Source organism: Triturus cristatus, chromosome 1_1 (assembly GCF_964204655.1).
Source record: "Triturus cristatus chromosome 1_1, aTriCri1.1, whole genome shotgun sequence".
Lineage (NCBI taxonomy): Eukaryota > Metazoa > Chordata > Amphibia > Caudata > Salamandridae > Triturus > Triturus cristatus.
Window position 1 is genome coordinate 491,292,336 of NC_140579.1, and position 72,089 is coordinate 491,364,424.

The following is a 72,089-nucleotide window of genomic DNA, read 5'->3' on the forward strand; positions in this document are numbered from 1 at the left end:
CACATACAGGGGTGTACATACACGGGGGTAGGACACGTACAGGGGTGGGGGTACGACTCGAACGTACAGGGGTGTACATACACGGGGGTACGACACGTACAGGGGTGTACATACACGGGAGTAGGACACGTACAGGGGTGGGGGTACGACTCGAACGTACAGGGGTGTACATACACGGGGGTACGACATGTACAGGGATGTACATACACGGGGGTAGGACACATACAGGGGTGGGGGTACGACTCGAACGTACTGGGGTGTACATACACGGGGGTAGGACACGTACAGGGGTGGGGGTACGACTCGAACGTACAGGGGTGTACATACACGGGGGTAGGACACGTACAGGGGTGTACATACACGGGGGTAGGACACGTACAGGGGTGGGGGTACGACTCGAACGTACAGGGGTGTACATACACGGGGGTACGACACGTACAGGGGTGTACATACACGGGGGTAGGACACGTACAGGGGTGGGGGTACGACTCGAACGTACAGGGGTGTACATACACGGGTGGGGGTTCGACACGTACACGGGTGTACATACAGGGGGGGGTGTGTACAATAACGGGGAGTACGACTCGAACATATGGGTGCTGGGGGGAGTGTTGGGCGCGTATGCGGGCACATGTCTCCATGGTTGCAATGGGAGTTCGGTGCGGACGGTGTTTTTACCATACGGTTGTGAGATCGGACGCACGGGTTGGATCGTGATTCCTCGGTCTGACTTCACTTTTCACATTTGTGCGGTAAATCGTCCGAGGACGTGTCGGACACATTTTCCGACCCGAGGACGTGTGGGGAAATATTCCGAATGCGGTTCGTATGGACTTTTTACCATGCGAATCGTGATTGCCAGTTTGTACGGCACTTGTACGATTCGTACGGTAAAAAGACCTGATACGAGTCGTACGGGTAAATTTTTTACTGGATCGTAATTGGCACCTAAGTGTTTTATTATGTATTTAATATGTATGTGTTCATTATTTTTTGTTAAGTGTTCTACTGGTTTAAAAATATACGTATACAATTTTTATATGTTAATAATGGTTTTTTTAAGTTAATTTTGTGTTTTAGTACTGTAGCGGGTTGTGGGTTTATAGGGGAATAGGGTGGGAAGTAATTTAATTATATGAATTTAATTATACATTTTTGGGAATTATAAATTAATTTTAAATAATGTTAGCGTTTAAATTCTGTAGCGGGTTGTGGGTTTATAGGGGAACAGGGTGGGAAGTAATTTAATTATATGAAATTAATTATAAATTATTAGGAATTATAAAATAATTTAAAATAATTTTTGCTTTTAAATTCTGTAGCGGGTTGTGGGTGTATTGGGGAATAGGGTGGGAAGTAATTTAATTGTAATTAAGTAATATTTTTATTTATTTATTGGTATTGATAATTATATTATTGTCAATTAAGTATTAATTGGTAATTAATTATTATTAATTGGTAATTCGTTTTTATTAATTGATTAATTGATAATTAGGTTAACTGTATTATTTTATTATTTGAGTGTTTTGTGTGTTTATAGGGGAATAGTTTTGGAAGTAATTGAAATCTAATTAAGTAATTATTAAATTTGTTGTTGGGTATTGATAATTAATTAATTGGAGATTAATTATTAATTGGTAAATATTTTAAATTATAATAATTTGGTTATGAAAAATAATTTATTGTTGATTAATAATCAATTGGTAATTAAATATGTTTAAATATTATTTATTGATATTTCTAATTAATATACTAATAAGTAATTAATAATTGGTAAATAATGTATACTAATTAATAATTTGTGTATAAAAAATATGTAATTGTTTAATATTTTTTAATTGGTAATTAGTGTTTGATAATTATTTTTGGGTCTAAAAAATGTAATTGTTCAATATTTTTTAATTGGTAATTAATATTCATTAATTATTATTTATTGGTATTTATTAATAATTTATTGCTAATTAAATATTTATTGGTAGTTATGTTTTTAATAAATATCTATTGGTATTTGTAAGAAATTTTGAGTTATTTAATAATTAATTTATTAATTATTTTAAAGAATTATTTTATTTATAAGTATGATATTTTTAACTTCTAAGCTATCCAACACTTGCCCTACTGTTGCACTCTCTGGAGTTAGAATAGTAATTTTTACCCCTACGCAATCCAACACTTTCCCTGCTGTTGCACTCTCTGGAGTTGGAATAGTAATTTTTACCCCTACGCTATCCAACACTTTGCCTACTGTTGCACTCTCTGGAGTTGGAATAGTAATTTTTACCCCTACGCTATCCAACACTTTCCCTGCTGTTGCACTCTCTGGAGTTGGAATAGTAATTTTTACCCCTACGCTATCCAACACTTTCCCTACTGTTGCACTCTCTGGAGTTGGAATAGTAATTTTTACCCCTACGCTATCCAACAGTTTCCTTACTGTTGCACTCTCTGGAGTTGGAATAGTAATTTTGACCCCTACGCTATCCAACACTTTCCCTGCTGTTGCACTCTGTGGAGTTGGAATAGTAATTTTTACACCTACGCTATCCAACACTTTCCCTACTGTTGCAGTCTTTGTAGTTGGAATAGTAATTTTTACCCCTACGCTATCCAACACTTTCTTTACTGTTGCACTCTCGGGAGTTGGAATAGTAATTTTTACCCCTACGCTATCCAACACTTTCCCTACTGTTGCTCTATCTGGAGTTGGAATAGTAATTTTTACCCCTACGCCATCCAACACTTTCCCTACTCTTGCACTCTCTGGAGTTGGAATAGTAATTTTTACCCCTACGCTATCCAACACTTTCCCTACTGTTGCACTCTCTGGAGTTGGAATAGTCATTTTTACCCCTACGCTATCCAACACTTTCCCTACTGTTCCACTCTCTGGAGTGGGAATAGTAATTTTTACCCTTACGCTATCCAACATTTTCCTTTCTGTTGTTTTTTTTGGAGCTGGAGTAGTAGTTTTATTGTCTCTGCTATTTAACATTTTTTTTTATTATTTTAGCTAATGTAGTATATAATTAATTTTAACAATATTAAAATTAAATGTAATAGTTTTAATTTGTTATCCATAATTATTTAATTTTTATTTATGTAATTGTTTCATGTGTGTAATGTTTTTGCAATTGTTAACATTTTTAAATAATGTATAATTTATTAAAATAATTATTAAAACATTATTAAGTAAGTATATATATTATATATTATATGTCTATGTTTAATTAATTTTTTATTAAATTATATTTATTAATTATTAATTTTTAACATTGTGAAAGATATTTAATTATGTTTATTTTATTTATAAGTATTATTATGTTTATTTTACATATTTTTTCTAACCAAAAAAACCCCGATATTTTTAAAAACGATATTTTTGACATCTATATTTTATTTTCGATATTTTTATACTTACCATGTTGTAGATAGGATGTCGATATTCTTGACATCGATATTAGTGTTGCGATATTTGTGTAGGTCGAATTTCTGACTTTCGAAATTTTGTCAGAGAACCGACGAGCGGAAATGGCCACACCACCCAAGGGTGATTTGGTCTCCCTCTGTCTCCCTTTCTCCCTCCCTCTGTCAGCCTCCTCCCTCTGTCCGTCTCCCTTTCTCCCTCCCTCTGTCAGCCTCCTCCCTCTGTCCGTCTCCCTTTCTCCCTCCCTCTGTCAGCCTCCTCCCTCTGTCCGTCTACCTTTCTCCCTCCCTCTGTCAGCCTCCTCCCTCTGTCCGTCTCCCTCTATCTCCCTTTCTCCCTCCCTCTGTCAGCCTCCTCCCTCTGTCTGTCTCCCTTTCTCCCTCCCTCTGTCAGCCTCCTCCCTCTGTCCGTCTCCCTCTGTCTCCCTTTTTCCCTCCCTCTATCAGCCTCCTCCCTCTGTCCGTCTCCCTCTGTCTCCATTTCTCCCTCCCTCTATCAGCCTCTTCCCTCTGTCCATCTCCCTTTCTCCCTCCCTCTGTCAGCCTCCTCCCTCTGTCCGTCTCCCCTTCTCCCTCCCTCTGTCAGCCTCCTCCCTCCCTCTGTCTGTCTCCCTGTGTCCACCTCTGTCTCTGTCCCTCTCTCTGCCCCTCTCCCTCCCTCTGTGTGTCACCCTCTGTCACCTCAGCCCAGCTTGCTGGGCACACACAGTTTGCACGTCTTTCAAAGGCCATTGGCTTGTTCATGTGGGTTTGTTTCTTCTCTGCTGGCACCCATTGGGCGGAGTGTCTGAGTCTGCGCTGCTGCTGTGGCGGTGTGTGCTGACACTCTTTCAGTGTGCTGCGTCTTCATTAGCTGTTTTTATGTGCAAATTGTGCCTTCATACCCATGTCGTCCTGCAACGCGGCCACCATTAGCAGGCAAAACAGTACTGTGTGGGGACACACTGTTTGTATGGCTGTGCCCTAAGCCATATGGGCTGAGGGCATTGTTGTGTGCTTCAGAGTTGCTCTATGTTAGTTTTGAGGCCCACCCTCCCGGCATCGGGGACATCCTGTCTTGTGTTGGTGTTTTGTGTGGCCTGTGACTTGGCATGGCCTTGCTTGGGGCATGGGGCATGGAGGCGCTAGTGTGGCATGTGTGTGTTTTTGGAGTGTGGTTGTGTACGGTGCGGGCTTTGGGGGGGTTGCGTGCATGATTAGTATTTGGGTTGTATTTGGCGTTCCCCCCATGTGAGGTGAGTTGTTTGTGTACTCACCAGGCTCTCGGACTCCTTCTAGTCCGTCTACTCCCACCGGCGGCAGCGTGGCCATCACCTTCTCCTCCCAGGGATGGTAGTGTAGCGGTCTGCGGGACGGACCTCCTCCAGTGCTGTTGGCCTGGTTGTGGTCGTCCGTCATTTTGCGGCGGACCGTACTCCGCAGATCGTGCCACCTGGCTTGGCACTCATGCCTGGTCCTTCTGGTGGCCCCAATAGCATTCACGGAACTGACTATCCTCTCCCACATGGCAGATTTTTCGGATATGCTGGTCTGTCTGACCAATGTTCCAAAGAGCTGTGGCTCGACTCTGATGATTTCGTCGACAAGGACCTCCAGCTCCTCCTTTGTGAACTTTGGATTCTTGTTAGTGGGCATGGTGTGGGGTGTGGGTGTGGATGGTTGTGGGGGTGTGGATGGTTGTGGGTGTGTGAGTGTGGTTGTGCAGGTGTGTGTGTGTGAATGTGATGAGGGTGTGTTTGTGATGGTGGTTGTGTGAAGGAGTGCAAGTGTAAGGTGTATTGATGTATGTAGTATGGTGCAGTGTGTTGTCTCTGTGGTCTGGCAGTAGGGGATCTGTTGCAAAGGATCATGGTTTGTGTGTGCTTGGCCTTTTTATTGGTCCATTTGTGGGTGTGGCTGTGTTTGGACTTTGGGTGGGTGTGTTATAAGGAGTGGTAGTGGTTTGGGCCTCTGTTTAGCTGTTTGTCAGTTGCAGGTCAGTGTATAGGATGGATTTGGCCTTGTTGGATATGTTTTGTGGTGTTGTGTGCCTCAAATTGACTCTCCTTGTGTTTTTTTGGTTTGTCCTGGTTCAGTACGAGTGTTTTTTGCGTCTGTACGGTGCGTACATGGGCCATGTTGTTGTACAGTGCTGTCCTTTGCTATGGCTTAGAACGACTCGTACATGCGTGCTGTTGGGTGAGGGTGCTGGTGTGTGGGCCTGGGGTAGGGTGTATACGAACACGGGCAGGGTGTTGGTCCGCACCGTCCATCGGTGGTGGTGTTTCGCACCGTACATACAGGGGGGGCCGGGTGTAGGGTCCGTACATACACGGGTGGGGAGTTGGTACGCTCCATGCATACACGGGTGGGGGTACGGTCCGTACATACACGGGTGGGGGTACGGTCCGTACATACACTGGTGGGGTGGGGGTACGGTCCGTACATACACGGGTGGGGTGGGGGTACGGTCCGTACATACACGGGTGGGGAGTTGGTATGCTCCATGCATACACGGGTGAGGGTACGGTCCGTACATACACGGGTGGGGAGTTGGAATGCTCCATGCATACACGGGTGGGGGTACGGTCCGTACATACAGTGGTGGGGTGGGGGTATGCTCCATGCATACACGGGTGGGGGTACGGTCCGTACATACACTGGTGGGGTGGGGGTACGGTCCGTACATACATGGGTGGGGAGTTGGTACGCTCCATGCATACACGGGTGGGGGTACGGTCCGTACATACACGGGTGGGGGTACGGTCCGTACATACACTGGTGGGCTGTTGGTACACTCCATTCATACACGGGTGGGGTGTGGGTACGGTCCGTACATACACGGGTGGGGTGGGGGTATGGTCCGTACATACACGGGTGGGGTGGGGGTACGGTCCGTAAATACACGGGTGGGGTGTGGGTACGGTCCGTACATACACGGGTGGGGAGTTGGTACGCTCCATGCATACATGGGTGGGGGTACGCTCCATGCATACACTGGTGAGGGTTCGGCGCGTACATCCGCGGCCGGGGGGCGTTTTGCACGTACATGCGGGGTCTGTGGTGGGGTGTTCGGCGCGTATGCGGGCACGTGTCTCCATGGTTGCTATGGGAGTTCGGTCCGTACGGTGTTTTTTCCATACAGTTGTGAAATCGAAAGGACGGGAGTGATCGTACTTGCACGGTCGGACTTCATTTTTCCGATTCGTACGGTAAATCGTCCGGGGATGTGTCGGACACAATTTCCGACCCGAGGACGTGTGGGGAAATTTTCCCGATGTGATTTGTATGGAGTTCTTCCCATGCGAATCGTACTTGGCAGTTTGTACGCTACTTGTACAATTCGTACGGAAAAAAATCCGGATTCAATTCGGACGGGGGAAATTTTTCCAGGATCGGAATCGGCCCCTTAGCGGTTACAAAATAATCCCATTAAAAGTAAAATACCTGCTTAAATCAGTGTAAATACATTAAAACAATAAAAAACAACATTATAATCATCTATAAATATAACATTCATTTATATTAATTTAGAAAAAGGAATTTCTAATAAACAATACATTTAAAAATTATATTCATAATAATTATAAATACATTATTATTATTATGATTATAATACAGTAATTTTTTCTTACAACTCTACACACTATAAAAATTTGTATTTTATAATATACATTTTTTTTACTAAACTTACATGTTGAAAAAAAATTTTTTTCATATCATTATAAAATGGAAAAAATAATACTATTAATATTTCCTAGAATAATATTATTAATCATCATTAAAAATACATGCCATAAGAATATACTTTTTGTCATACAGTAATTATGTACATAAAAATATCACAAACTGCTGCTGAAAATAAAATGCAATGATTTATTTTATTTATATATACCCAAAAACCTTATTATATCAATACAATGAGAATATGTTTATTTGCAAACAATGTAAAAAAGTTATAAATGTTATGTGTGATTTTTTGCAATTATCAATACTTCTGTTATAAAATGTGATGATATCAACAAATTTTATTTTCCTTAAAACATTGCAAAAAGAAATAAATATATGCATATTTGCTGTATCTTTACTAATGTATACTCCATTTTGTAAATAAAAAAATACAATAATCTGTGAACTTTCTTCAACAAAAAGAAAGTTTATTTAAAAATATTAAATGTGTCATTTAATTTCATAATTTATTACTATCAAATGTATAATTTTGCTAATTTAATTGTTTAAAAATATTAATAACCACATTTTTACCAACATTAAGGTGCCGATTCGGATCCTGGAGAAACCGGGTACGAACCGTCGGTCGGAGCGTTTTCTCCGTCCGACTCGTACCCGGGAAATAAACATTACAAACATGCAAGTACGATTCGTATGGAAACACCATTTCCGTACGAATCGTACCAAACACCGACCGACGAAAATATACATACGAATGTGATCCGGGAATGCTCCGACGTGACGTCGGGACGCATTCAGGCTGCGGTTCACGAACCAGGAAGTACGATCCGCATCGACGTCACCCCGCACGGATTATATTTTCCGGCTGCCAAAAACTGCTGGGAAATCAGGACGACGCGCACAAGGAGCACCTGTACGTGACGGACAGCCATGGACCCGAACCTACGTGTCATCCCAGCCCTCATAGCAGTCCACCTGCTCTACAGGCACTGACGCAGACGCCGCAGAAGGTCAGAATAACACCCAGGGGCAAAGGGGGGGCAGGGGCAGGACACATAACCCCCACCCAAGTCACAAATTACACATGCCCTGGACATACCTGACCTGCAGGACCTGGTCACCTCGAGGGGGTGGGGGAGTGTCCAGCAACGCAAGCGTCCGCCACAACGGAAGTGGATGTTGACACGAACCGGCAACACAACAATACCGGTACGTACCGTACCCAGGCCGTAAGAGCGTGGGTACGGGCCATACCATGCCCACCACTACGTCACCCCAACAATGGCGGTACAGCCCGTACCCACGTACTAAAGGCCTGGGTACGGGCCGTACCAGCATTGTTGGGGTGATGTAGGGGTACGCGTGGTACGACCCGTACCCACGCTCTGAAGGGCTGGGTACAGTGCATACCCCTACGGCACCCCATTGGGGGTCTGCACCGTACCCAGGCCTTCAGAGCGTTGGTACAGGTCGTACCACGCGTACCCCTACATCACCCCAACAATGCTGATACGGCCCGTACCCAGGCCATTAGAACGTGGGTACGGGCCGTACCGCCATTGTTGGGGTGACGTAGTGGTGGGCGTGGTACGACTCGTACCCACGCTCTTAAGGCCTGGGTACGGTACGTACCCAGGCCTGCAAATCGTGGGTACGGGAATGTACGGAGCGTACCCCCACCCGTGTATGAATGGAGCGTACCCCCACCCGTGTATGAATGTAGCGTACCCACACCCCACCAGTGAATGTACGGAGCGTACCCCCACCCGTGTATGAATGGAGTGTACCCACACCCGTGTATGAATGTAGCGTACCCACACCCCACCAGTGAATGTACGGAGCGTCTCCCCACCCGTGTATGAATGGAGCGTACCCACACCCGTGTATGAATGTAGCGTACCCACACCCCACCAGTGAATGTACGGAGTTTACCCACACCCGTGTATGAATGGAGCGCACCCACACCCCTGTATGAATGGAGCGTACCCACACCCGTGTATATCCCGACCGTACATGCCCAGACACAGGAGGGGTGTGTGCAGAGTCCTCCCAGCAGTGCCCAGACATAGGAGGGGTGTGTGCAGAGTCCTCCCAGCAGTGCCCAGACACAGGAGGGGTGGGTGCAGAGTCCTCCCAGCAGTGCCCAGACGCAGGAGGGGTGTGTGCAGAGTCCTCTCAGCAGTGTCCTGACACAGGAGGGGTGGGTGCAGAGTCCTCCCAGCAGTGCCCAGACACAGGAGGGGTGGGTGCAGAGTCCTCCCAGCAGTGCCCAGACATAGGAGGGGTGTGTGCAGAGTCCTCCCAGCAGTGCCCAGACACAGGAGGGGTGGGTGCAGAGTCCTCCCAGCAGTGCCCAGACATAGGAGGGGTGTGTGCAGAGTCCTCTCAGCAGTGTCCAGACACAGGAGGGGTGGGTGCAGAGTCCTCCCAGCAGTGCCCAGACGCAGGAGGGGTGTGTGCAGAGTCCTCCCAGCAGTGCCCAGACATAGGAGGGGTGTGTGCAGAGTCCTCCCAGCAGTGCCCAGACATAGGAGGGGTGTGTGCAGAGTCCTCCCAGCAGTTCCCAGACATAGGAGGGGTGTGTGCAGAGTCCTCCCAGCAGTGCCCAGACACAGGAGGGGTGGGTGCAGAGTCCTCCCAGCAGTGCCCAGACATAGGAGGGGTGTGTGCAGAGTCCTCCCAGCAGTGCCCAGACATAGGAGGGGTGGGTGCCTATCACTCCCAGCAGTGCCCAGACACAGGAGGGGTGGGTGCAGAGTCCCCCCAGTAGTGCCCAGACACAGGAGGGGTGGGTGCCTATCACTCCCAGCAGTGCCCAGACATAGGAGGGGTGGGTGCAGAGTCCTCCCAGCAGTGCCCAGACATAGGAGGGGTGTGTGCAGAGTCCTCCCAGCAGTGCCCAGACATAGGAGGGGTGGGTGCCTATCACTCCCAGCAGTGCCCAGACACAGGAGGGGTGGGTGCAGAGTCCCCCCAGCAGTGCCCAGACACAGGAGGGGTGGGTGCCTATCACTCCCAGCAGTGCCCAGACATAGGAGGGGTGGGTGCAGAGTCCCCCCAGCAGTGCCCAGACATAGGAGGGGTGGGTGCCTATCACTCCCATCAGTGCCCAGACACAGGAGGGGTGGGTGCAGAGTCCTCCCAGCGTGCCCAGACGCAGGAGGGGTGTGTGCAGAGTCCTCCCAGCAGTGCCCAGACATAGGAGGGGTGTGTGCAGAGTCCTCCCAGCAGTGCCCAGACATAGGAGGGGTGGGTGCCTATGAATGAATGAATGAATGAAATGAAATTTATAAACGCGCAACTAAGCCCGAAGGCATCAAGGCGCCTAACCAAAGAAAATCATAAAAGGCAAATCCAGAACTAAGGGTAGGCTTCAGCAAATAGCCACGTCTTGAGAGCCCTCCTAAAGGCTTGCTTTGAGGGAAGGGATTTGATCTCAGCCGGCAGAATATTCCACAGCTTTGGAGCCAAAGTTGAAAAAGCTCTGCCACCCCACTTGGCTCTACGAACACGGGGGACTGATAACAAGGATTTATTGGCGGAGCACAGAGTTCTGGAAGGTGTATAAGGGGCCAACAAGGTCCGTTAGGCCTCCAGATCTGTTAGTAGCCAAAGCCCCATAGATCAAACATAGAGACTTAAAAGAAATCCTGGCCTCAATTGGAAGCCAGTGCAGTGTCTTTCTAGCAGCCGAAGCAGAAGCCCGCTTAGGTAGATCCAGTACAAACTTGGCGACGGCATTCTGCACCATTTGAAGTCGCATTAACAGACCCTTGTTGATGCCTAAATATAAGGCATTACAATAGTCAAGTCTTGAGCCTATTAATGCAATTACAATTTGCTTTCTGGCTGGAAGGGACAGATAATGTTTGATCTTCCGCAAGATGTTTAGTAAGCCCCAACATGTGGAGATAGTCCTCTTTACTTGCTGACCCATCCCCAGGGTAGGGTCAATCATGACTCCTAAGTTCCTGGCCAAGGTAGTGGGTGTCGGACACACGCTCAACGATGTAGGCCACCATTCCGCCGACCAAATGTCCTCCTTTCCTCCGAACACCAGAATTTCTGTCTTTTCGCCATTAAGCTTCAATGAATTGCAAATCATCCATTGAGCAACTGCCTCCATACAGTGTCTATCACTCCCAGCAGTGCCCAGACACAGGAGGGGTGGGTGCAGATTCCCCCCAGCAGTGCCCAGACACAGGAGGGGTGGGTGCCTATCACTCCCAGCAGTGCCCAGACACAGGAGGGGTGGGTGCCTATCACTCCCAGCAGTGCCCAGACATAGGAGGCGTGGGTGCAGAGTCCCCCCAGCAGTGCCCAGACATAGGAGGGGAGGGTGCCTATCACTCCCAGCAGTGCCCAGACATAGGAGGGGTGGGTGCCTATCACTCCCAGCAGTGCCCAGACATAGGAGGGGTGGGTGCAGAGTCCCCCCAGCTGTGCCCATGGAAAGAAAGGGGTTGAGTACACACAGATACAATGCCCACAATTGTCAGTCAGGTGCTCAAAGACCCAGCAGAACACGAAACACATGTGTGCGAGGCTGGGAGTACACACATGCATAGTGCGGAAAAGGTAACATGTACACATGAAGTCCTGTCAATATACTCCAGTCACAAGTACAGTGACCCCCAAGGATGCCACAAATGATGCAGGTGGAGACCTTGCCCAGCATGCATGGCCAAAGTTGAAGGGGTCCGTCACACACCCAGCAAATGTAGACACAGCACTGCACAAATGTCTTCACAACACCCTGCAGGGAAGATGTCAGGGTCCACAGAGGAAGGTACACACCCTGGATCTACCTAAGCAGAAGCCCGCTTAGGTAGATCCAGTACAAACTTGGCGACGGCATTCTGCACCATTTGAAGTCGCATTAACAGACCCTTGTTGATGCCTAAATATAAGGCATTACAATAGTCAAGTCTTGAGCCTATTAATGCAATTACAATTTGCTTTCTGGCTTGAAGGGACAGATAATGTTTGATCTTCCGCAAGATGTTTAGTAAGCCCCAACATGTGGAGATAGTCCTCTTTACTTGCTGACCCATCCCCAGGGTAGGGTCAATCATGACTCCTAAGTTCCTGGCCAAGGTAGTGGGTGTCGGACACACGCCCAACGATGTAGGCCACCATTCCGCCGACCAAATGTCCTCCTTTCCTCCGAACACCAGAATTTCTGTCTTTTCGCCATTAAGCTTCAATGAATTGCAAATCATCCATTGAGCAACTGCCTCCATACAGTGTCTATCACTCCCAGCAGTGCCCAGACACAGGAGGGGTGGGTGCAGATTCCCCCCAGCAGTGCCCAGACACAGGAGGGGTGGGTGCCTATCACTCCCAGCAGTGCCCAGACACAGGAGGGGTGGGTGCCTATCACTCCCAGCAGTGCCCAGACATAGGAGGCGTGGGTGCAGAGTCCCCCCAGCAGTGCCCAGACATAGGAGGGGAGGGTGCCTATCACTCCCAGCAGTGCCCAGACATAGGAGGGGTGGGTGCCTATCACTCCCAGCAGTGCCCAGACATAGGAGGGGTGGGTGCAGAGTCCCCCCAGCTGTGCCCATGGAAAGAAAGGGGTTGAGTACACACAGATACAATGCCCACAATTGTCAGTCAGGTGCTCAAAGACCCAGCAGAACACGAAACACATGTGTGCGAGGCTGGGAGTACACACATGCATAGTGCGGAAAAGGTAACATGTACACATGAAGTCCTGTCAATATACTCCAGTCACAAGTACAGTGACCCCCAAGGATGCCACAAATGATGCAGGTGGAGACCTTGCCCAGCATGCATGGCCAAAGTTGAAGGGGTCTGTCACACACCCAGCAAATGTAGACACAGCACTGCACAAATGTCTTCACAACACCCTGCAGGGAAGATGTCAGGGTCCACAGAGGAAGGTACACACCTTGGGACAATGTCACCATGCAGTAACAGCTTACATGAGCAAAGTTTGATAGCAAATACTGTGTGATGGCACACAGATAACAGGGTCCACCCCACGAACAGCAAACTACAACATATCCCAGACACCTAACACATTATCGCCACCCCAAATCATGGAGCAGCACCACCAACAGCAATGCCAGAAAATCAGTAGTGTGCCAAGGAAAATAAAATAGCTTTATTCAGCAATGTTCTAAAATGTATTGTATGAAGAGTTCCATATGCACAAGGCCCATAGGGCAGTCCATAGTTCCAATCCAGGTGGGGACACATTGGGATGAGTGTCCCCTAGCTTGCCTGCACAGTTCAGACTACCTTGTCATCCACAGGGGGGGGGGGAATCATGTGGGGGGGAAGGACCAGGCACTGCAGGGACAGGAGGGGCAAGGGTAGGTGTTGTGGGTGCAGGGACGGACGACTCCAACACAGGGGGTGGGGCAGCGCCAAAGGTGGATTTGAGCATGGCGCTGCACACTACTGCCAGGTCGCCCAGCGTCTCCCCTGCACCCGAAGGAACCACAGGTCCCAAGGAGGGTGGGGGGGGGTCGCAGGGATGGGTTGCAGTGCTACTGGGGGAGGGTGTGGACAGGGGGGGGACTCAACTCCCCTGCCGGTGTCCTGCCTCCACCGCTTGCGGGGTGGTGCCACACTGGGGCTGATGGACACACTGGGCAGGACTGACCCTGTGTCCGACTCTTGGCCAGGAGAGCTGAGGGGAGTGGATTTGGAGGGTGGTGGTCGTGAGGAATGTGGACTCCCACTCTGGCTGCGTGTCTTCCGTTTCCCCCCTGACAAAGTGGGTGTGCCTACTTCACCCTGTGTGTGCGTGCCAGGAGGTGTGCGCTTTGCCTTCCCTGGTGGTGTGGTGCCTGTGTCTGGTGGTGTGCGTGCATGGAGACGTCTGGGTGTGCTTTGGACAGGCATGGGAGTGGAAAGTGTGGATGGTTCAGGGGTAGGGGGGGCGTAGTGCTGCAGGAGACCCACTGCTGCAGTCAGTGTCGAGTCTATGGACCTCAGCAAGTTGCGTTGGTCAGACTGCGCAGCTGAAATGCCCTCCATGTATTCCACCATCTGGTTGAGCACTCAGCTGTGGCTATGGAAGACATTAAGCATCGCAGTCTGACCAACCTGCAACTGCCGCAGGATGTCCACAGACTCGGCATTGGTGGCAGCAGTGGAGACAGGGGCAGGGGGTGCGGTGCCTGGCAAGAAGGAGACACGTGGTGACCTAGCACGGCGGGAAGGGACACGAGCAAGTGGGAGGCCGGTGATCAGAATGGAGGGGGCGGGTAGTGATGGAGTGCTGGTGTCAGCTGTGGGAGCAGCCTCCGCCCCCTCGGAGAGCTCAGCCTCGGACCTATCTGCGTCATAGTCGGTGGTGGTTTGAGTGGACAGGTCCTCCGCTGCACTCCCGTCGGCCTCCGTGCCACTCGATGTGCCAGCCAACTCAGCACTGCTGGCACTGGTGCTCGCTCCCTCCTCACGGTCCGTGCCAGTGTCTCCCTCGTAGTCCCCCGACGATGCTGTGGGCAAGGTGAAGAGACAGGAGAAATCAGACACCTGTATACATATGTCACATGAGTCAACTCTACATAGGTCACAGTGCATAGCCTGAAAAGCAACAAGAGTAACATCTACAATACAAGGTACATATGTAGTCCCTGCAACACACAGTTTGTTGACCCACCATGCCACTGTTAAAATATGGAGAGCATGACACAATATCAAATAACTTGATATCAAATTGTACAGAGGAGCCAGGCTCTGGGGACAATCTAGCACAGCATCTGCGACACACAGCGTAGCCAAGAAAGGGATGAGCAGGAACCATGTCTATCAACTCTTGGGACATGCTGCAAAGGTAATACTGAAAACCATGGCCAACATGACTGGGGCACTGCACCTTGAGTGTTTGGCCACACAAACATCACACACTGGCCAGACCGAGCAAGGAGACTTCAGGTTTGGACATGTAGGCCTTGCCCGCACCAACCCCCACCCCTACCTGAGACAATGTGATTGAGACAGAGGAAGTACTTACACCTCTTAGTCTGGGATGAAAACACATGGCCTGCAATTAATTCTGATCGCACACAAACTACCCCTGGTGCGCCTGTCCACATATATCACTGACAAACAACCATCATCAGATAGTTGTACCAAGACACACAGGCACTGGCCCCTGTGAGTATGCACCAGCTAAATTAGGTCACCCTGTACAGTGGAGACATGTAGCACAGTATACGTGAATACAAATGAGGCCAGGGTACTATGCCACAGGGCCCAAACTATGCTGAAGACACAGAGAATGTCCACATTGTCTGATGACACACATGATACCTAGGAAAAGGTGCCCAGGGGACTGTAGTGGCCACACTACTCCATGGCCCTGGATGGATATGACTGGAACACAAGCCACCATCCCTGCACTATGCATATCTCACACTCAAGCACATCATGTCAGAGGGCACAACATTCGACATGCAGGCAGTAAGGCAGTACGCATGAAACACACACTCCCATGTCGGGACTCAGCATCAGTGCCAACTAACATGGACCCCACAATGACAGAACTGGCCAGGGCACAGGCAATGTGCAAAAACCTGTCACACACCACCCCCACACATGATGCTGCAAGCATTGGGCACTTGGAGTAACTGCCAGCCTAGATGACCTTGTGCAAGAGTGACTACACACAGACCAGGGAACACATGGCAAGGAGGGGAAGGGAGGAAGAACAGCACCGCTTTACTTTGGGGAACAGGATATGCACTGCACATTTAAACCCTGGCAGTGTATCCATGCAACTGCGCACTTCCAAAAGCTGGTCACACACAACAAACACACATGTACCTACCCCCTTCCTGCTGCTGCTTCTCCAGTAAGCGCCTGTCCAAGTCGGGGAAGACCACCGCCAGCACACGCTTATGGATGTGGGTCAGACGCCGGCGCCCGCGGTTTCACAGGTGAGTCCCCCAGCAGGACCCGTGCGATCCTCCGCGTCCAGCACCGGATGTCCTGCCAGCGTTTCCTCACCTGGGCTAGGCACCGCTTCCGACACTCCGTCCTCCTCACGGCACTGACGGCTTGCTTCCAGATCTACCCCATGGCACAGACGCCTACCTGTGAGGATGCAAAAGTGACAATACATCAATCCACCTTATCAATGATACAGAGACACACATATTACAAATTATGCATGTTTGAACTGGCCATAGTATGCAGCCAACTCATTGCACCTTTGTCATAGTGACATCATCCTCCTGGGAATGGGCAAATGCAGTAGGTGCCATTGAAAGTACACAGGTGGCATGAGGGGTGCAACACAATCAATGATGCAGGCTCACACTGAGCATCCCAAGCTACAACAGGAATCTGAACAGTACCCCTAAGCAGTCACATGCCCCAGCCCACTTACGCTACCTCAGCAGAGTACACAGACACACACAGGCACTGAACAATCACCTGGCATTGGCAACTGCCGCTACAAACCTCACTCTGCACATGTGCCACTAGACTGGGGGTGTCACAGATGTGGGGCTGTCTCAGCATGGCAGACATCCAGCACAGCTCCCTGCTCACATCAGATGGGCAGGGTGTATCCATCCCACATGCAGCTGGGGTGCAACACACCACATATGCACATACCCACATGACAGGGGACTCACACACACACACCAATGTCCAGGGAACGACCACATCATTTGGACACTCTCACCACAGGTACACTGAACAGACACACATCTGTGGGTACAGGCACCTGTCACCCTGGGGGGAGCACAGACTCACATCAGGACTGTAGAAACAACATTTCCAGGAGGATTAGGCAGTCCGAAAGCGGCATGCACCATGCAGTGATCGTCACAGTAAGCACCATGCTAGTGCGTTGTGCACACAGGAACTGCAGCATGCTCTGCATGGGAGACATGAGCCCTTCCCCCCCATGGAAACCACTATGAAGAACCCTGCATGTCTGTCACACCTGGACACAATGCCAGAAGTCACAGTCACAAAAAGGGGCACAGTTTAAGCTAGTGGAGTCTGCACTCACCTGCTCCCCTGGTCGACCATACAGCATGGTGTACTGTGGGAGGATCACATGCACCAACACCATATTCTCCTCCATGGTGAATGGCTGGGCCCTCTCCACAGACCTGGACATGGTGCCAGAGGAATCACAAGCAGCAGCAGTGTTGTGGAATGAAAGGATGTGCAGGCAAGTGCTCTCTCAAGGGACCTGGCTGCCTTATATCTTCCTTGCTGGCCTGTTTCATTTACAGGAGTACAGAGTGATTGGCTCAGTCACATTTGCATCCTACGTGTCCTCCAATCATTTTAAAACTACCCCAGTGACAGGCTTTGCATGGTTTTAAAATTGAGCGTGATGTAATGTCAACAACCACATTGCAACAAAGTATATTGTCTCCAACCGACTTCTGCTGGCCACATGATGCAAAATTCAAACCTGAAACTCGGTCTCCATGACAACCAGCATGCATTTAGGCCCCTATACTAGTCCCTCATGTGTCCCCTATGTCAATCCTATGTCACAACACAGGTACGGTGCGTTCCAAAGCCCTAGGGCACCCCAAATGCATTGCAACGGACCGTACACGTGTGTGTACGGTCCCCATCACTATGGGAGTGCTGGCGAATGCGTACGCCATAGTGATACGGACCGTACATGCGTGTGTAGGGTCCCTATCACTATGGTGGTGCTGGCGTATGCGTACGCCATAGTGATACGGACCTACCCTACACACGTGTGTGTACGGTCCGAACTACTATGGCGTACACGTACGCGAGCACCCCCATAGTGATATGGACCGTACACACGCGTGTGTACAGTCCCTATCACTATAGGGGTGCTCGCGCATGTGTACACCATAGTAGTTCGGACCGTACACACGCGTGTGTACGGTCCCTATCACTATGGGGGTGCTCGCATACGTGCACGCCATAGTAGTTCGGACCGTACACACGCGTGTGTACGGTCCCTATCACTATGGGGGTGCTCACGTACGTGTACGCCATAGTAGTTCGGACCGTACACACGCGTGTGTAGGGTCGGTCCGTATCACTATGGCGTACGCATACGCCAGCACCACCATAGTGATAGGGACCCCACACACGCCCTCAGAGCGTATGTACAGTGGGATTCACACCTGACAGTGGTGACAGGCGGCACACAGGAAGGAATTGAGCTGTCATACATGGCCAAGGCTGGACATCAAGGCATTGTCTGTGCAGTACTACATGTGTCGGGCACAGGTGGGTCAGGCTGTGATGTGGCACCATACTCCTGAGGTGTGAAGCTAATTACAGTATGATGAGCTGTGTACACATGTCACGTGTGATGGTGCCCTATGTGCCACACATCCCCTTCACTCCTTTGACATGTGTGCATGTAGTACAGACTTGGTGGGCCATGCGTCACTGGCATGGCACAGTCACCGACACCCGCAAATGTCCCCTGATGCCAGGTACACAGAATGTTACCCCTGACACGTGAATGCCCGCGTTGCACGCTGTAGCTATGTCATGTGTGTGTCATGTGTTCCCATAGGTTTGCTGTAGGTGTTTGGTCAAATGCATCTGCAGTTGCTGCAACCAACATGTGTCTGTGTGTAGATGGGCATGGCACACTGTTACGCTCACCAGCACACATGTGTAATCCGACGTTAGGTGTGTATGTATGCATCAACATGGAGTTCCAAAACAAGGACATATCTGCATACTCTCAATGTATGTGTGATCAGTCTTGACATGTAATCCTTCATGGCAAGGTGTGTGGTCTGTCCTTATTCTATGACATGTGACCTGTGCCTCTAGTGTTCCGCAACCTGTCTGTACAATAAGCATCCTTCTTCTGTACATATTTGGATGTCTGTAACTCCTGTAATGCGTCTGCCTGCTCACTTACACTGGCCCACAGCTAGTTTCATGGCATAGCATATTGAGGTTGAGAATCAACGTTTGTAGCTGGCTCTTGGTAGGAGTGTCACATGCCTGGCATACGTGTCCAGGGCATATTGCACAGACCTGACTCTGTATGTAGCATATGTGTATTGCCTGTTGAGCATGTGCTCTATACATTGACATTGGTGGTGTACTGTACTCACTCTTCGTTGTCCCTTCTAATTCACTGCAGGGCTCCGCCTCTCCCTCGAGCAATTCCGGACTTGGCTGACCTGAGGGAACATGACTGTATACGCCGCTACCGCTTCCCCCAACGTTTGATTGAGGACCTGACGACACGGCTGGCACCACACCTCCAACCGCTACACAGGTATCCTACTGCACTGACACCCAATATGAAGGTGATGGCAGCCCTACATTTCTTGGCCACGGATACCTTTCAACATACCATTGCCCATGTCGGTGGCATGTCCCAAACCATGTTCAGCCGTGTTCTGCATGACTTTTTAGAGGTCATGTTGGAGCACCTGGATGAGTTCATTAAATTCCCAACTCCTGAGCAGTTGACAGCTGTCAAGCGTGAGTTCTATGCCCTGGGAGGGATGCCCCATGTCATTGGGTCCTTAGATGGAACACATGTGGCTTTGGTACCACCACAGGCACAGGAGGTAGCCTTCCGTAACCGCAAGCATTACCACTCCATTAATGCCCTTGCGGTGTGTCTTGCCAACATGGTGATTTCACATGTCTGTGCTCGTTTTCCAGGATCAGCACACAATGCCTACATCATGAGGCGTAGCAGGGTGCCTGAAATGATGCTGCAGCTGCGCAACGAACGAGCATGTATTGTTGGTGGGTATACTCTGGCAGTCCTGTATTTAACGTCATCTTCCTGTCTTACTGCTTCTCCTGACCCACTCTTGTCCATGATGTTTCCATGTAGGGGACGCTGGCTATCCCAACATGCCATGGCTGATCAGGCCTCTCCGCAACCCCAGCACGGCTGCCGATCACCGCTACAACAACGCCCATGGGCGGACCAGGCGAGTGATAGAGAGGACGTTTGGCCTCCTGAAGAGCCGATTCCGTTGCCTCCACAAGACCGGTGGCGCACTCCCATATGCACCGTTGAAGGTCTGCAAGATATTCCTCGTGTGCTGCATGCTGCACAACATGGCAGTGGAGAAAGCTGTGCCACTCATCCTGGATCCAGATGAGCAGGACCATCCACCCGTGGAGGATGAAGGGCTTGGTCACGAGGCAAGTGATGTGGAGGAGGAGGAGGCGTTAGAGGACATGCGGAGTCGGCTCATACTTAGTGGTGAGTTCCAGTGTCTGAGTGTGCACGCATTGAGCTGTGTGTGGCAATTGTTGCAATGTGTGTGTCCATCTGCATGTCTTCCAAGTGAGTCAGAGGTGTGTTTGGATGTGTCACTCGAGTGATGGTGCAATAGAAGAATGTTTTTCCAGAGTCATCATTGTCATCTAGCATGTTGACAACCTTATACGTGTCGAGTACATGCACATGCATGCGGATGTGCTTCTTTTGGCTGACTTCTGGTATGTCTTCCATCCACAGGTACTTGCGCATGCTGTCTGCTGGTGGCATTGTTGTGCTCCTGCCATTCCTCATGAACACAGCAACATGTGCTGAATCAGCGTTACATGCACGGACAAGTTCGAAAATCTCCTTCGGGTAAGGTATGCCGCATGGCTTTTTGGAGGTGGTATTTGTTTTGAATGTGTGTGCACTACTCCTGTTCATGTTTGGATACTTTACATACATGTAGAATCACCATGGGGCACATGACATGGAGCAGAATTCACCTGAATTGATGGTCAGACTTGGTGACAGTCATCTGTAATGGGATTGTGGATTGTGATGGAGCCATCAATGTGTGTAACACTGCCCTCGGAAACATACGGGTTGCACCGGGTTGACATGGTGTGTGAATTCCCCATTAGGGGCTCAATGGTGTATAGCAGCCTCTCCGTGAGCAGCAGGGGGTGTTTAGCTGTAACCCGTCACTTGTGTGCCAGTGCCATGGATTTCCAGCATCTGTGGTGGTAAGGGGGGTGCCAGTGTTGGTCCCACGTGTTCATCCACATGACCTGTGTATGTGTTGACAGAGTTGCATTAGCATTCCGACACACATGAGTAATAAAGGTGTCCCTCTGCCTCCAAGGTGCCTCATCTCTGTCAATGGTGGTCTGTTGCCACTGTGCATGCGGCATGTCTGGCATTGTTCTCAGAGATAGTGCATATGAGTCTATGTGTAGAGTAGCAAGATGCAAGCTGTTTGTCAGGGATTAGATTCTGTATTGTGCATGATGTCCATGGCTGTGTAGGTATTGTGGCATGTCAGTCTCCACGACGGCCACTGTGCTGCATGTGAATCCATTGTGTGTGTGTGTGTGTGCCATGTTGAACCAGACATTCCTTCCTTGACATACACCTTTTGCATAGTTCCTTCCTGAGATCCTTGTCTTTGTGTGCTACTTGTGGCATTGTTTCCTTGACATGGCGCATGCTGCTGCAGGCCCTGCAGCAAGGGCACCCAGTGTCCACGCAAACGAGCTGGTGTTCATCATGGATTGCTTGCTGACATGTGCTATGCTGATCAGCAGCATCTGTGCCTCATGCGGCAGCACACTCTGCATTATGCACAAGATCCCCAGTTCCATCCACCTCAAGGCAAGAGGGAGACCATCCCCCAGGTCAACTACGACATCCGTGTCTAATCCTACCCTGCACTCTACGGACATGTGCGTTAGAAATCCCATGATACTTGTCCACATCCAGGGTGCATCTGCACAGCTCTGCTACTACATCTGGTGACCAGGCCACATCAACGTCCAACAGAGATGGGGGGAGTGGATCACTGCCAGCTGCAGGATGACCTTCTCAATCCACGCACACACTCAGGATGCAGCCCACAACCACAACACAACCTTGTGGCACTGTGATCCAACACCCAATTGTGCCATCTCCATGCCTCCAACCTTGGCTGGCCCACCATTCTCCACATCCACCTGACTCAAGCATGCAGGACATGGTTCTACCACGTGTCTACACATACCTGGGACTCCCACCCCAGGACACTCCACATGATCCCTGACCTCTGCGCATGACTGTTGCTCTTCTATATAGGTCTGTAGGCACAGTTGTGCGGGCACCCCCTCAGCTGGTTGGGCCCATCACGGGTGTGTATGGTGCTCCATGTCTGTCTTGGATGGTACATTGTGACCCATGTGTGTCCTGTGTCAGACTCAGACCCCAGGGTATGGATGTTTGGAGTTACTTCTGAAATCAGGCATGGTTTGACTTTACAACACACACATGCAGTGGAATAATGCAAACTGACGGCATCATCTTGTGATTGTGATGATTTTTATTGGTGCTGGGGTACGTGTTTGGGGGGGTGACAAGAGGTGCTTTGCGGGAGTGTAGAATCCAAAGTTCACAGGGGGAGTTGGTATCCTGCCATTGAAAGTCATCAGAGTCTGTGCCACAGTCTTTGTCAACATTGGTCAGACAGTGACCAGCAAGGCCATGTGGCAGAGAATGTCAGTTGCTGCTGTGCTGCTGTTGGGCCAGAGGGCCAGGTGCCAGGCCAGGTGACCTGGGAGATGGTGATGTTCCGCTGACTCTCACGGTCTTTTGCGTGGACGACCCACCTTCCTGCGGGGACCCTCAGAAGCAGGCCTTGACGATGCTAGGGACGCTCCGTCAGATGAATCCTCCTCATCCTCCCTCCCTGTTTCTGGTGCTGGTCTACGCCTGGTGGCACAGGGAGGGTTTGCCAGGCTTTGGGCGATCTGATGGAGTGATTGGCTCCGGTCCCTGTGCACCGCCAGGAGCTCTGCCAGTCTTGCCTCCATCCGTCCATGGTGTTGTAGATGACTGGCATGATGCTCGACCTGCAGGGTCTTCATCTCATTGAGGGTCTCCACTACCTGGTCGATGCCTCTGGAGTCACGCCGGTATGCGTCCAGGATGTTTCTGACGTGTGACATTGCCGGGTCCTGAGCCAACTGGGCAGGTTCGCGCCTCTGCCGTCCTCGACTCCCACCACCCCTGCCCACTTGCGCCTGGCCTGCCGTTGTGGGCACATCGGGTCTCCGGGACCCCTGAGGGATGGCGTTTGCGGTGTCGCCTGCATCCTCCTGGGTGCCCGGAGAACCTTGTCCCTCATGGACAGACTGGCTGTGTTGTTGTGTGCGGGCAGGGCTCCTGGGTGTCTCCTGGGATGTGGCAGGAATGGGGGTGGTGGTAAGCACAGTTGTACCTGACGCAGGTGCTACAGGTGGTTGGACACCAGAGGGGCCAGGTTGGTCTGGGTCATCCACGGAGTGGTGAGAGTCGTCGCTGCCAGTGGGGTCCTCTTCACGCACAGCCTGTCCTGTGAGTCTTCCCCCCTAGTGTTGGGGGGAGATCGATGACGTTGACCTGTGTGTGAGAGAGACAGTGTTAATTGTGTTACATGCGACATCCATGTTTAATTCATTTCTGATTTGGCACAGTTCCTCTGGGTGGTTGGATTTGGCTAGCATTCCTCTCACAGTGCACTTGTGCATGGGTATGTCCCTTGGCCACAGCTTTCGACACTTTACCTATGTGTGACACAATCTTAGTTGATGCATCTTTTGGGAACGCAGTCAGCAGTGTAGTGAGCGGGCGTAGCAAGCCATGCAGAGCCGCCTTACGTGTTGCACTGTACGTGGCCAAATGTTGTTTTTTCCATGCTATTTGAGAATGCAGGAAGGTAACTTAACAATTTGTGACAGGGTTCTGACAAACACAGTGGGTGGGTATACTGGGTGTAAGGTTCTGTTTGTGCCTGCAGCACGGATGTACTTGTGCACAGATTGACACATGGCCCAGTGTTTATCAAAGGTTGAAGTGGGGGTTCACGCAGTGCCAAACCTTGTCTACATGCGCACAGTCCACCTGCTGACGAGTAGACATGGCCACACCACCCAAGGGTGATTTGGTCTCCCTCTGTCTCCCTTTCTCCCTCCCTCTGTCAGCCTCCTCCCTCTGTCCGTCTCCCTTTCTCCCTCCCTCTGTCTGCCTCCTCCCTCTGTCCGTCTCCCTCTGTCTCCCTTTCTCCCTCCCTCTATCAGCCTCCTCCCTCTGTCCGTCTCCCTCTATCTCCCTTTCTCCCTCCCTCTGTCAGCCTCCTCCCTCTGTCTGTCTCCCTTTCTCCCTCCCTCTGTCAGCCTCCTCCCTCTGTCCGTCTCCCTCTGTCTCCCTTTCTCCCTCCCTCTATCAGCCTCCTCTCTCTGTCCGTCTCCCTCTATCTCCCTTTCTCCCTCCCTCTGTAAGCCTCCTCCCTCTGTCCGTCTCCCTTTCTCCCTCCCTCTGTCAGCCTCCTCCCTCTGTCCGTCTCCCTCTGTCTCCCTTTCTCCCTCCCTCTATCAGCCTCCTCCCTCTGTCCATCTCCCTTTCTCCCTCCCTCTGTCAGCCTCCTCCCTCTGTCCGTCTCCCCTTCTCCCTCCCTCTGTCAGCCTCCTCCCTCCCTCTGTCTGTCTCCCTGTGTCCACCTCTGTCTCTGTCCCTCTCTCTGCCCCTCTCCCTCCCTCTGTGTGTCACCCTCTGTCACCTCAGCCCAGCTTGCTGGGCACACACAGTTTGCACGTCTTTCAAAGGCCATTGGCTTGTTCATGTGGGTTTGTTTCTTCTCTGCCGGCACCCATTGGGCGGAGTATCTGAGTCTGCGCTGCTGCTGTGGCGGTGTGTGCTGACACTCTTTCAGTGTGCTGCGTCTTCATTAGCTGCTTTTATGTGCAAATTGTGCCTTCATACCCATGTCGTCCTGCAACGCGGCCACCATTAGCAGGCAAAACAGTACTGTGTGGGGACACACTGTTTGTATGGCTGTGCCCTAAGCCATATGGGCTGAGGGCATTGTTGTGTGCTTCAGAGTTGCTCTATGTTAGTTTTGAGGCCCACCCTCCCGGCATCGGGGACATCCTGTCTTGTGTTGGTGTTTTGTGTGGCCTGTGACTTGGCATGGCCTTGCTTGGGGCATGGGGCATGGAGGCGCTAGTGGCATGTGTGTGTTTTTGGAGTGTGGTTGTGTACGGTGCGGGCTTTGGGGGGGTTGCGTGCATGATTAGTATTTGGGTTGTATTTGGCGTTCCCCCCATGTGAGGTGAGTTGTTTGTGTACTCACCAGGCTCTCGGACTCCTTCTAGTCCGTCTACTCCCAACGGCGGCAGCGTGGCCATCACCTTCTCCTCCCAGGGATGGTAGTGTACCGGTCTGCGGGACGGACCTCCTCCAGTGATGTTGGCCTGGTTGTGGTCGTCCGACATTTTGCGGCGGACCGTCCTCCGCAGATCGTACCACCTGGCTTGGCACTCATGCCTGGTCCTTCTGGTGGCCGCAACAGCATTCACGGAATTGACTATCCTCTCCCACATGGCAGATTTTTCGGATATGCTGGTCCGTCTGACCAATGTTCCAAAGAGCTGTGGCTCGACTCTGATGATTTCGTCGACAAGGACCTCCAGCTCCTCCTTTGTGAACTTTGGATTCTTGTTAGTGGGCATGGTGTGGGGTGTGGGTGTGGATGGTTGTGGGGGTGTGGGTGTGGATGGTTGTGGGTGTGTGAGTGTGGTTGTGCAGGTGTGTGTGTGTGAATGTGATGAGGGTGTGTTTGTGATGGTGGTTGTGTGAAGGAGTGCAAGTGTAAGGTGTATTGATGGTTGAAGTATGGTGCAGTGCGTTGTCTCTGGGGTCTGGCAGCAGTGGATCTGTTGCAAAGGATCATGATTTGTGCGTTTTGGGCCTTTTTATTGGTCCATTTGTGGGTGTGGCTGTGTTTGAACTTTGGGTGGGTGTGTTATAAGGAGTGGTAGTGGTTTGGGCCTCTGTTTAGCTGTTTGTCAGTTGCAGGTCAGTGTATAGGATGTATTTGGCCTTGTTGGATATGTTTTGTGGTGTTGTGTGCCTCGAATTGACTCTCCTTGTGTTTTTTTGGTTTGTCCTGGTTCAGTAGGAGTGTTTTTAGCGTCTGTACGGTGCGTACATGGGCCATGTTGTTGTACAGTGCTGTCCTTTGCTATGGCTTAGTATGACTCGTACATGCGCGATGTTGGGTGAGGGTGCTGGTGTGTGGGCCTGGGGTAGGGTGCGTACGAACACGGGCAGGGTGTTGGTCCGCACCGTCCATCGGTGGTGGTGTTTCGCACCGTACATACGGGGGGGCTGGGTGTAGGGTCCGTACATACATGGGTGGGGAGTTGGTACGCTCCATGCATACACGGGTGGGGGTACGGTCCATACATACACGGGTGGGGAGTTGGTACGCTCCATGCATACACGGGTGGGGGTACGGTCCGTACATACACGGGTGGGGATACGGTCTGTACATACACGGGTGGGGGTACGGTCCGTACATACACGGGTGTGGGTACGGTCCGTACATACACTGGTGGGGTGGGGGTACGGTCCGTACATACACGGGTGGGGTGGGGGTACGGTCCGTACATGCACGGGTGGGGGTACGGTCCGTACATACACTGGTGGGGTGTGGGTACGGTCCGTACATACATGGGTGGGGAGTTGGTACACTCCATGCATACACGGGTGGGGGTACGGTCCGTACATACATGGGTGGGGGTACGGTCCGTGCATACACGGGTGGGGGTACGGTCCGTACATACACGGGTGGGGGTACGGTCCGTACATACACTGGTGGGGTGTTAGTACGCTCCATGCATACACGGGTGGGGGTACGGTCCGTACATACATGGGTAGGGTGTTGGTACGCTCCATTCATACACGGGTGGGGTGGGGGTACGGTCCGTACATACACGGGTGGGGAGTTGGTACGCTCCATGCATACACGGGTGGGGGTACGGTCCGTACATACACGGGGGGTGGGGTTACGGTCCGTACATACACGGGTGGGGAGTTGGTACGCTCCATGCATACATGGGTGGGGGTACGGTCCGTACATACACGGGTGGGGGTACGGTCCGTACATGCACTGGTGGGGTATTGGTACGATCCATTCATACACGGGTGGGGTGTTGGTACGCTCCATTCATACACAGGTGGGGTGTGGGTACGGTCCGTACATACACTGGTGGGGTGGGGGTACGGTCCGTACATACACGGGTGGGGTGGGGGTACGGTCTGTACGTACACAGGTGGGGTGTGGGTACGGTCCGTACATACACGGGTGGGGAGTTGGTACGCTCCATGCATACATGGGTGGGGGTACGCTCCATGCATACACTGGTGGGGGTTCGGCGCGTACATCCGCGGCCGGGGGGCATTTTGCACGTACATGCGGGGTCTGTGGTGGGGTGTTCGGCGCGTATGCAGGCACGTGTCTCCATGGTTGCTATGGGAGTTCGGTCCGTACGGTGTTTTTTCCATACAGTTGTGAAATCGAAAGGAGGGGAGTGATCGTACTTGCGCGGTCGGACTTCATTTTTTCGATTCGTACGGTAATTCGTCCGGGGATGTGTCGGACACAATTTCCGACCCGAGGACGTGTGGGGAAATGTTCCGGATGTGATTCGTATGGAGTTTTTCCCATGCGATTCGTACTTCGCAGTTTGTACGCTACTTGTACGATTCATACGGAAAAAAATCCGGATCCAATTCGGACGGGGGAAATTTTTCCAGGATCGGAATCGGCCCCTAAATGAAAAAACATACTTCATTGACACAATACATATACATTCTGCACACTAACCCTATACAATTAACTATTCCCAATTCACCTACATTAAAGTCAGGGAATGTGCTGGACACTAACCCTATATAATTTACTATTCCCACTCCAATTAGGTTAAAGTCAGGGAAGGTGCTACACACTAACCCTATATAATTTACTATTCCCACTCCAATTAGGTTAAAGTCGGGGAAGGTGCTACACACTAACCCTATATAATTTACTATTCCCAATGCAGCTACATTAAAGTCAGGGAATGTGCTGGACACTAACCCTATATAATTTACTATTCCCACTCCAATTAGGTTAAAGTCATGGAAGGTGCTACACACTAACCCTATATAATTTACTATTCCCAATACAGCTACATCAAAGTCAGGAAATGTGCTGCACACTAACCCTATACAATTTAGTATTCCCAATTCAGCTACATTAAAGTCAGGGAATGTGTTGGACACTAACCCTATATAATTTACTATTACCACTCCACTTAACATAAAGTCAGAGAAGGTGCTGGACACTAACCCTATATCATTTACTATTCCAACTCCACTTAACATAAAGTCAGGGAAGGTGCTGGACACTAAACCTATATAATTTACTATTCCCACTCCACTTAACCTCTTCGATGCCGATGACGGAACGGTTCCGTCATGCACGCCGGTTGGGCTGTGCTTATGACGGAACCGTTCCGTCATGGCCCCGCCCGCGCTCAAATCTTTCAGCACTGCGCGGGAATCCGCGCAGCGCTGAAGAGGTTAACATAAAGTCAGGGAAGGTGCTGGACACTAACCCTATATAATTTACTATTCCCACTCCACTTAACATAAAGTCAGGGAAGGTGCTGGACACTAACCCTATATAATTTTCTATTCCAACTCCACTTAACATAAAGTCAGGGAAGGTGCTGGAGGTGCCGATTACGATCCGGTAAAAACCGGGTACGAACCGTCGGTCGGAGTGTTTTTTCCGTCCGACTCGTACCCGGTTGTAAAACTTTACAAACATGGAATTACGATTCGCACGGAAACACCATTTCCGTACGAATCGTAAAAAACACCGACCGACGAAAATAAACGTACAAATGCGATCCGGGAAAGCGCCGACGTGACGTCGGGACGCACGCAGCCTGCCATTCACGAACCAGGAACCACGATTCGCACCGACGTTATCCCGCAAGGTGAATATTTTCCGGCTGCCAAAAACTGCCGGGAAATCAGGACGACGCGAACAAGGAGGACCTGTACGCGGCGGACAGACAGGACGACGCGAACAAGGAGTACCTGTACGCGACGGACTGACATGGACCCGAAACTACGTGTCATCCCGGCCCTCATAGCAGTCGACCTCCTCTACAGGTTCGGACGCAGACGTCGCAGAAGGTTAGAACAACAAAGGGAGGGGGGGAGGGGGGGTGGCAGGACCAGGGGCAGGCCACAAAACCCCCACCAAAGTCACACAGCACACATGCCCTGGACATACCTGACCCTCAGGCCCTGGTCACTACGAGGGGGTGGGGGCGTGTCCAGCTAAGCCAGCGACCGCCACAACGGAAGTTCTTGAGGACGCGAACCGGCAAAACAACAATACAGGTACATCCCGTACCCACGCCTTAAGAGCGTGGGTACGAGTCGTACCACGCCCACACCTACGTCACCCCAACAATGGCGGGACGGCTCGTACCCACGTGGCAAAGGCCTGGGTACGGCCCGCACAAGCATTCCACAGCGTGGGTACAGATATGTACGGACCGTACCCCCACCCGCGTATGCATGGAGCGTATCCCCCATGCCAAGAGTGTACGAACGGACCGTAACCCCACCCGCGTATGCATGGAGCGTACCCCCACCCCAACAGTGTAAGTACGACCCGTAACCCCACCGGCGTATGCATGGAGCGTACCCCCCACCCCAACAGTGTAAGTACGACCCGTACCCTCACCCGCGGACGTATGGAGCGTACCCCCATGCCGATAGTGTACGTCTGGACCGTAACCCCACCCCGTATGCATGGAGCGTACCCCCACCCCAACCGTGTATGTACGACACGTACCCACACCTCGTATGCATGGAGCGAACCCACACACGTGTATGTTCTAAGCGTACATATTGTGAAATAGGAGGGGTGTGTGCAGAGTCCTCCCAGCAGTGCCCAGAGACAGGAGGGGTGGGTGCAGAGTCCTCCCAGCAGTGCCCAGAGACAGGAGGGGTGTGTGCAGAGTGCTCGCAGCAGTGCCCAGAGACAGGAGGGGTGGGTGCCTAACACTCCCAGCAGTGCCCAGAGACAGGAGGGGTGTGTGCAGAGTCCTCCCAGCAGTGCCCAGAGACAGGAGGGGTGGGTCAGAGTCCTCCCAGCAGCAGTGCCCAGACACAGGAGGGGTGGGTGCCTAACACACCCAGCAGTGCCCAGACACAGGAGGGGTGGGTGCAGAGTCCTCCCAGCAGTGCCCAGAGACAGGAGGGGTGTGTGCAGAGTCCTCCCAGCAGTGCCCAGAGACCGGAGGGGTGTGTGCAGAGTCCTCCCAGCAGTGCCCAGACACAGGAGGGGTGTGTGCAGAGTCCTCCCAGCAGTGCCCAGACACAGGAGGGGTGGGTGCCTAACACTCCCAGCAGTGCCCATACACAGGAGGGGTGGGTGCAGAGTCCTCCCAGCAGTGCCCAGAGACAGGAGGGGTGTGTGCAGAGTGCTCCCAGCAGTGCCCAGAGACAGGAGGGGTGGGTGCCTAACACTCCCAGCAGTGCCCAGAGACAGGAGGGGTGTGTGCAGAGTCCTCCCAGTAGTGCCCAGAGACAGGAGGGGTGGGTCAGAGTCCTCCCAGCAGTGCCCAGACACAGGAGGGGTGGGTGCCTAACACACCCAGCAGTGCCCAGACACAGGAGGGGTGGGTGCAGAGTCCTCCCAGCAGTGCCCAGAGACAGGAGGGGTGTGTGCAGAGTCCTCCCAGCAGTGCCCAGAGACAGGAGGGGTGTGTGCAGAGTCCTCCCAGCAGTGCCCAGACACAGGAGGGGTGTGTGTAGAGTCCTCCCAGCAGTGCCCAGACACAGGAGGGGTGGGTGCCTAACACTCCCAGCAGTGCCCATACACAGGAGGGGTGGGTGCAGAGTCCTCCCAGCAGTGCCCAGAGACAGGAGGGGTGTGTGCAGAGTCCTCCCAGAAGTGCCCAGACACAGGAGGGGTGGTTGCAGAGTCCTCCCAGCAGTGCCTAGAGACAGGAGGGGTGTGTGCAGAGTCCTCCCAGCAGTGCCCAGACACAGGAGGGGTGGTTGCAGAGTCCTCCCAGCAGTGCCTAGAGACAGGAGGGGTGTGTGCAGAGTCCTCCCAGCAGTGCCCAGACACAGGAGGGGTGGGTGCCTAACACTCCCAGCAGTGCCCAGACACAGGAGGGGTGGGTGCAGAGTCCTCCCAGCAGTGCCCAGAGACAGGAGGGGTGGGTGCAGAGTCCTCCCAGCAGTGCCCAGACACAGGAGGGGTGGGTGCAGAGTGCTCCCAGCAGTGCCCAGAGACAGGAGGGGTGTGTGCAGAGTCCTCCCAGCAGTGCCCAGACACAGGAGGGGTGTGTGCCTATCACTCCCAGCAGTGCCCAGACACAGGAGGGGTGGGTGCCTAACACTCCCAGCAGTGCCCATGGAACGCAAAGGGTGGAGTAGCCACAGATACCATGCCCACAAATGTCAGTCAGGTGCACAAAGACCCTGCAGTACATGTACCACATGTGTGCGAGGCTGGGAGTATACGCATGCATAGCGCCAAAAAGAAAACATGTCCAAATGAAGTCATGTCAATCGTCCACATACACAAGTAAAATGACGACCAAGGATGCCACGAATGATGCAGGTGGAGACATCGCTCAGCATGCATGTGCAAAGTTGAAGGCTCCGTCACACACCCAGCTAATGTACACACAGCTCAGCGCTAAATATTGGGAACACCCTGCAGGGAAGATGTCAGGGTACACAGAGGAAGGAATACACCTTGGGACAATTTCCCCATGCAGCAACTGCTTACATGAACAGAGAAACCTAGCTAACACCGTGTGATGGCACACAGATCCCAGGGTCCCCCCTATGACCAGCACACTACTACATTTCCCACACACCCAACACATGAACACCACCCAAAACCATGTAGCAGCCCCACCAACAGCAATACCAGCAAAGCAGTAGTGTTCCAAGGGAAAAAAATAAATTGCTTTATTCAGCATGATCCAATAAATCTTGTTTGTAGGAGTTCAATATTTACAAAGCCCATAGGGCAGTCCAGAAGTCACAGCTGGATGGGGGACACAGTGGGAAGCGTGTTCCCTAGCTTGCCTGCACAGTTAGATTCCGTCGTCTTCCACAGGGGTGAGGGCATCATGTGGGGGGGAAGAACCAGGCAACGCAGGGACAGGAGGGCGAAGGGTAGGCGTCGTGGGTGCAGGGATGGAGGACTCCACCACAGGGGGTGGGGCAGGGCCAAAGGCGGAGGCCAGGATCTCGCTGCACACCTTAGCAAGGTCCTCCAGGGAATCCCCTGCACCCGAAGGAACCACAGGCCCCAAGGAGGGGGGGGGGGTCAGAGGGATGGGTCGCAGCGCCACTGGGGGAGGGCGTAGACAGGGGGGGGACTCAACCACCCTGACCGGGGACTCCCTTGACCGCTTGCGGGGTGGTGTCACTGTGGGGCTCAGGGACAGAGCGGCCATGAAGGAGTCTTTGTGTGATATGTGGCCAGGAGAGCTGAGGGGAGGGAATTTGGAGGGAGTGGATTTGGTGGAATGCGGACTCCCACTCTGGCTGCGTGTCTTACGTTTGCCCCCGACCCAGTGGGTGTGCCTACTTCACCCTGTGTGTGCGTGCCAGGAGGTGTGCGGGTGACCTTCCCTGCTGGTGTGGTGCCTGTGTCCGTCGTGGTGGGTGCATGCTGACGTCTGGGTGTACGTGGGACAGGCATGGGAGTGGGAAGTGTGGATGGGGCAGGGGTAGGGGGTTGGATGAAGCGCTGCAGGAGACCCACTGCTGCAGTCAGTGTTGAGTCTATCGACCTCAGCAAGCTGCGTTAGTCAGCCTGCGATGAGTGAATGCCCTCCAAGTATGCCTCCATGTTGTTGAAGACCTGGCTGTGGCCATGGAGGACATTAAGGATCGCAGCCTGACCAATCTGCAACTGCCGCTGGATGTCCACAGACTCAGCATTGGCGGCAGCAGTGGAGACAGGGGCAGGGGGTGCGGTGCCTGGCAGGAAGGAGACATGTGGTGACCGGGCACGTTGGGAAGGGATACAAGCAAGTGGGAGGCGGCTGATGGCAATGGAGGGGGCGGGGTGCGATGTTGTGCCGCTGTCAGCTGGTGGTGCAGCCTCCGCCCACTCGGAGAGATCATCCTTGGACCCGTCCGCTTCATATTCGGTGGTGCCAGTGGACAGGTCCTCGGCCTCACTCTCCTCCGCCTCAGTACCACTCAATGTGCCAGCCACGATGTCAACGCTGGCACATGTGCTCGGTCCCTCCGCACCGTCTGTGCTCATGTCTCCCTCCGTGTCCCCCGACGATGCTGTGGTCAAGGTGAAGAGACAGCAATTAATCACACACCTGTATACATATGTCACATGAGTCCAATCTACATAGGTTACAGTGCATAGCCTGCAAAGAAAGATCAGTAACATCTACAAAACAAGGTACAGATGTAGGGCATGCAACACACAGTTGGTTCACCCACCATGCCAATGAAAACCCATGGAGAGCATGACACAATAGCAACTGACATGAAATGGAGTTTGACATAGGAGCCAGGCCCTGGGGACAATCCAGCACTGCATCTGCACCACACAGCGTTGCCGACAATAGGGATGAGGAGGGACCATATCCATGAACTTGAGGCACATGCTGCATAGGTAATACTGAAAACATGCCCACCATGACTGGCTCACTGCACCTTCAGTGTATGTCCAGACAAACATCACACTCTGGCCAGACCTAGCAAGGAGAATTCTGGTTTTGACATGTAGGCTTGGCCCGCACCAACCACCCCCTACATGAGACAATTTGTTGAGACACAGGTGGCACTTACATCTCTTAGTCTGGGTGAAATACACAGGGGCTGCAGAAATGCAAGATTGGACGCCAAATACCCAAGGTGCGCCTGTCCAAATAATCATGTACAAATGGGCATCATCAGAGGATTGTAACTAGACACACAGGCACTGGCCACTGTGACTATGAACAAGGAAAATCAGGTCAGGCTGTACAGTGGACACTTGTACTACATTTCACGTCAATATACATGGTGCCAGGGGACAATGGCACAGAGCACAACCTATGCTGTAGACACTGAGAGTGTCCACGTTTTGTGATGACACACATGACACCTAGGAAAATATGCCCCAGGGGACAGTAGTGGCAACACAACTCCATGGTCCTGAATGGGAATGACTGCAACACACCCCAACATCCCTGCACTATGCGTATTGCACACTCATGCACATCATGTCACAGGCCACAACAGAGGACATGCGCGCTGTAAGGCATGACACTTGTGAGACTAACTCCCATGTCTGGACTGTGCATCAGTGCCAACTGACATGGAACCCACATGTACTGAACTGGACAGGGCACAGCCAAGGTCCCCAAACCTGTTACACACCACCCCCACACATGATGCTACAGGCATAGTTCACGTGGAGAAAGCACCAGCCTACATTACCTTGTGAAGGAGTGACTACACACAGACCAGGGAACACATTGCAAGGAGGGGAAGGGAGGCAGGAGAGCACAGCTATACTGTGGCTAACAGGATCTGCACAGCACCTTTAAACCCTGGCAGTGTATCCATGCAACTGTGCACTTACAAATGCTGGTGAAACACAACAAACACACATGTACCTACCCCCTTCCTGCTGCTGCTTCTCCTGTAAGCGCCTCTCCAAGTCTGGAAATACCACCGGCAGCACACGCTTGTGGATGTGGGTCAGTCGGCGGCGCCCGCGGTTCTTATGGCTCTCAGGTGAGTCCCCCAGCAAGACCCGTGCGATCCTCCGCGTCCAGCACCGGATATCCTGCCAGCGTTTCCTCACCTGGGACAGGCGCCGCTTCCGACCATCCGCACTCCTCACGGCGCTGACGGCGGTCAGCCATATCTGCTCCTTGGCAGAGGCGCCTACCTGTGAGGATGAACAAGTGACACTACATCAATACACCTGGCACATGTCACAGAGACACATATTAGAACACATTTGCTGTTTACAACAAGGCATAGTATGCATCCAACGCATTGCACCTTTGTCATAGGGACATGATCCTCTGGGGAAGGGCAAAAGCAGTATGTGCCATTGAAAGTACACAGGTGGAATGAGGGCAACTACACAATCAATGATCCTTGCTCACACTGTGCATCACAAGCTACACCAGGATAATGTGCAGCACCTCTAAGCAGTCACATGCCACAGGCCACTGACGCCACCGCAGCAGAGTACACAGACACACACAGGCACAGGACATTCACCTGCCATTGCCAAATGCAGCGACATACCTCACTCTGCACATGTGCCACTAGACGGGGGGGGCCCACAGGTGTGGGGCTGGCTCTGCACGTCAGACACACAGCACTGCTCCCTGCTCACATCACATGGCCAGGGTATATCCATCCCTCATGCAGCTGGGGTGCTACACTCCACATATGCACCCACCCACATGACAGGGGACTTACACACACACCGATGTCCAGGGTACAAACACATCATGTGGACACTCTCAGCACAGGTACACAGAACTAACACACATCTGTGGGTACAGTCACCTGTCACACTGGGCTGACCACAGAATCACATGAGGACTGTAGAGGCTACATTCCCAGGAGGACAAGACAGGCAGAATGTGGCATGCAATATGCAGTGATTGTCACAGTAAACACCATGCTAGTGAGGAAGGCAGACATGCACCACAGCATGCTCTGGCTGTGAGACATCAGGCATTCCCCCCCCTGGGACCCCCCCTACAGGACATGGCATGTGTGTCACACCTGGACACAATGGCAGAAGTCACAGTCTTAAAAAAGGGACACAGTCTGTGCTAGTGGACTCTGCACCCACCTGATAACCTGGTCGCCCATACAGCAGGGGGTACTGTGGGAGGATCACATCCAGCAAAGCCAGGTTCTCCTCCAGGGTGAATGGCTGTGACCTCTCCACAGCCCTTGACATGGTTCCAGGGAATCAGTAGCAGCAGCTGGGTCGTGGAATACAGAGATGTGCAGGCAAGTGCTCCCTCATGGGACCTGGCTGCCTTATATCTGCCTTGCTGGCCTGTTTCATGCACAGGAGTACAGAGTGATTGGTCACTCACATTTGCATCCTATGTTTCCTCCAATCCCTTCAAACCTAGCAGTCAGTGGGTTCTTATTGTGTTTTTTTCTTGAGCATGATGTCAACTCCACAAACACATTGCAACAAAGTAGATTCATTCCAACTGACTTCTGCTGTGCACCTTCCGGAAAAAATTCAAACTTTAAACTTGGTCTCCATGACAACCAGCATGCATGTAGGCCTTTATACTTGTCCCTCATGTGTCCCCTATGTAATTTGGAGCTTCACACACAGGTACGGTGCGTTCCGGGGCCCTAGGGCATCCCAAATGCATAGCAACGACCCGTACAGGCGTGTGTACGCTCCGTCTCACTATGGGTGTTCTCGCGTATGCGTACTCATGGTGGTACGGACCGTACCCACGCCTGTACGCTCCCTATCACTATGAGTACGCATACGCGAGAACACCCATAGTGGTACGGAGCGTACACACACGTGTACGGGCCGTCTCACTATGGGTGTTCTCGCGTATGCGTACTCATGGTGGTACGGACCGTACCCAAGCCTGTACGCTCACTATCACTATGAGTACACATATGCGAGAACACCCATAGTGGTACGGAGCGTACACACGCGTGTACGGGCCGTCTCACTATGGGTGTTCTCGCGTATGCATACTCATGGTGGTACGGACCGTACCCACGCCTGTACGCTCACTATCACTATGAGTACGCATACGCGAGAACACCCATAGTGGTACGGAGCGTACACACGCGTGTATGGGCCGTCTCACTATGGGTGTTCTCGCGTATGCGTACTCATGGTGGTACGGACCGTACCCACGCCTGTATGCTCACTATCACTATGAGTACGCATACGCGAGAACACCCATAGTGGTACTGAGCGTACACACGCGTGTACGGGCCGTCTCACTATGGGTGTTCTCGCGTATGCGTACTCATGGTGGTACGGACCGTACCCACGCCTGTACACTCACTATCACTATGAGTACGCATACGCGAGAACACCAATAGTGGTACGGAGCGTACACACGCGTGTACGGCCCGTCTCACTATGGGTGTTCTCGCGTATGCGTACCCATGGTGGTACGGAGCGTACACGCGTGCGTACGCTCACTATCCCTAGGGGTACACATACGGCAGCACTCTCATAGTGATACGGGAACGTACACAGGACCTTTTTGCGAAAGTACGGTGCTTTTCACACTTCACAGTGGTGACAGGCAGCACACAGGAAGGAATAGGGCTGACATACTTGTCCATGGATGGACATCAAGGCATTGTCTGGGCAGTACTATATGTGTGGGGCACAGTTGTGAAAGGCTGTGATGTGGCACATTACTCCTGAGTGGAGAAGGCACCAGATGTATGATGAGATGTGTACACATGTAATGTGTGACGGTGCAATGTGTGCCAGGCATGCCCTTGACTCCTTTGACATGTGTGCATGTCGTACTGCACACTTGGGATGAGCTTCACTGGCATGGCATGGACAACAACACACGCAAGTGTCCCCTGAGGCCCGGTACAGGGGTTACCACACCTGACATGTCACTATCCACGGTGCACGATGTGACTATGTCATGTATGTGTGGGGGGTTCCCATTAGGTTGATGTTGGAGCTCCCTCAAACGCAGCAGCTGTTGCAGCAACCCCCATGTGTCTGTGTGTAGATTGACATGGCACACTGTTCCGCACACCATGGCACATGTGGTATTGGATGTGAGGTGCGTATGTATGCATGGGACACGGAGTAGCGTAACAAGGACATGTCTGCATCCTCTCTATGAATGTGTGGTGAGTCATCACATGCACACCTTCATGGCAAGGTGTGTGGGCTGTCCTAGTGTAATGTCATGTGACCTGTGGCTCTAGTGTTCCGCTACCAGTCTCTGCAATCGACATCCTACTTCTGCTGATGTGTGGATGTATGTCACTCCTGTCTTGCGTCTGGCTGTTCACTTACACTGGGACACAGCTAATCCCATACCATGGCATGTGGAGGTTCACAATCTCCGTGTGTAGCTTGGTCTTGGTAGGGGTGTCACCTGGCAGCCATACGTGTCGAGGGCATGTGGCACATATCTGACTCCGTATGTAGCATATGTGTATTGACAGATTAACATTTGCTCAGTACAAATAAATTGTTGTTGTGGTGCACTCACACTTCCTTGTCACTTCCAAATTACTGCAGAGCGCCGCCTCTTCACCGACCAATTCCGGACTTGGCTGACATGCGGGAGAACGACTGTATCCGGTGCTACCGCTTCCCCCAACGGTTGATTCTGGAGTTGACGGCGAGACTGGCACCACACCTGCAACCGCTGCACAGGTATCCCATGGCACTGACACCCAAGCTGAAGGTAATGGCAGCCCTACATTTTCTTGCCACGGGTACCTTTCAAAATACCATAGCTCATGTTGGTGGCATGTCCCAGAGCATGTTCTGCCGTGTGCTGCATGATTTCTTAGAGGCCATGTTGATTCACCTGGATGACTTTATCCATTTCCCAACCCCTGCAATGTTGACTGGGGTCAAGCGTGGATTCTATGCCCTGGGAGGGATGCCCCATGTCATTGGGTCCGTAGATGGGACACATGTGGCTTTGGTACCACCACAGGCACAGGAGGTAGCGTACAGGAATCGCAAGCACTACCACTCCATCAATGCCCTTGTGGTGTGTCTGTCCAACATGGTGATTTCACATGTCTGTGCTCGTTTTCCAGGATCAGCACACGATGCCTACATCATGAGGCGTAGAAGGATGCCTGAAATGATGACGCAGCTGCGCAACGAACGAGTATGTGTTGTTGGTGGGTACAGTCTGTCTGTCCTGTATCTTGCGTAGACTTCCAGCACGACCGCTTCTCCTGTCCTACTTATGTCCATGTGGTTTCTATGTAGGGGACGCTGGCTATCCCAACATGCCATGGCTGATCACACCTCTCCGCAACCCCATCATGCCGGCCCAGCTCCGCTACAACACCGCCCATGGCCGGACAAGGCGAGTGATAGAGAGGACGTTTGGCCTCCTGAAGAGCCGATTCCGATGCCTCCACAAGACCGGCGGCGCCCTCCCATATGCCCCGGCGAAGGTCTGCAAAATCTTCATGGTCTGCTGCATGCTGCACAACATGGCAGTTGAGAAAGCTGTGCCACTCATCCTGGATCAAGATGATCAGGACCATCCACCCGTGGAGGACGAAGGGCTTGGCAATGGGGCTAGTGATGTGGAGGACGCGGTTCCGCAAGAGGACATCCGGACTCGGCTCATACACGACTTCTTTGCTTAGTGGTGAGTACCAGTGTCTGTGTGTGCACGCATTGGTCCCCGTGTGGCATGTGTTGCGATGTGTGTGTCCATCTGCATGTATGGCACGTGAGTCAGAGGTGTGTGTGGATGTGTCACTGGAGTGATGGTGGCAGTGATGTGTATTTCCCCAGTCATAATTGTGACCTGGCATGTTGTCATCCTTACATGTGTCGAGTACATGCACACATGCAAGTGGCTGTGCTTTTTGTGGCTGACTTCTTGTGTCTCTCATATCCCCAGGTACTTGCGCATGCCGTCTGCTGATTGCATTGTTGTGGCACTGCTATTCCTCATGGACACGTCATCGTGTGCTGACTCAGCGTTACACGCACGGACAAGTTTGGAAGTCTCCTTAGGGTAAGGGATGCATCAGGGGTGTATTGGGTGTGGCAGTTGTTTACGATGTGTGCACACTGCCCCTGTCGATGTTTGGTTCCTCTGCAGACATGTCGCATCACCATGGTACACATTACATGCAGCTGGGTACAGATGGTCAGACTTGTTGACAGTCATCAGTGATGGGATTGTGGAATGTGATGATGGCATCAATGTGTGTTACACTGCCCTCAGACACATACGGTTTGCCTTGGGTTGACATGCTGTGGGACTTCCACATCAGCGGATCAATGGTGTATGGCAGTCTCTCCGTGAGCAGCAGGGGGTGTTTAGCTGTTAGCCGACACTTGTGTGCCAGTTCCATGGCTATCACGCATTTGGGCTGCAGAAGGGGGGTTCCAGTGTTGGACCCACATGTTACTCCACATTACCCGTTCATGTGTACTCCGAGTTGCCTCTGCAATCCCGAATACATGACTAATAAAGGTGTCCCTATGCCTCCAAGGTGCCTCTTCTCAGTCAATGCTGGTGTGTTGCCACGGTGCATCCAGCATGTCTGGCATGGTTTTCCGTGATAGTGGCTATGTGTCTATGTGTCGAGTAGCAAGATGCAAGCTGTTTGTCTGGGATTAGACTGTGTATTGTGCATGTAGTCAATGACTGTGTGGGTATTGTGACATGTGCCATCCCCATGCATCCCACGTTGGCCAGGCCACCATTCACTGCATCCACCTGACTCAAGCTTGCAGGACATGGTTCTGCCACCTGTCCACACATACCTGGGTGCCCCCCAGGACACTCCACATGATCCCTGACCTCTGCGCATGGCTGTAGCTGTACTCAATATGTCTGCCGGCACGGTTGTGCGGCCACCCCCTCAGCTGGTTGGGCCCATCACGGGTGTGTATGGTGCTCCATGTCTGTCTTGCCTACTACAATGTGACCCATGTGTGTCCTGTGCCAGACTCAGGCCCCAGGGTGTGGATGGTTGAAGTCAAATGAGAACTCAGGCATAGTTAGACTTTACAAGACACATGTAAGGTAATAATGCAATCAGTAGGCATCTTCTCTTTATGGTGTGACTTTTTATTTTGGTTGGGGTGGGGGGGGGGTTGACATGAGGGGCTTTCCGGGTGTGTGGAATCCAAAGTTCACTAGGGGAGTTGGTGTCCTTGCCATTTGAAATCCTCAGAGTCCATGCCACAGTCTTTGTCAACATTGGTCAGACAGTGACCAGCAAGTCCATGTGGCAGAGAATGTCTCTTGATGCTGTGCTGCTGTTGCTCCAGTGGGCCAGGTGCCAGGCCAGGTGTCCTGGGAGATGGTGCTGTTGCGCCGACCCTCACGGTCTTTTCCGTGGACGACCCGCCCTCCTGCGGGGACCCTCAGAAGCAGGCCGTGACGATGTTTGGGATGCTCCGTCGGATGTCTCCTCCTCCTCCTCATCCCTCCCTGTGGGTGGTGATGTTCTACGCCTGCTGGCACAGGGAGGGTTGCCCATGTTGTCGGCCATCCGACGGAGTGTACTGTGAATTCCCGTGAACACCGTCACGAGCTCAGCCTGTCTGTCCTCCATCCGCCGTTGGTGTCGTAGTAGACAGTTATGTTGCTCCGCATGTTGCTGGGCCTGCTGGGTCTTGATCTCATCGAGGGTCCCCTTCATCTCATTGAGGGTGGACACAACCTGGCCCATGCCCGTGGTGTCCTGCCGGTATGTGTCCAGGATGTTACGGACATGGGAATATACCGGTTCCCCAGCCAACAGGTCAGGCTCGCGCCTCCGCCGTCCTCCACTCCCACCACCCCGGCCCACTTGCACCTGGCCTGCCCTTGTGGGCACATCGGGTCTCCGGGACCCCTGAGGGGTGGCATGGGCGTTGTCGCCTGCCTCCTCCTGGGTGCCCGGGACACCGTGTCCCTCCTGGCCAGTCTGGCTGCAATGTGGTGTTGGGGCAGGGATCCTGGGTGTCTCCTGGGATGTGGCAGGAGTGGGGGTGGTGTTTGGCCCAGTTGTACCTGACGCTGGTGCTACAGGTGGTTGGACACCAGAGGGGCCAGGTTGGTCGGGGTCGGGTTCGTCCACAGAGTGGTGAGAGTCGTCGCTGCCGGTGGCTCCGTCATCCCGCCGAGCCGGGTCCTGTGAGTCTTCCCCCCCAGTGTTGGGGGGTGATCCACGACGTTGACCTGTGTGTGAGAGAGACAATGTTAATTTTGTTCCATGCAACATCCATGTTTCATTGGTTTCTAAGTTGGCACATTTCCTCTAGGAATTTGGATATGTCTTGCATTCCACTCACAGTGCACTTGTGCATGGGTATATCCCTTGGCCACAGCTTTAGCGACTTTACCTATGTGTGGCACAGTCTTACTTGCTGCGTCAATTGTGACTGCAGTCAGCAGTGGAATGGACAGGTGTGGAGAGCCATGCATTGGCGCCTTCCGTGTTGCACTGTACGTGGGCACATGGAGTGGTTCCACACACTTAGATAATGCAGGTAGCTGTCGTTGTGCTCGTGCGCAGGTTGTGACATGGCCCTGTGTTTAGCCATGGAGAAGAGGGGGGGTTCTGGCACTGGCCACCCTTGTCTACATGCACGCAGTCCACCTGCTGACGAGCAGACATTCCCACACCCCACAAGGCTGATTTGCTCTCCCTGTGTGTCCCTTTCTCGCTCCCTCTCTGTCCCCCTCTCCCTCCCTCTGTGTGTCAGCCTCCTCCCTCTGTCCGTCTCCCTGTGTCTCCCTCCCTCTCTGTCCCCCTCTCCCTCCCTCTGTGTGTCAGCCTCCTCCTTCTGTGCGTCTCCCTGTGTCTCCCTCCCTCTCTTCCCCATCTCCCTCCCTCCGTGTGTCAGCCTCCTCCCTCTGTCCGTCTCCCTCTGTCTCCCTTTCTCCCTCCCTCTGTCAACCTCCTCCCTCTGTCCGTCTCCCTATGTCTCCCTCCCTCTGTCAGCCTCCTCCCTCTGTCCGTCTCCCTCTGTCAACCTCCTCCCTCAGTCCGTCTCCCTCTGTCTCCCTTTCTCCCTCCCTCTGTCACCCTCCTCCCTCCCTCTGTCTGTCTCCCTGTGTCCACCTCTGTCTCCCTCCCTCTCTGTCCCCCTCTCCCTCCCTCTGTGTGTCACCCTCTGTCACCTCAGCCCTGCTTCCTGGGCACAGACTGTTAGCAGATCTTTGAATGGCTCTTGGCTTGTTGATGTGAGTTTGTTTCTGATCTCCAGGCACCCATTGGGTGTGGTGTCTGTGTCTGCGCTGCTGCTGTGGTGGTGTGTGCTGCCACTCTTTCACAGTGTTGGCTGTTCATTAGCTGCTGTCATGTGCAAAAAGTGCCTTCACCCCCATGTCTTAATGCAAGGCGTCCGCCATTTGCTGGCAAGTCTTTCCTGTGTGGGGACACACTGTTTGTCTGGCTGTGACCTAGGCCATATGGGCAGAGGGCATTGTTGTCTGCTTCTGAGTTGCACTATGTGATTTTTGGGGCCCACACTCCCGCCATCCGGGTTACCGTGTCTTGTGTTGGTGTTTTCTGTGGCCTGTGACTTGACATTGTCCAGCTGGGTGCATGGGGCATGGTGGCGCTAGTGGCATGTGCGTGTTCATGGAGTGTGGTTGAGTCATGCGATAGCTTGGGGTGGTTGCGTGCCTGTTTGTGAGTTTGGTTGTGGATGACGTTCCCCCCATGTGAGGTGAGTTGTTTGTGTACTCACCCGGGTCTCGGACTCCTTCTAATCCGTCCACTGCCACCACCGGCAGTATGGCCATCACCCTCTCCTCCCAGGGATGGTAGTGTACGGGTCTGCGGGCCGGCCCTCCTCCAGTGACGTTGGCCTGGTTGTGTTCGTCCGTCATTTTGGCTCTGACCCTCCTCCGCAGATCGTACCACCTGGATTGGCATTCATGCCTGGTCCTTCTGGTGTCCGCAACAGCATTCACAGCATCGACGATGGTCTGCCACATGGATGTTTTTTCAGAAATGCTGGTCTGTCTGACCAATGTTCCAAAGAGGTGTGGCTCAACTCTGAGGGTTTCATCGACAAGGACCTCCAACTCTCGGCTAGTGAACTTTGGATTCTTGTTAGTGGGCATGGTGATGGGTGTGGGTGTGGATGGGGGGGGTGTGGATGGTTGTGGGTGTGTGGGTGTGGTTGTGCAGGTGTGTGTGTAAATGTGATGTGGGGGGTGTTTGTGAAGGTGTGTGTGTGAAGGTGTGCAAGTGTAAGGTGTGGTCAAGCTTCTAGTATGGTGCTGTAGGTTGTCTGTGGGGTCTGGCAGCAGTGAGTCTGTTGCCAAGGCTCATGGTTTGTGTGTGTGGGCCCTTTTTATTGGTCCATTGGTGGTTGTGGCTGTGTTTGAACTTTGGGTGGGTGTGTTATAAGGAGTGGTTGTGTTTTGGGCCTCTGTTTTGGATTTTGGCAGTTGCAGGTCAGTGATTGTGTTGTTTTTGAGCTTGTTGGACATGTTTAGTGGCTTTGTGCCATTCGAATGGTGTATTCTTGTGTTGTTTTGCTTTGTCCTGGTTGTGTACGTGCGTTTTTAACGTGTGTACGGTGTGTACTTCGGCCATTTGGTTGTACAGTGCTGTCCTTGTGTCTGGCTTGGTACGACTCGTACATGCGCGATTTTGTGTGAAGGTGCTGGTGTTGGGGCCTGGGGTACGCTCCATACGTCCGCGGGTGAGGGTACGGTTCGTACATACACGGGGGTACGACACGTACACGGGTGGGGGTACGACTCGAACGTACACAGGTGTACATACACGGGTGGGGGTGCGACACGTACACGGGTGTACATACACGGAGGTACGACACGTACACGGGTGTACATACACGGGTGGGGGTACGACACGTACACGGGTGTACATACACGGGTGGGGGTACGACACGTACACGGGTGTACATACACGGGGGGGTTCGACATGTACAGGGGTGTACATACACGGGGGTACGACACGTACATGGGTGTACATACACGGGTGGTGGTACGACACATACACGGGTGTACATACACGGGGGGTACGACACGTACACGGGTGTACATACACGGGTGGGGGTACGACACGTACACGGGTGTACATACACGGGTGGGGGTACGACACGTTGTAGGAGAGTAGGGTCTGCTATCCTATGGTCACCCCAAATTTTTGCTTTTTGCTTCACTGGTTTTTGACATATTGAGGCTGTGGGCCTGCCAATCAGACCCCCAGCCTGCTGTTCTCTCTACTAAATTAAAACTATGCACCCTAGGTGCATAACCAATTGGAAGTGGATCACCCTGTCAGCCCCTGTACCAGTGTACACTAGGTACCCCGGGCATTGGTGTACCCAAGGCCTGCCAAGGGCTGAAGCATGTATTATGCCACCCCAGGCTTGGCCTAACAATTTGACACAACTGGCTGATCACTCAGCTGGGGTAAGTTGGTGTAATCACCTCTTACTTAGGTGTAGTATACCTAAACCTAACCTTAAATGGGACACCTGGTAACCTATAAGTCACTCCTATGGCAGGCCTTAACAATCCTGAAGGCAGAGTGCTTGGTTCCATGTGAGATGGTGCTCTGGCATGAGCTGAGCCTGTCTGCAGTGGTCGGAACAACTTCCTTCTACTGTTTCCAGATATCGTCATACCATATACTCTTAAGTGCATTATGAACCTCGCGGTTAAATGCTATCTTTGGTTTGGCTTTATCAAAACATGTCGAGTAAGGTGTCATACGAATTGGAATACTAACCCCTCACCAATTCTGGCGACGGGGTTAGCATTCCACCCTTCTAGAGGGACACGACATGTACAGTACCTGAAACCCGGGTAAAATCAGACATAGCCTCAGCTCCACAAAATGGATGCTGCCACCACAGACACAAGTCTGCCCTCCTGCTGCTGGGAGTCCTTCCAGCTTGGGAGGTGTGGACAAAGGGTTTCCTGCCAGGGGAGGTGCGTGCACCACCCCAGACAGGATTTTGTGTATTGGTCAGGTAGGGCTTGAAAGAAACCAGACATGCCTGTGGCTCACAAGGAGCCTCGGTGCATATGCCAGTTCAAACCGGTCCTGGGGCACACCAGTCCCGGGCCTGGGGCGAGCTGGACAAAGGATTGGGGGTGTAACCACCCCCCTTCCTGGTCCCACCCATAGGGAGGGACCTAGCAGGTAGTCCGGCCCCTAGAATCCGCTTAAAGGTAGGAGCTGTGTCCTAAGACTTCAGACATCCTGGAATCAACTTAACACTAAGAAGAAGACGGGAACTTCGACGCTCTGCTGCACAGAGGACTGAAGCCGATCTCCCCTGTGGTCAGGGAGTGACCACCTTGCTAACGCAAGCACCATCCAGCGAATCAACGTCTGCTTTGCCGCCGCCTCCCGCCGGAGCCCGAGCCCAGAGACTGACAAGACCACGACCTCCAGACCTCTCACCGCCCGATCCACAGTCCCTGAAAAGAGGAGACCCGTGGAGGCACCGAGACACGTGGAGTCAGCCATCTTGAAACGACCACGACAAGCTGACAAGCGCAACAACCGAGGCTCCCTCCAAGTTGTGCTTTGGGATCTGAGAAGCCCAACACCCGAGTAACATCTGCACCAAAGGTGAGCCCTCCAGCATCTCCACGATCTGCGTGGGGCCCTTCTGCATTTTGCCACTCGACGCGCCTAACCGGTTGCTGGCCCGCTGGCTAGTAGCCATCTTTGCGACGAACTTTACGAAATACACCAATGGTTGGTTGCTCCAGACTGGCCCTTGCTCCCCTCCAAAGGAGCAGTCCTTCTGACCTTGCTGGTCAGAACCATCAGCTTATTTCATCTCCTACAACACTTGCTTTTGCCAAGGCTTGTTTGCTTCGATCAAGTCGCCGACACCGCCGACAGCGAGAGCCTGCGTGGGACAGCTCATGAACCGACTCCTGGACGTCGTCGACCTCCAGGGACCACGTGGCTGCAGAGACAAGCTACACCTTTCTTCCTGTTTGCACCCGACATTGCCTGGTACCCACCTGGTGCCACGCTGGTCACTGGCTAGTGACTGTGAACACTGTCCCCTCTGCTTACAGGTCTTCAACATCTCCGATCCACTCTTGGATCCACTGCACCTCTCCCGGACCGACCGCCTGCAGCATCTTTGTCTTCAAGCTCCACGGAACAGATAGAAGAAACCCGACGCACTTCGAGGCCTATGCACCCGCTTCCTGTGGGTACGGTAAAGCTGGCACACCTGTGCCCAAGTGTAGTAATACATCTCTAGTGCCTGTGTTCCAAATCTTGAGTTCCTAGTCCATCCGGAAGATCCTCTTTGCAGTAACTTTGAACTTTTTACGCACCCATTGAAACCTATGGGAGCACGCGTGTGACTATTTGCTCTGCACACGCCACCCGTGGACCTCCTGGTCACTAACTGAAGTTAGCTCCTTGTAGGCCCAGCGATTCTAGAGGCCCTAGGCCTTTTCCCTTTTCTGTTCGTGGTACTTATACCACTATTTTAGTATATGGTTTGAGCGGCCACCAGGGCCTATCCATATAAAGTGCAACTTCTGTGTATTCTACTGTAATCTTGTTTGACGATTTGTGCTCCTGTGCTCATAAAGAGACTAGGGGTTACTTTGAGAAATAAATACATATATATTTTGAATATATATCTGTGTGGTGTCCTTTCATTGGTATAAAAGGGGGTTGCATTTGGTAAAACAGCTGGCTTAACACGCTTCACGAGTTTAGCCTCAAAGACTGCTTAGCCTACGCTACCACTAGGGCAGCTAGTCCGAAAAGGTTGACTTACAACCACACCATAAGGGTTGCTTGGCATGGTACAAGGTGATCACTTTAACTAGTGAGCATCATATACCAGGCCAACTTCTCACATTGGTGAGCAGCGGTTGGATTTGAGCTTGCTGTGTTTTACCATTGTAATCTCTTGGTTACCAATTGAAAGATCACATAGGTACCTGTAGGTACATATAAAACAAGATTAGATATACATAAGTTCTACTGAACTTAGTTGTTGTAGAGCAAAGGGAGTAGCACACCCTGACTACAACTACTAGATAGGTTTAGTAGGTAAACCCAAGTGTAGGTAGATTGCAACACATCCACCCACACTTAAGAGCAATGGCCGGGGCAGAGGGGTCCACTGTACCCATCTCTGTTGAGAGTGACCCCCAGAGGGCACCATCCAGCTTTGCTACCCTTAACCAGAATGAGCTCAGGCATTTGGCAACTCTTAGAGGCCTTAAACAGCCCAAGAACCCTACCTCTGCTGAGCTCAGAGAACTCTTACAAAATGATGAGAATCAGAGAGAACTCAGGAAAGCTTCCCAGTTAGCCCCCTTAGGGTCAGGAACAGGAGGCCCCCCTTCTGAAGATGCTACAGAGGTACCCAGTTCCAATAGCCATCCCTTAGATGAGAATCATACTACAGGGGAGGAAAGTGGTGAGGATACAGAAAGTAGTGATGATGAAGGGAGAACTAGCCCAGTGCCAAGTGTTATACTTGGCCCAGCTAAACTAAGGCTATTGGGGATTGACAGTGGGTTTACCTCATTGGATCTCCCCAGTGGACTTAACACAGGGCTTGGGAGGCAAAGGAATCGCTCAGGTGACTCCAATGCTTCTCATGGCTCTAGAGGCTCTCAAGGTCACTCCAGGAAAAGGATGACCACCCCTCAGAGGAGGGAACATGAGGCCAGAATGCAGGAAGCCCAGCTGAGGATCAGGAAGCAGGAGCTAGAAGTAGCCCTGATGGAAGAAAAACTGAACAAGGCTAGGCAACCTCGAGAGAGTGGGTCTATACCCACTGGTGGCAGCATTGTCCCTAAGGACAAAGATAGGGTCTTTGATAATAGGAACCTGTCTAAGGTTGTGCCCCCCTACAAAAGTGGGGATGACATCCACAAATGGATAACTGCTCTTGAGAGAGCCTGCAAAGTACAGCAGGTTCCTGAAGACCAGTGGGCAGCAATCCTCTGGCTCTCCTTTGAAGGAAGAGGCAGAGACAGACTCCTCACTGTTAGAGAAGAGGATGTCAGAAATTACAGAGTCCTGAAGAGTGTTCTGGTAGATGGGTTAGGCTTAACCACTGAACAGTACAGGTTAATGTTCAGAGACACCCAAAAGACACAGACTCAGGACTGGTCTGAATATGTTGAATGTGCCACTAAGGCTTTGGAGGGTTGGTTGCTGGGAAGTAAGGTATCTGATTTTACAGGATTGTATAATTTGATGATGAGAGAACAGATTTTAAATAACTGTCAAAACCAGCAACTGCATCAACACTTGGTTGACTCTGATCTGACCTCTCCCCAAGAATTGGGAAAGAAGGCAGACAAATGGGTCAGAACCAGGGTTAAGCAAAAGAACCAGAACCAGGGCCAAGGGGGTGATCAGAAGAAAACAGACCAAAAGGGTGGAGATCAGAAATCTAAAGACCAGAAGTCTTCAACAGGGCCCCAAACTACTGCTAAGGAGGGTGGGTCCCAACAACAGTCCAAAAAGAAGAAAGAAGGTCAAAAGAAACCCTGGTGCAATCATTGCAAAAATACAACTCACTGGACTAGTGATTGCAAAAAGGGTGGAGCCCCCAACACTGTTGCCCCTAAGGCACCTGCTCCCAGTACTACTGTTAGCAGTGTTGGTCCCCAGACAAAGGGTGTAGTGGGAATCACTATGGGAACTGAAGGAGATTCTGACTTAGACAGAACCCTGACACAGGCAGTCTTGATCTGTGATGGGGACATTGATTTGTCCCTGACTGTGAGCCCCAGTAACCTGGGCAAGTACAGACAGACTCCTTTAATTAATGACAAAGTGGCTCAAGCCTACAGGGACACATGTGCCAGTGTCACTATGGTGACACCAGGCTTTGTGGACCCTGGACAGTACATACCAGGTGAGAACTACCTGGTGACCAATGCCAGCAATGCCACTACTTCACATAGTGTGGCAGTTGTTAACTTCTCATGGGGAGGGGTAACTGGCCTCAAAAGGGTTGTGGTTAGTGCAGACCTCCCAGTAGAATGTTTGTTGGGCAATGACCTAGAGAGTTCTCTATGGTCAGAAGTGGAGTACAGGACTCATGCAGAGATGTTAGGTATATCATCACATGTCCTTGCTGTGACCAGGTCACAGGCCAAAAAGTGCCTCACTGAACCTCAGGTCTTGGATCCTGGAACAATGGACCAAGCACCTACCAAGAAGAAGAACAGGAGGGTCAAGGCTGTGCCTTCCCCCCTGCCTCAGAGTGATGATCAGCCTTCCCAGGAAGATGATCTAGAGGACCCTGAAGGAACTGTCCCTGAAGAGCTTGAACCTGATCAGGTTGAGTTTCTGGGGACAGGGGGACCTTCCAGGGCTGACTTGGGGCAGGCTCAGTTATCCTGTCCATCTCTTGAACCCCTCAGACAGCTGGCTGCTGCTGAGGCTGCTGGGAATGCTCAAGGTACCCATAAAGTGTATTGGGAGGATGGGCTCCTTTATTCAGAGGCTAGAGACCCAAAACCTGGTGCAACCAGGAGGTTGGTTATACCTCTGCAATTTAGGGGCTTCCTTCTTACCTTGGCCCATGATATTCCTCTAGCAGGACACTTAGGCCAGAACAAGACTTGGGACAGGCTTGTCCCTCACTTTCACTGGCCTCACATGAATGAAGATACCAAGGAGTTTTGTCGCTCCTGTGTGACCTGCCAAGCCAGTGGCAAATCAGGTGGCACAACAAAGGCCCCCCTAATACCACTACCTGTGGTGGGGGTCCCCTTTGAAAGAGTGGGAATAGATATAGTGGGTCCCATGGATCCTCCCACTGCATCTGGGCACAGATTTATACTGGTGGTAGTGGATCATGCCACCAGGTATCCAGAGGCTATTCCCCTTAGGACCACTACAGCTCCTGTTGTGGCCAGGGCCCTGCTGGGAGTATTCTCCAGAGTGGGGTTTCCTAAGGCGGTAGTATCTGACAGAGGTACCAACTTTATGTCAGGATACTTGACAGCTATGTGGAAGGAATGTGGTGTCAACTACAAGTTCACCACCCCTTATCACCCACAATGCAATGGGCTTGTTGAGAGATTCAACAAGACCCTAAAGGGTATGATCAAAGGATTACCTGAAAAGCTCCGGCGAAGATCGGACATCCTTCTACCCTGCCTTCTGTTTGCTTACAGAGAGGTCCCACAAAAAGGAGTTGGCTACAGCCCCTTTGAATTGTTGTTTGGGCACCCTGTAAGAGGCCCACTGTGTTTGGTGAAGGAAGGATGGGAGTTACCTCTCAAAAAGCCTAAGCTAGACATAGTGGACTATGTACTTGGTCTCCGCTCCAGGATGGCTGAGTATATGGAGAAGGCATCCAAAAACCTTGAGGCAAGCCAGGCCTTACAGAAAGCTTGGCATGACCAAAAGGCTGTCTTGGTTGAGTTTCAGCCAGGACAGAAGGTATGGGTGTTGGAGCCAGTGGCCCCAGCAGCACTCCAAGACAAATGGTCTGGACCCCATACAATCCTGGAAAAGAAGGGAGAGGTCACCTACTTGGTCGACCTAGGAACTCCCAGGAGTCCCCACAGGGTACTCCATGTTAACAGGCTTAAAGCATATGTTGACAGGGCAGACATGGGCTTGCTCATGGCTACAGATGAGGGACAGGAGGAAGAGAGTGACCCTCTCCCAGACCTGTTGTCTCAGAACCCTGAAGATGGCTCAGTTGAAGGAGTGACCCTTGGAGGCAACCTCACTGCCCATCAGCAGACTGAATGTAGACAGGTTCTACAATCATTTTCACATATGTTTTCCTTGATACCTAGTCAAACTGACTGGTGTACCCATGTGGTGGACACTGGTGACAGTCTGCCTGTAAAGAACGTCTAAGGCCAAAACAGCATTCCCAACCCCAGGTGGGCACTACCAGTTTGTGGTGATGCCCTTTGGTCTGAAGAATGCACCTGCCACCTTCCAAAGGCTGGTGAACCAAGTCCTTACTGGGTTGGATGACTTTTGCGCAGCATATCTTGATGACATTGCTGTCTTTAGCTCCACCTGGGAGGATCACCTGATCCACCTGAAGAAGGCTCTTGAGGCTCTGCAAAGGGCAGGCCTCACTATCAAAGCTACTAAGTGCCAGATAGGGCAGAGTAAGGTTGTATATTTGGGCCACCTTGTAGGTGGAGGCCAAGTTCAACCACTGGAGAGTAAGCTACAATCCATCAAGGACTGGTCCCCTCCAACCACCCAGACTCAAGTTCGAGCTTTCTTGGGCTTGACTGGGTACTACAGGAAGTTTGTTAAGAACTATGGGTCCATTGTGACTCCTCTTAATGATCTGACATCCAAGAAGATGCCCAAAAAGGTTCAGTGGACAGTAAGCTGTCAAAAGGCATTTGATGACCTGAAGGAGGCCATGTGCTCTGCACCTATCCTGAAAAGTCCTGACTACTCCAAAGAGTTTATTGTCCAAACAGATGCTTCTGAGTTAGGTGTGGGAGCTGTGCTGTCACAACTTAATGTAGATGGTCAAGACCAACCCATTGCTTTTATTAGCAGAAGGTTGACCCCCAGAGAGAAGAATTGGTCAGCTATTGAGAGGGAGGCCTTTGCTGTGGTGTGGGCCCTGAAGAAGCTGAGGCCATACTTGTTTGTACCAGTGTACACTAGGTACCCAGGGCATTGGTGTACCCAAGGCCTGCCAGGGGCTGAAGCATGCATTATGCCACCCCAGGCTTGGCCTAACAATTTGACACAACTGGCTGATCACTCAGCTGGGGTAAGTTGGTGTAATCACCTCTTACTTAGGTGTAGTATACCTATACCTAACCTTAAATGGGACACCTGGTAACCTATAAGTCACTCCTATGGCAGGCCTTAACAATCCTGAAGGCAGAGTGCTTGGTTCCATGTGAGATGGTGCTCTGGCATGAGCTGAGCCTGTCTGCAGTGGTCGGAACAACTTCCTTCTACTGTTTCCAGATATCGTCATACCATATACTCTTAAGTGCATTATGAACCTCGCGGTTAAATGCTATCTTTGGTTTGGCTTTATCAAAACATGTCGAGTAAGGTGTCATACGAATTGGAATACTAACCCCTCGCCAATTCTGGCAACGGGGTTAGCATTCCACCCTTCTAGAGGGACACGACATGTACAGTACCTGAAACCCGGGTAAAATCAGACATAGCCTCAGCTCCACAAAATGGATGCTGCCACCACAGACACAAGTCTGCCCTCCTGCTGCTGGGAGTCCTTCCAGCTTGGGAGGTGTGGACAAAGGGTTTCCTGCCAGGGGAGGTGCATGCACCACCCCAGACAGGATTTTGTGTATTGGTCAGGTAGGGCTTGAAAGAAACCAGACATGCCTGTGGCTCACAAGGAGCCTCGGTGCATATGCCAGTTCAAACCGGTCCTGGGGCACACCAGTCCCGGGCCTGGGGCGAGCTGGACAAAGGATTGGGGGTGTAACCACCCCCCTTCCTGGTCCCACCCATAGGGAAGGACCTAGCAGGTAGTCCGGCCCCTAGAATCCGCTTAAAGGTAGGAGCTGTGTCCTAAGACTTCAGACATCCTGGAATCAACTTGAAACTAAGAAGAAGACGGGAACTTCGACATTCTGCTGCACAGAAGACTGAAGAAAATCTCCCCTGTGGTCAGGGAGTGACCACCTTGCTAACGCAAGCACCATCCAGCGAATCACCGTCTGCTTTGCCGCCGCCTCCCGCCGGAGCCCGAGCCCAGAGACTGACAAGACCTGGACCTCCAGACCTCTCACCGCCCGATCCACAGTCCCTGAAAAGAGGAGACCCGTGGAGGCACCGAGACACGTGGAGCCAGCCATCTTGGAACGACTATGACAAGCTGACAAGTGCAACAACCGAGGCTCCCTCCAAGTTGTGCTTTGGGATCTGAGAAGCCCAACACCCGAGCAGCATCTGCACCAAAGGTGAGCCCTCCAGCATCTCCACGATCTGCGTGGGGCCCTTCTGCATTTTGCCACTCGACGCGCCTAACCGGTTGCTGGCCCGCTGGCTAGTAGCCATCTTGGCGACGAACTTCAAGAAATACACTGCTGGTCTGGTTGCTCCAGACTGGCCCTTGCTCCCCTCCAAAGGAGCAGTCCTTCTGACCTTGCTGGTCAGAACCATCAGCTTATTTCCTTTTCCTACAACAATTGCTTTTGCCAAGGCTTGTTTGTTTCGATCAAGTCGCCGACACCGCCGACAGCGAGAGCGTGCGTGGGACAGCTCGTGAGCCGACTCCTGGACGTCGTCGACCTTCAGGGACCACGTGGCTGCGGAGACAAGCTACCCCTCATCACCTGTTTGCACCCGACATCGCCTGGTACCCACCTGGTGCCACGCTGGTCACTGGCTAGTGACTGTGAACACTGTCCCCTCTGCTTACAGGTCTTCAACATCTCCGATCCACTCTTGGATCCACTGCATCTCTCCCGGACCGACCGCCTGCAGCATCTTTGTCTTCAAGCTCCACGGAACAGATAGAAGCAACCCGACGCACTTCGAGGCCTAGGCACCCGCTTCCTGTGGGTGAGGTAAAGCTGGCACACCTGTGCCCAAGTGTAGTACTACATCTCTAGTGCCTGTGTTCCAAATCTTGAGTTCCTAGTCCATCCGGAAGATCCTCTTTGCAGTAACTTTGTACTTTTTACGCACCCATTGAAACCTATGGGAGCACGCGTGTGACTATTTGCTCTGCACACGCCACCCGTGGACCTCCTGGTCACTAACTGACGTTAGCTCCTTGTAGGCCCAGCGATTCTAGAGGCCCTAGGCCTTTTCCCTTTTCTGTTCGTGGTACTTATACCACTATTTTAGTATATGGTTTGAGTGGCCACCAGGGCCTATCCATATAACGTGCAACTTCTGTGTATTCTGTGATAATCTTGTTTGACGATTTGTGCTCCTGTGCTCATAAAGAGACTAGGGGTTACTTTGAGAAATAAATACATATATATTTTGAATATATATCTGTGTGGTGTCCTTTCATTGGTATAAAAGGGGGTTACATTTGGTAAAACAGCTGGCTTAACACGCTTCACGAGTTTAGCCTCAAAGACTGCTTAGCCTACGCTACCACTAGGGCAGCTAGTCCGAAAAGGTTGACTTACAACCACACCATAAGGGTTGCTTGGCATGGTACAAGGTGATCACTTTAACTAGTGAGCATCATATACCAGGCCAACTTCTCACATTGGTGAGCAGCGGTTGGATTTGAGCTTGCTGTGTTTTACCATTGTAATCTCTTGGTTACCAATTGAAAGATCACATAGGTACCTGTAGGTACATATAAAACAAGATTAGATATACTTAAGTTCTACTGAACTTAGTTGTTGTAGAGCAAAGGGAGTAGCACACCCTGACTACAACTACTAGATAGGTTTAGTAGGTAAACCCAAGTGTAGGTAGATTGCAACACATCCACCCACACTTAAGAGCAATGGCTGGGGCAGAGGGGTCCACTGTACCCATCTCTGTTGAGAGTGACCCCCCGAGGGCACCATCCATCTTTGCTACCCTTAATCAGAATGAGCTCAGGCAGTTGGCAACTCTTAGAGGCCTTAAACAGCCCAAGAACCCTACCTCTGCTGTGCTCAGAGCACTCTTGCAAGATGATGAGAATCAAAGAGAGCTCAAGAGAGCTTCCCAGTTAGCCCCCTTAGGGACAGGAACAGGAGGCCCCCCTTCTGAAGATGCCACTGAGGTACCCCTTTCCAATAGCCATCCCTTAGATGAAAACCATACTACAGAGGAGGAAAGTGAGGGGGATACAGACAGTGGTGAGGATAAAGGGAGAACTAGCCCAGTGCCAAGTGTTATACTTGGCCCAGCTAAACTAAGGCTATTGGGGACTGACAATGGGTTCACCCCATTGGATCTCCCCAGTGGACTTAACACAGGGCTTGGGAGGCAAAGGAATCGCTCAGGTGACTCCAATGCTTCTCATGGCTCTAGAGGCTCTCAAGGTCACTCCAGGAAAAGGATGACCACCCCTCAGAGGAGGGAACATGAGGCCAGAATGCAGGAAGCCCAGCTGAGGATCAGGAAGCAGGAGCTAGAAGTAGCCCTGATGGAAGAAAAACTGAGGAAGGCTAGGCAACCTAGAGAGAGTGGGTCTATACCCACTGGTGGCAGCATTGTCCCTAAGGACAAAGATAGGGTCCTTGATAATAGGAACCTGTCTAAGGTTGTGCCCCCCTACAAAAGTGGGGATGACATCCACAAATGGATAACTGCTCTTGAGAGAGCCTGCAAAGTACAGCAGGTTCCTGAAGACCAGTGGGCAGCAATCCTCTGGCTCTCCTTTGAAGGAAGAGGCAGAGACAGACTCCTCACTGTTAGAGAAGAGGATGTCAGAAACTACAGAGTCCTGAAGAGTGTTCTGGTAGATGGGTTAGGCTTAACCACTGAACAGTACAGGTTAATGTTCAGAGACACCCAAAAGACACAGACTCAGGACTGGTCTGAATATGTTGAATGTGCCACTAAGGCTTTGGAGGGTTGGTTGCTGGGAAGTAAGGTATCTGATTATACAGGATTGTACAATTTGATGATGAGAGAACAGATTTTAAGTAACTGTCAAAACCAGCTCCTCCATCAACACCTGGTAGACTCAGATTTGACCTCTCCCCAAGAATTGGGAAAGAGGGCAGATAAATGGGTCAGGACCAGGATCAGGCCTAAGAATCAGGGTGGTGACCAAAAGAAAGATACCACCAAACCTCAAGAGAAGGGTGGGGATAAAGCAAAAGAGAAATCTTCCTCAGGGCCCCAAAACTCCACACAGGGTGGTGGGTCCCAAGCTCCCTCCTCTACCACAGGTAAAAAGCCTTACTGCCATGAGTGTAAAACTCCTGGGCATTGGAAAACTGACAGCAGTTGCCCAAGGGCTACAAACAAAACTGTTCCTCCAATTACTCCTGTCACACCACCTATTACTGTCAGCAGTAATCCCCCAGGTGGTGGGAGTGCCCCCAAAAATTTGGGTGGGTTTACTTGGGGAACACAGGGGGACCCTGGCTTAGCCAATTCCCCTGCAGCAGATACTCTTGTCTGTGATGGTGGCATGGGGTTTGCCAACTTCACTGCCTGTCCCAACGCTTTGGGTAGGTACAGACAGGAGCCCTACATCAATGGTACAAAAGCTGAGGCCTACAGAGACACTGGAGCTAGCATCACAATGGTGGCCCATTGGCTAGTTCCCTCTGAGCAGCTTTTGCCTGGTTTCTCCTACCAGGTGACCAACATTGATGGCAAACAGAACAGTCATCCCATGGCAGAGGTATGTCTCAGCTGGGGAGGTGTCACTGGCCCTAAAAGGGTGGCAGTGTCCCCAACCTTGCCTGTAGACTGCTTACTGGGGAATGACTTAGAACTCTCAGCTTGGGCTGGAGTTGAACAAGACACCCATTCTAAAATGGTAGGCCTTTCACAAAAGGGTAGTGGGGTTGTGCCATTCACAACCCCTGTCCAAATAGATTTCCTCCCTGGAAAGGTTGGAAGGGCAATGGTAGCCACAGCCCAGGCACAGACAGACTTCCCTGTAGAGACTGGCAGAGCTGTGACAGTCACAGCTCAAACACAAACTGAGTGCCCCCCTGAAAAGGTTGGCAAGGCTGTAATGGTCTCAGCCTATACTCAGACTAACATAGGTGTAGTGAAGCCTGAAACTATGGATCACTCCACACAAACAGAGAGTAGTGGGGAGGAAGAAAAGTCTCCCTCTCCCCAGACATTAGGAAAAAGTCAGCCTCCTCAGGGAGCTGACCTCACCCCTTGTGAAGGAACTGCCCCAGAGGTAGCCAGGCCTGGCCTGGCAGAGCCTCTGATGTCAGTGGCCCCTTCCAAGGTGGGACCCAGTCTGGTGCAGGTAGCCTGCCTCTCTCTACCCTGCCTCAGTCAGCCCAGGGCTGCAGAGGTCAGGGAGGCCAGTGGACCCCAAGAGGGCCCCTGTCCACAAGAACCCCCCCATCAAAAGAATGAGGATTGCCTGGCTAGTAGCCCTAGTCAGGTGATGGGTAAAAACATTCCTGAGGGATCTCCTTTACAGGTAGTTAGGGACCTCCCCCAGAGGGATTCTGTTGGGTACAGGCAAACATGGGACCTTAGGGCCCCAGACCTGACCTGTCCCTCCAGTAAGTCCACAAAAGGGACCCAGCCTCCAGCTTTAGGTAGCCAGAGGCTGACCCTGAGAGCACAGTGCAACTCAGTTAAGGAAAGAAAGGCATCCATGGTGGAGGGGGATTGGAGGAAGGTGAGGCCTCACTTTGAGGACACTCACTTCAGTACTCCATCTCAACACCAGCCTTTTACTTTGCCAAGACACACCAAAGGTAGAGATTCCCTATGGTGGAGACCCTCTGATACCCTTAGGGTGAGGGATTGCTTAGTGGACCATGAGACAGGGGGTAACCATGCCAGTGCTGGTTCCTCCTTATATGGCCACTTAGGCAATATAGGCTTACCTGGTCAAAGTCAGCCTTATCTCCCTTCGTTTGGGGGGGGGTTGTGTAGGAAGGTGGATATCTGACTATGGTTACCCCCAAATTTTTGCCTAGTGTCTAGCTGGTTTTTCGACTTAGTTGGCCTGAGATCCTGCTATTCAGGATCTCAGCCTGGCTGTTCTCTCTTTAAAATGGACTCCATGTACCCTAGGTACATACCCAATTGGTTGGATCACCCTGTCAGCCCCTGTACCAGTGTACACTAGGTACCCAGGGCATTGGTGTACCCAAGGCCTGCCAGGGGCTGAAGCATGCATTATGCCACCCCAGGCTTGGCCTAACAATTTGACACAACTGGCTGATCACTCAGCTGGGGTAAGTTGGTGTAATCACCTCTTACTTAGGTGTAGTATACCTATACCTAACCTTAAATGGGACACCTGGTAACCTATAAGTCACTCCTATGGCAGGCCTTAACAATCCTGAAGGCAGAGTGCTTGGTTCCATGTGAGATGGTGCTCTGGCATGAGCTGAGCCTGTCTGCAGTGGTCGGAACAACTTCCTGCTACTGTTTCCAGATATCGTCATACCATATACTCTTAAGTGCATTATGAACCTCGCGGTTAAATGCTATCTTTGGTTTGGCTTTATCAAAACATGTCGAGTAAGGTGTCATACGAATTGGAATACTAACCCCTCGCCAATTCTGGCGACGGGGTTAGCATTCCACCCTTCTAGAGGGACACGACATGTACAGTACCTGAAACCCGGGTAAAATCAGACATAGCCTCAGCTCCACAAAATGGATGCTGCCACCACAGACACAAGTCTGCCCTCCTGCTGCTGGGAGTCCTTCCAGCTTGGGAGGTGTGGACAAAGGGTTTCCTGCCAGGGGAGGTGCATGCACCACCCCAGACAGGATTTTGTGTATTGGTCAGGTAGGGCTTGAAAGAAACCAGACATGCCTGTGGCTCACAAGGAGCCTCGGTGCATATGCCAGTTCAAACCGGTCCTGGGGCACACCAGTCCCGGGCCTGGGGCGAGCTGGACAAAGGATTGGGGGTGTAACCACCCCCCTTCCTGGTCCCACCCATAGGGAGGGACCTAGCAGGTAGTCCGGCCCCTAGAATCCGCTTAAAGGTAGGAGCTGTGTCCTAAGACTTCAGACATCCTGGAATCAACTTGAAACTAAGAAGAAGACGGGAACTTTGACATTCTGCTGCACAGAAGACTGAAGAAAATCTCCCCTGTGGTCAGGGAGTGACCACCTTGCTAACGCAAGCACCATCCAGCGAATCACCATCTGCTTTGCCGCCGCCTCCCGCCGGAGCCCGAGCCCAGAGACTGACAAGACCTGGACCTCCAGACCTCTCACCGCCCGATCCACAGTCCCTGAAAAGAGGAGACCCGTGGAGGCACCGAGACACGTGGAGCCAGCCATCTTGGAACGACTACGACAAGCTGACAAGTGCAACAACCGAGGCTCCCTCCAAGTTGTGCTTTGGGATCTGAGAAGCCCAACACCCGAGCAGCATCTGCACCAAAGGTGAGCCCTCCAGCATCTCCACGATCTGCGTGGGGCCCTTCTGCATTTTGCCACTCGACGCGCCTAACCGGTTGCTGGCCCGCTGGCTAGTAGCCATCTTGGCGACGAACTTCAAGAAATACACCGCTGGTCTGGTTGCTCCAGACTGGCCCTTGCTCCCCTCCAAAGGAGCAGTCCTTCTGACCTTGCTGGTCAGAACCATCAGCTTATTTCCTTTTCCAACAACAATTGCTTTTGCCAAGGCTTGTTTGCTTCGATCAAGTCGCCGACACCGCCGACAGCGAGAGCCTGCGTGGGACAGCTCGTGAGCCGACTCCTGGACGTCGTCGACCTTCAGGGACCACGTGGCTGCGGAGACAAGCTACCCCTCATCACCTGTTCGCACCCGACATCGCCTGGTACCCACCTGGTGCCACGCTGGTCACTGGCTAGTGACTGTGAACACTGTCCCCTCTGCTTACAGGTCTTCAACATCTCCGATCCACTCTTGGATCCACTGCATCTCTCCCGGACCGACCGCCTGCAGCATCTTTGTCTTCAAGCTCCACGGAACAGATAGAAGCAACCCGACGCACTTCGAGGCCTAAGCACCCGCTTCCTGTGGGTGAGGTAAATCTGGCACACCTGTGCCCAAGTGTAGTACTACATCTCTAGTGCCTGTGTTCCAAATCTTGAGTTCCTAGTCCATCCGGAAGATCCTCTTTGCAGTAACTTTGTACTTTTTACGCACCCATTGAAACCTATGGGAGCACGCGTGTGACTATTTGCTCTGCACACGCCACCCGTGGACCTCCTGGTCACTAACTGACGTTAGCTCCTTGTAGGCCCAGCGATTCTAGAGGCCCTAGGCCTTTTCCCTTTTCTGTTCGTGGTACTTATACCACTATTTTAGTATATGGTTTGAGTGGCCACCAGGGCCTATCCATATAACGTGCAACTTCTGTGTATTCTGTGATAATCTTGTTTGACGATTTGTGCTCCTGTGCTCATAAAGAGACTAGGGGTTACTTTGAGAAATAAATACATATATATTTTGAATATATATCTGTGTGGTGTCCTTTCATTGGTATAAAAGGGGGTTACATTTGGTAAAACAGCTGGCTTAACACGCTTCACGAGTTTAGCCTCAAAGACTGCTTAGCCTACGCTACCACTAGGGCAGCTAGTCCGAAAAGGTTGACTTACAACCACACCATAAGGGTTGCTTGGCATGGTACAAGGTGATCACTTTAACTAGTGAGCATCATATACCAGGCCAACTTCTCACAAGGACTCATGCAGAGATGTTAGGTATATCATCACATGTCCTTGCTGTGACCAGGTCACAGGCCAAAAAGTGCCTCACTGAACCTCAGGTCTTGGATCCTGGAACAATGGACCAAGCACCTACCAAGAAGAAGAACAGGAGGGTGAAGGCGGTGCCTTCCCCCCTGCCTCAGAGTGATGATCAGCCTTCCCAGGAAGCTGATCTAGAGGACCCTGAAGGAACTGTCCCTGAAGAGCTTGAACCTGATCAGGTTGAGTTTCTGGGGACAGGGGGACCTTCAAGGGCTGACTTGAGGCAGGCTCAGTTATCCTGTCCCTCTCTTGAACCCCTCAGACAGCTGGCTGCTACTGAGGCTGCTGGGAATGCTCAAGGTACCCATAAAGTGTATTGGGATGAAGGGCTCCTTTATTCAGAGGCTAGAGACCCCAAGCCTGGTGCTACCAGGAGGTTGGTTATACCTCTGCAATTTAGGGGCTTCCTTCTTACCTTGGCCCATGATATTCCTTTAGCAGGACACTTAGGCCAGAACAAGACTTGGGACAGGCTTGTCCCTCACTTTCACTGGCCTCATATGAATGAAGATACAAAGGAGTTTTGTCGCTCCTGTGTGACCTGCCAAGCCAGTGGCAAATCAGGTGGCACAACAAAGGCACCCCTAATACCACTACCTGTGGTGGGGGTCCCCTTTGAAAGAGTGGGAATAGACATAGTGGGTCCCATGGATCCTCCCACTGCATCTGGGCACAGATTTATACTGGTGGTAGTGGATCATGCCACCAGGTATCCAGAGGCAATTCCCCTTAGGACCACTACAGCTCCTGTTGTGGCCAGGGCCCTGCTGGGAGTATTCTCCAGAGTGGGGTTCCCTAAGGAGGTAGTATCTGACAGAGGTACCAACTTTATGTCAGGATACTTGACAGCTATGTGGAAGGAATGTGGTGTCAACTACAAGTTCACCACCCCTTATCACCCACAATGCAATGGGCTTGTTGAGAGATTCAACAAGACCCTAAAGGGTATGATCAAAGGATTACCTGAAAAGCTCAGGCGAAGATGGGACATCCTTCTACCCTGCCTTCTGTTTGCTTACAGAGAGGTGCCACAAAAAGGAGTTGGCTACAGCCCCTTTGAATTGTTGTTTGGGCACCCTGTAAGAGGCCCACTGTGTTTAGTGAAGGAAGGATGGGAGTCACCTCTCAAAAAGCCTAAACAAGACATAGTGGACTATGTACTTGGTCTCCGCTCCAGGATGGCTGAGTATATGGAGAAGGCATCCAAAAACCTTGAGGCAAGCCAGGCCTTACAGAAAGCTTGGCATGACCAAAAGGCTGTCTTGGTTGAGTTTCAGCCAGGACAGAAGGTATGGGTGTTGGAGCCAGTGGCCCCAGCAGCACTCCAAGACAAATGGTCTGGACCCCATACAATCCTGGAAAAGAAGGGAGAGGTCACCTACTTGGTAGACCTAGGAACTCCCAGGAGTCCCCACAGGGTACTCCATGTTAACAGGCTTAAAGCATATGTTGACAGGGCAGACATGGGCTTGCTCATGGCTACAGATGAGGGACAGGAGGAAGAGAGTGACCCTCTCCCAGACCTGTTGTCTCAGAACCCTGAAGATGGCTCAGTTGAAGGAGTGACCCTTGGAGGCAACCTCACTGCCCATCAGCAGACTGAATGTAGACAGGTTCTACAATCATTTTCACATATGTTTTCCTTGATACCTAGTCAAACTGACTGGTGTACCCATGTGGTGGACACTGGTGACAGTCTGCCTGTAAAGAACAAGCTTTACAGACAACCTGACCACGTCAGGGACTGTATAAAGGCTGGGGTACATAAAATGCTGGAATTAGGTGTCATTGAACCCTCAGAGAGCCCCTGGGCTAGCCCAGTGGTTCTGGTCCCCAAACCTCACACCAAAGATGGCAAGAGAGAGATGAGGTTCTGTGTGGACTACAGGGGTCTCAATGCTATCACCAGGACAGATGCACACCCTATTCCAAGGGCAGATGAGCTCATAGACAAACTAGCTTCTGCAAAGTTTTTGAGCACATTTGACTTAACAGCTGGCTATTGGCAAATCAGATTAGCTGAGGAGTCTAAGGCCAAAACAGCATTCTCAACCCCAGGTGGGCACTACCAGTTTGTGGTGATGCCCTTTGGTCTGAAGAATGCACCTGCCACCTTCCAAAGGCTGGTGAACCAAGTCCTTACTGGGTTGGATGACTTTTGCGCAGCATATCTTGATGACATTGCTGTCTTTAGCTCCACCTGGGAGGATCACCTGATCCACCTGAAGAAGGCTCTTGAGGCTCTGCAAAGGGCAGGCCTCACTATCAAGGCTACTAAGTGCCAGATAGGGCAGAGTAAGGGTGTATATTTGGGCCACCTTGTAGGTGGAGGCCAAGTTCAACCACTGGAGAGTAAGATACAATCCATCAAGGACTGGTCTCCTCTAACCACCCAGACTCAAGTTCGAGCTTTCTTGGGCTTGACTGGGTACTACAGGAAGTTTGTTAAGAACTATGGGTCCATTGTGACTCCTCTTAATGATCTGACATCCAAGAAGATGCCCAAAAAGGTTCAGTGGACAGTAAGCTGTCAAAAGGCATTTGATGACCTGAAGGAGGCCATGTGCTCCGCACCTATCCTGAAAAGTCCTGACTACTCCAAAGAGTTTATTGTCCAAACAGATGCTTCTGAGTTGCGTGTGGGAGCTGTGCTGTCACAACTTAATGTAGATGGTCAAGACCAACCCATTGCTTTCATTAGCAGAAGGTTGACCCCCAGAGAGAAGAATTGGTCAGCTATTGAGAGGGAGGCCTTTGCTGTGGTGTGGGCCCTGAAGAAGCTGAGGCCATACTTGTTTGGCACTCACTTCAAGATTCAGACCGACCATAAGCCCCTCTTGTGGCTAAATCAGATGAAGGGTGAAAACCCCAAACTGCTTAGGTGGTCCATTTCCCTACAGGGGATGGACTTTACAGTGGAGCACCGGCCAGGTACTGACCATGGGAATGCAGATGGTCTCTCCAAGTACTTCCACTTAGGACATGAAGACGAGACTGGTCAAGGCTAGTTTAATGTCCCAGCGTTTGGGGGGGGGTTGTGTAGGAGAGTAGGGTCTGCTATCCTATGGTCACCCCAAATTTTTGCTTTTTGCTTCACTGGTTTTTGACATATTGAGGCTGTGGGCCTGCCAATCAGACCCCCAGCCTGCTGTTCTCTCTACTAAATTAAAACTATGCACCTTAGGTGCATAACCAATTGGAAGTGGATCACCCTGTCAGCCCCTGTACCAGTGTACACTAGGTACACAGGGCATTGGTGTACCCAAGGCCTGCCAGGGGCTGAAGCATGTATTATGCCACCCCAGGCTTGGCCTAACAATTTGACACAACTGGCTGATCACTCAGCTGGGGTAAGTTGGTGTAATCACCTCTTACTTAGGTGTAGTATACCTATACCTAACCTTAAATGGGACACCTGGTAACCTATAAGTCACTCCTATGGCAGGCCTTAACAATCCTGAAGGCAGAGTGCTTGGTTCCATGTGAGATGGTGCTCTGGCATGAGCTGAGCCTGTCTGCAGTGGTCGGAACAACTTCCTTCTACTGTTTCCAGATATCGTCATACCATATACTCTTAAGTGCATTATGAACCTCGCGGTTAAATGCTATCTTTGGTTTGGCTTTATCAAAACATGTCGAGTAAGGTGTCATACGAATTGGAATACTAACCCCTCGCCAATTCTGGTGACGGGGTTAGCATTCCACCCTTCTAGAGGGACACGACATGTACAGTACCTGAAACCCGGGTAAAATCAGACATAGCCTCAGCTCCACAAAATGGATGCTGCCACCACAGACACAAGTCTGCCCTCCTGCTGCTGGGAGTCCTTCCAGCTTGGGAGGTGTGGACAAAGGGTTTCCTGCCAGGGGAGGTGCATGCACCACCCCAGACAGGATTTTGTGTATTGGTCAGGTAGGGCTTGAAAGAAACCAGACATGCCTGTGGCTCACAAGGAGCCTCGGTGCATATGCCAGTTCAAACCGGTCCTGGGGCACACCAGTCCCGGGCCTGGGGCGAGCTGGACAAAGGATTGGGGGTGTAACCACCCCCCTTCCTGGTCCCACCCATAGGGGTGACCTAGCAGGTAGTCCGGCCCCTAGAATCCGCTTAAAGGTAGGAGCTGTGTCCTAGGACTTCAGACATCCTGGAATCAACTTGAAACTAAGAAGAAGACGGGAACTTCGACATTCTGCTGCACAGAAGACTGAAGGAAATCTCCCCTGTGGTCAGGGAGTGACCACCTTGCTAACGCAAGCACCATCCAGCGAATCAACGTCTGCTTTGCCACCACCTCCCGCCGGAGCCCGAGCCCAGAGACTGACAAGACCTGGACCTCCAGACCTCTCACCGCCCGATCCACAGTCCCTGAAAAGAGGAGACCCGTGGAGGCACCGAGACACGTGGAGCCAGCCATCTTGAAACAACCACGACAAGCTGACAAGTGCAACAACCGAGGCTCCCTCCAAGTTGTGCTTTGGGATCTGAGAAGCCCAACCCTCGAGCAGCATCTGCATCAAAGGTGAGCCCTCCAGCATCTCCACGATCTGCGTGGGGCCCTTCTGCATTTTGCCACTCGACGCGCCTAACCGGTTGCTGGCCCGCTGGCTAGTAGCCATCTTGGCGACGAACTTTACAAAATACACCGCTGGTCTGGTTGCTCCAGACTGGCCCTTGCTCCCCTCCAAAGGAGCAGTCCATCTGACCTTGCTGGTCAGAACCATCAGCTTATTTCATCTCCTACCACAATTGCTTTTGCCAAGGCTTGTTTGCTTCGATCAAGTCGCCGACACCGCCGACAGCGAGAACCTGCGTGGGACAGCTCGTGAACCGACTCCTGGACGTCGTCGACCTCCAGGGACCACGTGGCTGCAGAGACAAGCTACACCTTTCTTCCTGTTTGCACCCGACATTGCCTGGTACCCACCTGGTGCCACGCTGGTCACTGGCTAGTGACTGTGAACACTGTCCCCTCTGCTTACAGGTCTTCAACATCTCCGATCCACTCTTGGATCCACCGCATCTCTCCCGGACCGACCGCCTGCAGCATCTTTGTCCACAGGCTCCACGGAACAGATCGAAGAAACCCGACGCACTTCGAGGCCTATGCACCCGCTTTCTGTGGGTGAGGTAAAGCTGGCACTCCTGTGCCCAAGTGTAGTATTACATCTCTAGTGCCTGTGTTCCAAATCTTGAGTTCCTAGTCCATCCGGAAGATCCTCTTTGCAGTAACTTTGTACTTTTTAGGCACCCATTGAAACCTATGGGAGCACGCGTGTGACTATTTGCTCTGCACACGCCACCCGTGGACCTCCTGGTCACTAACTGAAGTTAGCTCCTTGTAGGCCCAGCGATTCTAGAGGCCCTAGGCCTTTTCCCTTTTCTGTTTGTGGTACTTATACCTCTATTTTAGTATATGGTTCGAGCGGCCACCAGGGCCTATCCATATAAAGTGCAACTTCTGTGTATTCTACTGTAATCTTGTTTGACGATTTGTGCTCCTGTGCTCATAAAGAGACTAGGGGTTACTTTGAGAAATAAATACATATATATTTTGAATATATATCTGTGTGGTGTCCTTTCATTGGTATAAAAGGGGGTTGCATTTGGTAAAACAGCTGGCTTAACACGCTTCACGAGTTTAGCCTCAAAGACTGCTTAGCCTACGCTACCACTAGGGCAGCTAGTCCGAAAAGGTTGACTTACAACCACACCATAAGGGTTGCTTGGCATGGTACAAGGTGATCACTTTAACTAGTGAGCATCATATACCAGGCCAACTTCTCACAGATTCCCACTACACCCTTTGTCTGGGGACCAACACTGCTAACAGTAGTACTGGTAGCAGGTGCCTTAGGGGCAACAGTGTTGGGGGCTCCACCCTTTTTACAATCACTAGTCCAGTGAGTTGTATTCTTGCAATGATTGCACCAGGGTTTCTTTTGACCTTCTTTCTTCTTTCCCTTGGATTGTTGTTGGGACCCACCCTCCTTAGCAGTAGTTTGGGGCCCTGTTGAAGACTTCTGGTCTTTAGATTTCTGATCTCCACCCTTCTGGTCTGTTTTCTTCTGATCACCCCCTTGGCCCTGGTTCTGGTTCTTTTGCTTAACCCTGGTTTTGACCCATTTGTCTGCCTTTTTTCCCAATTCTTGGGGAGAGGTCAGATCAGAGTCAACCAAGTGTTGATGCAGTTGCTGGTTTTGACAGTTATTTAAAATCTGTTCCCTCATCATCAAATTGTACAATCCTGTATAATCAGATACCTTACTTCCCAGCAACCAACCCTCCAAAGCCTTAGTGGCACATTCAATGTATTCAGACCAGTCCTGAGTCTGTGTCTTTTGGGTGTCTCTGAACATTAACCTGTACTGTTCAGTGGTTAAGCCTAACCCATCAACTAGGACACTCTTCAGGACTCTGTAATTTCTGACATCCTCTTCTCTAGTAGTGAGGAGTCTATCTCTGCCTCTTCCTTCAAAGGAGAGCCAGAGGATTGCTGCCCACTGGTCTTCAGGAACCTGCTGCACTTTGCAGGCTCTCTCAAGAGCAGTCATCCATTTGTGGATGTCATCGCCACTTTTGTAGGGGGGCACAACCTTAGACAGGTTCCTATTATCAAAGACCCTATCTTTGTCCTTAGGGACAATGCTGCCACCAGTGGGTATAGACCCAATCTCTTTATGCTGCCTAGCCTTGCTCAGTTTCTCTTCCATCAGAGCTACTTCTAGCTCCTGGTTCCTGATCCTCAGCTGGGCTTCTTGCATTCTGGCCTCATGCTCCCTCCTCTGAGGGGTGGTCATCCTTTTCCTGGAGTGACCTTGAGAGCCTCTAGAGGCATGAGAAGCATTAGATTCACCTGAGTGATTCCTTTGCCTCCCAAGCCCCTGGTTAAGTCCACTAGGTAGATCCAATGGGGTGATCCCATTGTCAGTCCCCAGTAGCCTTAAGTTAGCTGGGCCACGTATAACACTTGGCACTGGGCTAGTTCTCCCTTCATCCTCACTACCTCCTGTATCCCCATCACTTTCCTCCTCTGTAGTATGATTCTCATCTAAGGGATGACTATTGGAAAGGGGTACTGTGAGAAGTTGGCCTGGTATATGATGTTCACTAGTTAAAGTGACCACCTTGTACCATGCCAAGCAACCCTTATGGTGTGGTTGTAAGTCAACCTTTTCGGACTAGCTGCCCTAGTGGTAGCGTAGGCTAAGCAGTCTTTGAGGCTAAACTCGTGAAGCGTGTTAAGCCAGCTGTTTTACCAAATGCAACCCCCTTTTATACCAATGAAAGGACACCACACAGATATATATTCAAAATATATATGTATTTATTTCTCAAAGTAACCCCTAGTCTCTTTATGAGCACAGGAGCACAAATCATCAAACAAGATTACATTAGAATACACAGAAGTTGCACTTTATATGGATAGGCCCTGGTGGCCGCTCAAACCATATACTAAAATAGTGGTATAAGTACCACGAACAGAAAAGGGAAAAGGCCTAGGGCCTCTAGAATCGCTGGGCCTACAAGGAGCTAACTTCAGTTAGTGACCAGGAGGTCCACGGGTTGCGTGTGCAGAGCAAATAGTCACACGCGTGCTCCCATAGGTTTTCAATGGGTGCGTAAAAAGTAAAAAGTTACTGCAAAAAGGATCTTCTGGATGGACTATGAACTCAGGATTGGAAACACAGACACTAGAGATGTTACTCTACACTTGGGCACCGGAGTGCCAGCTTTAACTCACCCACAGGAAGCGGGTGCATAGGTGTCGAAGTGCTTCGGGTTTCTTCTATCTGTTCAATGGAGCCTGTGGACAAAGATGCTGCAGGCGGTCGGTCCGGAAGGGATGCGGTATATCCAAGGGTGGATCGGAGTTGTAGAAGACCTGTAAGCAGAGGGGACAGTGTTCACAGTCACTAGCCAGTAACCAGCCTGGCACCAGGTGGGTACCAGGCGATGTCGGGTGCAAACAGGAAGAAAGGTGTAGCTTGTCTCTGCAGCCACGTGGTCCCTGAAGGTCGACGACGTCCAGGAGTCGATTCACGAGCTGTCCCACGCCGGCTCTCGCTGTCGGCGCTGTCGGGGACTTGATCGAAGCAAACAAGCCTTGGCAAAAGCAAATGTTGTGGAAAACGAAATAAGCTGATGGTTCTGACCAGCAAGGTCAGAGGGATTGCTCCTTTGGAGGGGAGCAAGGGCCAGTCTGGAGCAACCAGACCAGCAGTGTATTTCTTGAAGTTCGTCGCCAAGATGGCCACTAGCCAACAGGCCAGCAACCGATTAGGCGCGTCGAGTGGCAAAAATGCAGAAGGGCCCCACGCAGATCGTGGAGATGCTGGAGGGCTCACCTTTGGTGCAGATGCTGCTCGAGGGTTGGGCTTCTCAGATCCCAAAGCACAACTTGGAGGGAGCCTCGGTTGTTGCACTTGCAGCTTGTCGTGGTCGTTTCAAGATGGCTGGCTCCACGTGTCTCGTTGCCTCCACGGGTCTCCTCTTTTCAGGGACTGTGGATCGGGCGGTGAGAGGTCTGGAGGTCCAGGTCTTGTCAGTCTCTGGGCTCGGGCTCCGGCGGGAGGCGGCGGCAAAGCAGACGTTGATTCGCTGGATGGTGCTTGCGTAGGCAAGGTGGTCACTCCCTGATCACAGGGGAGATTTCCTTCAGTCTTCTGTGCAGCAGAATGTCGAAGTTCCCGTCTTCTTCTTAGTTTCAAGTTGATTCCAGGATGTCTGAAGTCTTAGGACACAGCTCCTACCTTTAAGCGGATTCTAGGGGCCGGACTACCTGCTAGGTCCCTCCCTAAGGGTGGGACCAGGAAGGGGGGTGGTTACACCCCCAATCCTTTGTCCAGCTCGCCCCAGGCCCGGGACTGGTGTGCCCCAGGACCGGATTGAACTGGCATATGCACCGAGGCTCCTTGTGAGCCTCAGGCATGTCTGGTTGCTTTCAAGCCCTACCTGACCAATACACAAAATCCTGTCTGGGGTGGTGCATGCACCTCCCCTGGCAGGAAACCCTTTGTCCACACCTCCCAAGCTGGAAGGACTCCCAGCAGCAGGAGGGCAGACTTGTGTCTGTGGTGGCAGCATCCATTTTGTGGAGCTGAGGCTATGTCTGATTTTACCCGGGTTTCAGGTACTGTACATGTCGTGTCCCTCTAGAAGGGTGGAATGCTAACCCCGTCGCCAGAATTGGCGAGGGGTTAGTATTCCAATTCGTATGACACCTTACTCGACATGTTTTGATAAAGCCAAACCAAAGATAGCATTTAACCGCGAGGTTCATAATGCACTTAAGAGTATATGGTATGACGATATCTGGAAACAGTAGAAGGAAGTTGTTCCGACCACTGCAGACAGGCTCAGCTCATGCCAGAGCACCATCTCACATGGAACCAAGCACTCTGCCTTCAGGATTGTTAAGGCCTGCCATAGGAGTGACTTATAGGTTGACATGTGTCCCATTTAAGGTTAGGTATAGGTATACTACACCTAAGTAAGAGGTGGTTATACCAACTTACCCCAGCTGAGTGATCAGCCAGTTGTGTCAAATTTGTTAGGCCAGGCCAGGGGTGGCACAATACATGCTTCAGCCCCTGGTAGGCCTTAGATACACCAATGCCCTGGGTACCTAGTGTACACTGGTACAGGGGCTCACAGGGTGATCCACTTCCAATTGGTTATGCACCTAGGGTGCATAGTGTAAATTTAGTAGAGAGAACAGCAGGCTGGGGGTCTGATTGGCAGGCCCACAGCCTCAATATGTCAAAAACCAGTGAAGCAAAAAGCAAAAATTTGGGGTGACCATAGGATAGCAGACCCTACTCTCCTACACAACCCCCCCCCAAACGCTGGGACATTAAACTAGCCTTGACCAGTCTCGTCTTTATGTCCTAAGTGGAAGTACCTGGAGAGACCATCTGCATTTCCATGGTCAGTACCTGGCCGGTGCTCCACTGTAAAGTCCATCCCCTGTAGGGAAATGGACCACCTAAGCAGTTTGGGGTTTTCACCCTTCATCTGATTTAGCCACAAGAGGGGCTTATGGTCGGTCTGAATCTTGAAGTGAGTGCCAAACAAGTATGGCCTCAGCTTCTTCAGGGCCCACACCACAGCAAAGGCCTCCCTCTCAATAGCTGACCAATTCTTCTCTCTGGGGGTCAACCTTCTGCTAATAAAAGCAATGGGTTGGTCTTGACCATCTACATTAAGTTGTGACAGCACAGCTCCCACACCCAACTCAGAAGCATCTGTTTGGACAATAAACTCTTTGGAGTAGTCAGGACTTTTCAGGATAGGTGCAGAGCACATGGCCTCCTTCAGGTCATCAAATGCCTTTTGACAGCTTACTGTCCACTGAACCTTTTTGGGCATCTTTTTGGATGTCAGATCATTAAGAGGAGTCACAATGGACCCATAGTTCTTAACAAACTTCCTGTAGTACCCAGTCAAGCCCAAGAAAGCTCGAACTTGAGTCTGGGTGGTTGGAGGAGACCAGTCCTTAATGGATTGTATCTTACTCTCCAGTGGTTGAACTTGGCCTCCACCTACAAGGTGGCCCAAATAATCAACCTTACTCTGCCCTATCTGGCACTTAGTGGCCTTGATAGTGAGGCCTGCCCTTTGCAGAGCCTCAAGAGCCTTCTTCAGGTGGATCAGGTGATCCTCCCAGGTGGAGCTAAAGACAGCAATGTCATCAAGATATGCTGCACAAAAGTCATCCAACCCAGTAAGGACTTGATTCACCAACCTTTGGAAGGTGGCAGGTGCATTCTTCAGACCAAAGGGCATCACCACAAATTGGTAGTGCCCACCTGGGGTTGAGAATGCTGTTTTGGCCTTAGACTCCTTAGCTAATCTGATTTGCCAATAGCCAGCTGTCAAGTCAAATGTGCTCAAAAACTTAGCAGAAGCTAGTTTGTCTATGAGCTCATCTGCCCTTGGAATAGGATGTGCATCTGTCCTGGTGACAGCATTGAGTCCTCTGTAGTCCACACAGAACCTCATCTCTCTCTTGCCATCTTTGGTGTGAGGTTTGGGGACCAGAACCACTGGGCTAGCCCAGGGGCTCTCTGAGGGTTCAATGACACCTAATTCCAGCATTTTGTGTACCTCAGTCTTTATACAGTCCCTGACGTGGTCAGGTTGTCTGTAGAGCTTGTTCTTTACAGGCAGACTGTCACCAGTGTCCAC